Source organism: Aegilops tauschii, chromosome 5, assembly GCF_002575655.3.
Source record: "Aegilops tauschii subsp. strangulata cultivar AL8/78 chromosome 5, Aet v6.0, whole genome shotgun sequence".
Lineage (NCBI taxonomy): Eukaryota > Viridiplantae > Streptophyta > Magnoliopsida > Poales > Poaceae > Aegilops > Aegilops tauschii.
Genome location: NC_053039.3, coordinates 547,574,864 through 547,638,382, shown reverse-complemented (window position 1 = coordinate 547,638,382; position 63,519 = coordinate 547,574,864). Strand labels below are relative to the sequence as shown.

The 63,519-nt window shown below is 47.8% G+C and overlaps 3 protein-coding genes and 1 pseudogene across 3 annotated transcripts in view; all 4 read right to left on the bottom strand.

Annotated features, from left to right (window-relative positions):
* Positions 1-13,241: 13,241 nt before the first annotated feature.
* Positions 13,242-14,072, bottom strand: LOC109749800 (cysteine proteinase inhibitor-like; annotated as a pseudogene).
* An 18,028-nt stretch (positions 14,073-32,100) lies between these two features.
* Positions 32,101-32,922, bottom strand: LOC141023141 (probable L-type lectin-domain containing receptor kinase S.5). Its single transcript, XM_073499471.1, has one exon. It carries the CDS (start codon positions 32,920-32,922, stop codon positions 32,101-32,103), a length of 822 nt encoding a protein of 273 aa, XP_073355572.1.
* A 570-nt stretch (positions 32,923-33,492) lies between these two features.
* Positions 33,493-45,481, bottom strand: LOC109749801 (uncharacterized). The gene is made up of 8 exons (XM_073498394.1): positions 44,059-45,481; positions 37,183-37,427; positions 34,661-37,080; positions 34,396-34,569; positions 34,197-34,307; positions 34,047-34,113; positions 33,831-33,932; positions 33,493-33,729 (listed from the first exon to the last, which is right to left on the bottom strand). The coding sequence occupies exons 1-3, from the start codon at positions 45,371-45,373 to the stop codon at positions 35,557-35,559; spliced, it is 3,084 nt and encodes a 1,027-aa protein (XP_073354495.1). The 5' UTR covers positions 45,374-45,481; the 3' UTR covers positions 33,493-33,729; positions 33,831-33,932; positions 34,047-34,113; positions 34,197-34,307; positions 34,396-34,569; positions 34,661-35,556.
* Positions 45,482-62,449: 16,968 nt separating this feature from the next.
* The window catches only part of LOC109749802 (cysteine proteinase inhibitor-like), a 1,934-nt gene continuing 864 nt past the window's right edge, over positions 62,450-63,519 (bottom strand). The window contains exon 2 of the mRNA XM_020308741.3: positions 62,450-62,888. Within this exon, the coding sequence (XP_020164330.2) occupies positions 62,625-62,888 (264 nt within the window). The 3' untranslated portion in view covers positions 62,450-62,624. The remainder of the gene's footprint in view (positions 62,889-63,519) is intronic.

The following is a 63,519-nucleotide window of genomic DNA, read 5'->3' as shown; positions in this document are numbered from 1 at the left end:
TCGTGTTTGGAAAATGGTGGAGCAGCTCTTAGTCAAGGTTAGATTGAGAGGTAGAAGAATGGGGGTATTTACAACTTCCCCCTCAAAGTCAAAAGAGTAGTTGCCCCGCCGGGACTCCGGGCACCCGGAATGTACACAAGAGAAGCACCCAGAGATGTTCGGGCACCCAGACTAGAAACTCCAGGCACCCAGGGTATCCAGGGGTGATATACCCACTCGGGGCAATCGACCCATCTAGAGGGAGCTCTGGATACCGTTTCTTCTCTAGTAACTCTGGACACCCAGAGCTCCAAGGCCCGAGGCACCTGGAGGTCCTTGCATTAGTTGTCCTAACTTGGGGTTTTACCCTTTCCAAAGATGGCATGGTGGGGAAGGCTTTTATGTATTTGGAAATGATCCTCAACACTCTCAACACCGCGTCTCCTCTTTGTAGTGTGGCCTCCCTACGACTGAAATAAACCAAAAAACTTTAGAGTCTTCGGAAAACCGCCGCCTTTTCTCCTTTTTAAATAGGGCTCACCCACGTCTGCAGACAATCACCGAGAGTCCAATCTTGAAATAGTCTTGAAAAATGACATCAAGACATTACTCACTAATCTTGTTGCCATCAACATCAAGACATTACTTGAGAGACAATGCAATTTCACCATCGTCCCTGGCTGCAGCGTTGACCACCTCGAACCCGGTGGCGGTGAACCCAGCGGACGGGTCTACCTGCATGCCCTCCTCCTCTGAGCTCAGCTCTGACGAGCATGGATACTCGCCGGAGACAATGTGTGCCGCGCGACATACTCACACTCCTCAAGGTGAGTTTCGTGCCTTGCTCGACCGTATGCATCTTGTATGTGGCCACCTTCTCACGAACCATGGCGGTGAGAGCTCGAGACAGAGAAGACAACACGGAAGGCGACTGGAGGTGGCCTAGAGCTCAGGAAAGGCGACATGGGAGCGCCGGGAGGCGGCGTGGAGCTCAAGATGCGGTGGTGCTCGAGAGCGGTGATGATCTCGAGTTCAAGGGGGCGTCAGCTGCGGACCGAATCGGGGAAGGTGGAGGCCCAAATCAGCGAAGACGACAACATAAATGGGTTGAGGGTGGTGTGTGTTTGGGAACGTAGCAGAAATTCAAAATTTTCTACGCATCCACCAAGATCAATCTATGGAGTAATCTAGCACCGAGGGGAAGGGGAGTGCATCTACATACCATTGTAGATCGCTATGCGGAAGCGTTGCAAGAACGCGGATGAAGGAGTCGTACTCGTAGCGATTCAGATCGTGGTTGATTCCGATCTAAGCGCCGAACCACGGCGCCTCCGCGTTCAACACACGTGCAGCCCCGGTGACGTCTCCCACGCCTTGATCCAGCAAGGGGAGAGGGAGAGGTTGGGGAAGACTCCGTCCAGCAGTAGCACAACGGCATGGTAGTGATGGAGGAGCGTGGCACTCCAGTAGGGCTTCGCCAAGCACTGCGAGAGACGAGGAGGGAGAGGGGTAGGGCTGCGCCAAAGAGAGAGGAAGACTCATGTCATTGGCAGCCCCAAAACCCCCACTATATATAGGGAGGGGGAGGGGCTGCGCCCCCATCTAGGGTACCCCCCAAGGGGTGCGGCCAGCCCTAGATGCATCTAGGGGGGCTGCCAGAGGGGGAGAGAGGGGGGGGCGCACCCTAGGTGGCCCTTAGGCCCATCTGAGCCTAGGGTTTCCCCCTTCCCCCTTCCCTGCGCCTTGGGCCTCTTGTGGGAGGCGCACCAGCCCACCTAGGGGCTGGTCCCTTCCCACACTTGGCCCACGCAGGCCTCCGGGGTTGGTGGCCCCTCCCGGTGGTCCCGGTACATTACCGGTGACGCCCGAAACTCTTCCGGTGGCCAAAACGGGACTTCCCATATATAAATCTTTACCTCCGGACCATTCCGGAACTCCTCGTGACGTCCGGGATATCATCCGGGACTCCGAACAACATTCGGTAACCACGTATATCTATTCCCTATAACCCTAGCGTCATCGAACCTTAAGTGTGTAGACCCTACGGGTTCGGGAACCATGCAGACATGACCGAGACGTTCTCCGGTCAATAACCAACAGCGGGATCTGGATACCCATGTTGGTTCCCACATGTTCCACGATGATCTCATTGGATGAACCACGATGTCAAGGATTCAATCAATCCCGTATACAATTCCCTTTGTCTACCGGTATAGTACTTGCCCGAGATTCGATCGTCGGTATACCGATACCTTGTTCAATCTCGTTACCGGCAAGTCTCTTTACTCGTTCCGTAACACATCATCCCGTGATCAACTCCTTGGTCACATTGTGCACATTATGATGATGTCCTACCGAGTGGGCCCAGAGATACCTCTCCGTTTACACGGAGTGACAAATCCCAGTCTCGATTCGTGCCAACCCAACAGACACTTTCGAAGATACCTGTAGTGCACCTTTATAGCCACCCAGTTACGTTGTGACGTTTGGTACACCCAAAGCATTCCTACGGTATCCGGGAGTTGCACAATCTCATGGTCTAAGGAAATGATAGTTGACATTAGAAAAGCTCTTAGCAAACGAACTACACGATCTTGTGCTAGGCTTAGGATTGGGTCTTGTCCATCACATCATTCTCCTAATGATGTGATCCCGTTATCAACGACATCCAATGTCCATGGTCAGGAAACCGTAACCATCTATTGATCAACGAGCTAGTCAACTAGAGGCTTACTAGGGACATGGTGTTGTCTATGTATCCACACATGTATCTGAGTTTCCTATCAATACAATTTTAGCATGGATAATAAACGATTATCATGAACAAGGAAATATAATAATAACCAATTTATTATTGCCTCTAGGGCATATTTCTAACAGTCTCCCACTTGCACTAGAGTCAATAATCTAGTTCACATCGCCATGTGATTAATAATGATTCCAACACCCATGGGGTTTGTTCATATCTCGCTTGTGAGAGAGGTTATTAGTCAACGGGTCTGAACCTTTCAGATCCGTGTGTGCTTTACGAATATCTATGTCATCTTGTAGATGGAGCTACCACCGGCTACTTGGAGCTATTCCAAATAACTGCTCTACTATACGAATCCGGTTTACTACTCAGAGTCATCCGGATTAGTGTCAAAGTTTGCATCGACGTCACCCTTTACGACGAACTCCTTTTCCACCTCCATAATCGAGAAAATTCCTTAGTCCACTAGACACTAAGGATAAGTTCGACCGCTGTCATGTGATCCATTCCCGGATCACTATTGTATCCCTTGACTAACTCATGGCAAGGCACACTTCATGTGCAGTACACAGCATAGGATACTGTAGAGCCTACGTCTAAAGCATAGGGGACGACCTTCGTCCTTTCTCTCTCTTCTGCTGTGGTCAGGTCTTGAGTCTTACTCAATACTCACACCTTGTAACACAGCCAAGAACTCCTTCTTTGTTGGTCTATTTTGAACTCCTTCAAAATCTTGTCACGGTATGTATTCATTTGAAAGTACTATTAAGCGGTTTTTGATCTATCCTTATAGATCTTGATGCTCAATGTTCAAGTAGCTTAATCCAGGTTTTCCATTGAAAAACACTTTTCAAATAACCGTGTATGCTTTCCAGAAATTCTACATCATTTCTGATCAACAATATGTTAACAACATATACTCATCAAAAATTCTATAGTGCTCCCACTCACTTCTTTGGAAATACAAGTTTCTCATAAACTTTGTATAAACCCAAAATCTTTGATCATCTCATCAAAGCGTACATTCCAACTCCGAGATGCTTACTCCAGTCCTTAGAAGGATTGTTGGAGCTTTGCATACTTGTTAGCATCTTTCAGGATTGACAAAACCTGCTGGTTGTATCACATACAACCTTTCCTCAAGAAAATCGTCGAGGAAACAATGTTTTGACATCCTATCTGCAAGATTTCATAAATAATGCACTAACTGCTAATATAATTCTAACAGACTCTTAGCATCGCTACAAGTGAGAAAGTCTCATCGTAGTCAACTCCTTGAACTTGTCGGAAAACATCTTAACGACAAGCCGAGCTTTCTTAATGGTGACACTTACCATCATTGTCTGTCTTCCTTTTAAAATCCATCTGCACCCAACAGCCTTACGACTATCAAGTATTTCTTCCAAAGTCTATACTTTGCTTTTATACATGGATCCTCTCTCGGATTTCATGGCCTCGAGCCATTCGTCGGAATCTGGGCCCACCATCGCTTCTCCATAGCTCGTAGGTTCATTGATGTCTAGCAACATGACTTCCAAGACAGGATTACCGTACCACTCAGGAGTAGTACATATCCTTGTCGACCTACGAGGTTTGGTAGTGACTTGATCCGAAGTTTCATGATCACTATCATAAGCTTCCACTTCAATTGGTGTAGGTGCCACAGGAACAACTTCCTGTGCCCTGCTACACACTGGTTGAAGTGACGGTTCAATAACCTCATCAAGTCTCTACCATCCTCCCACTCAATTCTTTCGAGAGAAACTTTTCCTCGAGAAAGGACCCGTTTCTAGAAGCAATTACTTTTGCTTCCAGATCTGAAATAGGAGGTATACCCAACTGTTTTGGGTATTCTATGAAGATGCATTTATCCGTTTTGGGTTCGAGCTTATCAGCCTGAAACTTTTTCACATAAGCATCGCAGCCCCAAACTTTTAAGAAACGACAGCTTAGGCTTCTCTAAACCATAGTTCATACGGTGTCGTCTCAACGGAATTGCGTGGTGCCCTATTTAAAGTGAATGCAGTTGTCTCTAATGCCTAACCCATAAACGATAGTGGTAATTCGATAAGAGACATCATGGTATGCACCATATCCAATAGGGTGCAGTTATGATGTTCGGACACACCATCACACTGTGGTGTTCCAGGCGGTATTAATTTTGAAACAATTTCCACAATTTCTTAATTGTGTGCCAAACTTGTAACTCAGATACTCATCTCTATGATCATATCACAGACATTTTATCCTCTTGTCACGACGATCTTCAACTTCACTCTGAAATTACTTGAACCTTTCAATAATTCAGACTTGTGTTTCATCAAGTAAATACACTTAGCATCTACTCAAATCATCTGTGAAGTAAGAACATATCGATATCCACTGCGTGCCTCAGCACTCATTGGACTGCACACATCAAATGTATTACTTCCAACAAGTTGCTCTCTTGTTCCATCTTACTGAAAACGAGGCCTTTCAGTCATCTTGCCCATGTGGTATGATTTTCATGTCTCAAGTGATTCAAAATCAAGTGAGTCCAAACGATCCATCTGTATGGAGTTTCTTCATACCAATAGACATGGTTCGCATGTCTCAATCTTTTCAAGAATGAGTGAGTCCAAAGATCCATCTACATGGAGCTTCTTCATGCGTTCTATACCAATATGACTCAAATGGCAGTGCCACAAGTATGTGGTACTATCATTACTATTTTATATCTTTTGGCACGAACATGTGTATCACTGCGATCAAGATTCATTTTAGGTGCAAGACCATTGAAGGTATTATTCAAATAAACAGAGTAACCATTATTCTTCTTAAATGAATAACCGTATTGCGATAAACATAATCCAATCATGTTTATGCTCAACGCAAACACCAAATAACAATTATTTAGGTTTAACACCAATCTCGATGGTAGAGGGAGCATGCGATGCTTGATCACATCAACCTTGGAAACACTTCCAACACATATCGTCACCTCACCTTTAGCTAGTCTCCATTTATTCCGCAGCTTTTATTTCGAGTTACTAACACTTAGCAACCGAACCGGTATCTAATACCCTGGTGCTGCTAGGAGTACTAGTAAAGTACACATTCATATAATGTATATCCAATATACTTCTGTCGACCTTGCCTGCCTTCTCATCTACCAAGTATCTAGGGTAGTTCTGCTTCAGTGACCGTTCCCCTCATTACAGAAGCACTTAGTCTCGGGTTTGGGTTCAACCTTGGGATTCTTCACTAGAGCAGCAAATGATTTGCTGTTTCATGAAGTATCCCTTTTGCCCTTGCCCTTCTAGAAACTAGTGGTTTTACTAACCATCAACAATTGATGCTCCTTCTTGATTTCTACTTTCGCGGTGTCAAACATCGCGAGTTGCTCAAGGATCATCATGTTTATCCCTGATATGTTATAGTTCATCACGAAGCTCTAATAGCTTGGTGGCAGTGACTATGGAGAACCATCACTATCTCATCTGGAAGATTAACTCCCACTCGATTCAAGTGATTGTAGTACTCAGACAATCTGAGCACATGCTCAGCGATTGAGCTTTTCTCCCTTAGTTTGCAGGCTTAAGAAACTTGTCAGAGGTCTCATACCTCTTGACGTGGGCACTAGTCTGAAATCCCAATTTCAGTCTTCGGAACATCTCATATGTTCTGCGACGTTTCAAAAACGTCTTTGGTGCCACAATTCTAAACCGTTAGCATTGCGCACTGAACTATCACGTAGTCATCAAAACGTGTATGTCAGATATTTCGCAACATCTATAGACGACGCTGAGGTTCAGCACACCGAGCGGTGCATTAAGGACATAAGCCTTCTGTGCAGCAATGAGGACAATCCTCAGTTCACAGACCCAATCCGCATAATTGCTACTATCAACTTTCAACTAAATTTTCTCTAGGAACATATCTTAACCAGTAGAACTAAAGCGTAAGCTATGACATAATCTGCAAAGACCTTTTGACTATGTTCATGATAATTAAGTTCATCTGATTATTTAATGAACTTCCACTCAGATGGACATCCCTCTAGTCATCTAAGTGATACATGATCCAAGTCAAACTAGGCCGTGTCCGATCATCACGTGAGACGGACTAGTCATCATCGGTGAACATCTCCATGTTGATCGTATCTACTATACGACTCATGTTCGACCTTTCGGTCTCTTGTGTTCCGAGGCCATGTCTGTACATGCTAGGCTTGTCAAGTCAACCTAAGTGTTTCGCATGTGTTCCGAGGCCATGTCTGTACATGCTAGGCTCGTCAACACCCGTTGTATTCGAACGTTAGAATCAATCATTCCTGATCATCACGTGGTGCTTCGAAACAACGAACCTTCGCAACGGTGCACAGTTAGGGGGAACATGTCTATTGAAATTTTAGTGAGGGATCATCTTATTTATGCTACCGTCGTTCTAAGCAAATAAGATGTAAACATGACAAACATCACATGCAAATCATAAAGTGACGTGATATGGCCAATATCATCTTGCGCCTTTTGATCTTCATCTTCGAGGCGCGGCATGATCACCTTTGTCACCGGCATGACACCATGATCTCCATCATCATGATCTCCATCATCGTGTCTTCATGAAGTTGTCTCGCCAACTATTACTTCTACTACTATGGCTAACGGTTAGCAATAAAGTAAAGTAATTACATGGCGTTTTCATTGACACGCAGGTCATACAATAAATTAAGACAACTCCTATGGCTCCTGCCGGTTGTCATACTCATCGACATGCAAGTCATGATTCCTATTACAAGAACATGATCAATCTCATACATCACATATATCATTCATCACATCTTTTTGGCCATATCACATCACATAGCATACCTTGCAAAAACAAGTTAGACGTCCTCTAATTGTTGTTGCATGTTTTACGTGGCTGCTATGGGTTTCTAGCAAGAACGTTTCTCACCTACGCAAAAGCCACAACGTGACATGCCAATTTCTATTTACCCTTCATAAGGACCCTTTTCATCGAATCCGATCCGACTAAAGTGGGAGAGACAGACACCCGCTAGCCACCTTATGCAACTAGTGCATGTCAGTCCGTGGAACCTGTCTCACGTAAGAGTACGTGTAAGGTCGGTCCGGGCCGCTTCATCCCACGATGCCGCCGATTCAAGATAAGACTAGTAACGGCAAGTAAATTGACAAATCGACGCCCACAACTACTTTGTGTTCTACTCGTGCATAGAAACTACGCATAGACCTAGCTCTGATACCACTGTTGGGGAACGTAGCAGAAATTCAAAATTTTCTACGCATCCACCAAGATCAATCTATGGAGTAATCTAGCACCGAGGGGAAGGGGAGTGCATCTACATACCATTGTAGATCGCTATGCGGAAGCGTTGCAAGAACGCGGATGAAGGAGTCGTACTCGTAGCGATTCAGATCGCGGTTGATTCCGATCTAAGCGCCGAACCACGGCGCCTCCGCGTTCAACACACGTGCAGCCCGGTGACGTCTCCCACGCCTTGATCCAGCAAGGGGAGAGGGAGAGGTTGGGGAAGACTCCGTCCAGCAGCAGCACAACGGCTTGGTAGTGATGGAGGAGCGTGGCACTCCAGCAGGGCTTCGCCAAGCACTGCGAGAGACGAGGAGGGAGAGGGGTAGGGCTGCGCCAAAGAGAGAGGAAGACTCATGTCATTGGCAGCCCCAAAACCCCCACTATATATAGGGGAGGGGGAGGGGCTGCGCCCCCATCTAGGGTACCCCCAAGGGGTGCGGCCAGCCCTAGATGCATCTAGGGGGGCGGCCAGAGGGGGAGAGAGGGGGGGGGGGGGCGCACCCTAGGTGGCCCTTAGGCCCATCTGAGCCTAGGGTTTCCCCCTTTCCCCTTCCCTGCGCCTTGGGCCTCTTGTGGGAGGCGCACCAGCCCACCTAGGGGCTGGTCCCTTCCCACACTTGGCCCACGCAGGCCTCCGGGGTTGGTGGCCCCTCCCGGTGGTCCCGGTACATTACCGGTGACGCCCGAAACTCTTCCGGTGGCCAAAACGGGACTTCCCATATATAAATCTTTACCTCCGGAGCATTCCGGAACTCCTCGTGACGTCCGGGATATCATCCGGGACTCCGAACAACATTCGGTAACCACGTATATCTATTCCCTATAACCCTAGCGTCATCGAACCTTAAGTGTGTAGACCCTACGGGTTCGGGAACCATGCAGACATGACCGAGACGTTCTCCGGTCAATAACCAACAACGGGATCTGGATACCCATGTTGGCTCCCACATGTTCCACGATGATCTCATTGGATGAACCACGATGTCAAGGATTCAATCAATCCCGTATACAATTCCCTTTGTCTACCGGTATAGTACTTGCCCGAGATTCGATCGTCGGTATGCCGATACCTTGTTCAATCTCGTTACCGGCAAGTCTCTTTACTCGTTCCGTAACACATCATCCCGTGATCAACTCCTTGGTCACATTGTGCACATTATGATGATGTCCTACCGAGTGGGCCCAGAGATACCTCTCCGTTTACACGGAGTGACAAATCCCAGTCTCGATTCGTGCCAACCCAACAGACACTTTCGGAGATACCTGTAGTGCACCTTTATAGCCACCCAGTTACGTTGTGACGTTTGGTACACCCAAAGCATTCCTACGGTATCCGGGAGTTGCACAATCTCATGGTCTAAGGAAATGATAGTTGACATTAGAAAAGCTCTTAGCAAACGAACTACACGATCTTGTGCTAGGCTTAGGATTGGGTCTTGTCCATCACATCATTCTCCTAATGATGTGATCCCGTTATCAACGACATCCAATGTCCATGGTCAGGAAACCGTAACCATCTATTGATCAACGAGCTAGTCAACTAGAGGCTTACTAGGGACATGGTGTTGTCTATGTATCCACACATGTATCTGAGTTTCCTATCAATACAATTTTAGCATGGATAATAAACGATTATCATGAACAAGGAAATATAATAATAACCAATTTATTATTGCCTCTAGGGCATATTTCTAACAGTGTGGGCTAGTGTTTGGGGCGTGGCGCCAGGATTTATAGCCGGTGATGGTCGAATCGGGCTCTGCGCTGGCAGTGTGGCAATTGTTATGGGAAGCGAGCATCTCCTCATTTTTACTGAGAGTTTGCCTTTCCCAGAGTAAAAATAGGGAGAAGTGCAACAATATAAGGCATACAAAACTATTTTTTAGAAAAATAAAGGTTTAGGGTATGTGGTAGATAGGGCTGAATCCCCTACATCAAAATTTTCTCTCCTAAGTAAAGCTGTTGGCAATGGGATGCTCATGTGGCTCCTTGGTTCAAACCCCGACAGTGGTGGTCAAGTGCAATAATGATCCATGAAATTGTGTTTTGTGTTATTTGCTCTTCTATCGAAAAGACCCTTCTCAATTTGAGTTCATATAAGCTCGGGCATGAACAGTAAAATCTAAAGCGAAAAATGAAAAATAATTTTTTTTTGCCAAACATTGACAAAATGTTTTGAGTGTTGATGAAACTTTGCAAGCACCCAAATCGTTCATCAACGTTTGCCACAAAAAAAGTTTCTGTTTTTTGTCATTGTTATTGGATTTTTCTGTTCACCCGATGAGCTCGAGCTGAGATAGTCCGCATACACTCTTCTATTAGCAACGATTTGCAAGAAGTAAACTTATTCTTGATATTACACAAGAGAGCACGCTAAACCATATGTGAAGATCCTTGCGCAGTAGGGAAGTGCCTGAAATTAGCAGCTTTGGATTAATCAAATCTCGGCAAACAAATGGCGAACAAGGTTATATTCTTAGAGCATCTCCAACAGCCGCGCTAAACAAGCGCCGTGCCGCAAATTTGGCCAGTTTAGCGCGCGCGCAACCCGGCGGGTGGCTCCAGCGGGCGCGCAATAACCGCGCGCGCGGTATAAGGAGTTGGGCGCGCGGTCGGATTCGCTATCTCGCGCGGTGTATTTGGGGCGCCCGCTTCCGCGCGCGGCACACTCGAGCGCTCGCGCTGCACTCTCTCTTCTCCGCCTCCTACGCCCCGCGCGCCGGCGCCGGCGAACTGCACCCTATGGACGCACGCGCCGGCACCCCGCTCACCCCATCCTATAGCCGCGACCCCTCCACCGCTGCCGCCGCCGCAAACCCTAGCCCGGGTGGCGTTGGCCTCGCCTCCGCCGGAGCTTCTCCGACCATCGGCCTCGCGCGCGGCCTCTTCATGCCGCCGCGGATGACCTCGGTGGCGGGTGGCGTCGCGCCGGTGCCGGCCCGAGCCGCCGCCCCCTCCTCGAAGCTCCCCAATGCGGCGCGGCCAAAGAAGGGCAAGGCATCGGCGAAGAAGAACAAGGCGGCGGACGTCTCCGACACCTCGAAGGCGAGGAGGAAGAAGCTTGCACGGCGTGCGACGGGCGCGGCGGCTACCGAAGAGTCGGCGAGCTCACTCGTTGAGCCGGCGGCCGACGCGCACAACATGTTCGACGAAATGCCCCCAAGGTAAAAAAAATTCCAACTTTTCTTTTCTTGTTATTTTTTCGATGCATTCACATATAGATAGCTTATTTGCATTGTTCAAAAAACTTTGTAGTCTCAATGATGATGCATACATGTCAACTATGGGTGTTGGCTCCAACAATTCGCATTGGTCTCAAACCAATGACATGCATTTCGAAGACCATGAGTTCGAGGTGGACGAGGAGGGTGAGGGCATTGTCGACGCACCGAAAGGAAGAGCGGGCAATTACACCAACGCCGATGACATCTTACTATGCAATACTTGGTTGCAAGTGTCGAGGGATCCATCCGTTGGAGGTGATCAAAGTAGAGATGCTTATTGGGGGCGGATGAAAGAACACTTTGATGTTCACAACGTGAGTGGAATTGACCGCTCCGAGAGATCACTTCGGTCCCGATGGTCGACAATCAACTCGGATTGTCAAAGGTGGGCGGCCTGTCAAAAGGCGGCTGACAAGTTGAACCCAAGTGGCACAAATGAGGACGATAGAGTAAGTGGCATTTCATACATGTTCATCATACATGTTCATCATACTTGTTGTTGGTGCTAACTTGCTTTGTTTTCATGTAGTACAACATTGCGCAAAACTTGTTCAAAGAAGAGGAGAGAAAAACCAAGAAGGGGAAGATCAAGAAAGGAAGGGTCTTTACCTTGCCTCATTGCTATAACGTGTTGAAGGATGATGAGAAATGGAAGAAGCGTGAAGATTTGGATAATTTGCATTTGAGCAACAACGCAAGCGAACAATTGAGTTGCATGATGATGATGAGGAGGATGATGCATCAACTGATGACGGCAAGAGAAGCCCCACACCCAACGCGGTTTCATACTCGAAGCCAAAGCGACCGGATGGGTGCAAGAAAGACAAAACCGAAAAGAAGAAGAGGAAAGGAGATGATGAGCTCAAAAATGCTATGGAAGCTATTGTGAAGGCAAGAAAAGAAGCCAACGAGGTGAGGAAAATGGCAAGGAACCAAGATGCCGCGGCCGAGGAGAGGAGGTTGGCGGCCGAAGAGAGGAGGGTGGCGGACGAGGAGAGGAAGGTGGCTTTGGAGGAGAGGAAGGTGGCTTTGGAGGAGAGGAAGGTGAGCAATGAGGAGCGAACTAGATTGTTGGAATGGGAGAAGCATTTGTTCTTCTTGGACACATCTAACCTCAATGCGGCGCAAAAGGAGTATGTCAATCTTGCCCGTGAAGAAGTCTTGATCCAAAAAAGAGCCATGGTTCGTGCAATGGGTGGCGGTGGCCTCGGCGCCATGGGTGCCATGGGTGGCTTCGGAGGTACCGTGGGCGGTTTAGATGCCATGGGAGGCATGGGTGGCTTTGGAGCACCCCCCGACGCTATGGCCACCATGGGAGGCATGAGTTTTGCTTCTCTCATGGGAGGCATGGGTGCACCTCCGGCCGCCATGGGCGGAATGTCTTTCGATGTGCCTCCTCACATACATTCCCATGAAGATGCCGTTGAAAATCTTGCCAACACCGTCGGAGCTTCACGTGATGCGGTGCGCGGTGAGGAGAGGGAGGAAGATTCATCTTCGGAGGCGGAAGAATCGTCTTCCGAAGATGAGGACGAGGACGAAGACGAGGACGAGGATTGATGTGTCTTTCATTTGTGTCTTGAACTTGATTTGCATTTTGAACTTGGTTGGATGAACTTGTGGGCATGAACTTTTCTTCATCAACTTGTTTGTGTGAAATTTTATATGTCATGTTCATTGCATTTGAATGTTTCAACTTCATTGTGTCCAAAATGCCATATATGCAATGCCCCGCCGAGTCGCGTGCGCTGCATTTTTTGCGCGCTGCTGGAGCGGCACGCGCGCTGCATTTTAGCGCGGCTGTTGGAGCCAGCGCTGGCGGCCGCGTAAAACCAGGCAAACGGCGCACGGCAATCTAGTTTTTAGCGCGCGGCGCGAAGCGCGGCTGTTGGAGATGCTCTTATACACATGACGTGTCTTAATCTCTAATGATGCATCATGATTCTCATATTGACAACATCACAAAGGAAAGACTTCAGCAAAAAAAAAAAAGACAACATCACAAGCCTTTTTGGAAGTTCACTCATAGTCCTTATGATTGATCAAGAAACTTCTGAGCATAGTTATTTATATTCAACACAGCCTGCACGATTCAACCCCGGCAGAAAAGCAGGCATGTTACGCAACAAGGTACAGAGTTTATCCTCTGCCGGCTTGAACTCCGAGAGCTGCCTGGGGTTGGAATCCAGCCACGGCCGGTCCCAAACCTTGGCTTCATAGAGCTTCTTTGCCCAGCCTTCATCCACCTCGATTGTAATGTAATACATCATGCCTTCAACAACTTGCTGCTTCACCTTCACCACTTTCTGGAACTCCAGCAGAGCATTCTGCAACAGGGGCAGCGCCAAGATCATTAACCCAACTAAAAACCTCCATTGTCACTCATGCCCAGATGTACTGGATAATTATTGGTAATTTCAACTGAAGCAACCGTGGGGCTGGTTGATGACACAGATTCAGTTTTGGTTGGACCTGACTCAGGAAGCAGGACACGAGAGAGGGAGAGGAGAGGAGAGGGCTTACGGTGTTGCTGTTGTGCTCGGAGACGGCGAAGCGGGCGAGGTCGACGCCGAGGTCGTTCTCTGCCCCCGGCCAGTCCTCGATGCCTCCGTACATCTTCTCTGGCCCCGGCGAATCCTCGATGCCTCCGAGCGTCGGCGGCGCGTCTCCGCGATCTGGTTCAGAGTAAACGATTGGACGAGGGTGAGTAGCAGGAGCAGGGCCACCGATCCTAGGACTCGATGTCTCCACATCTCCATCGATCCGCGGTGGCAGAGGTTGCTCAGATTCAGCTGGGACGCTGCTGATGCTTTATGGGAGTACGTATTAACAGCATCTCCAGCCGAAAAAACGGCCCAGTCGTGTTTTAGGAGTCCATTTTTCGCCGGCTTAGGCCGAAATCAGCGCCGGCGGACCCAGGTCGAACCCGACGCGCCGGGAGGCGTCGGGGCGAGTGTTTTGGCGCGAAACAGCCGCTTCGTTGACCTCATCGCCTCGGTTCCGCGGGAATCAATGCGAAAGCTGCCGCGCCGGTCGCCCTCCATTGATGCCTCACGGGCGGTGCAGTGAAGACGCCGCCGACGCGCGTCCCGCCCGCATGCGCCACGCGTCCGCCCGCATGCCGCCCCCGGCCACCCCGCTTCGGCTATAAAAAGGCGCCCCTCCCTGCCGGTGAGCGCCACAGCCTCCCCCTGTACCTCCAACGAAAGCCTTTTCCCCGCCGGCGAGCTCTCCCACCACTCCCCTGCCCGCCGACGAGCGAAACCATGGCGGAGAGATACCCAGGCGACGGCGCAGCGGCGAACGGCTTCGGCCGCCGACATCTCCAGGAGCCGGAGGCGCGCCTTCTGTACGAGGCCGAGTACCCGGCGCCCCCGACATGCGCGTGCCTGGCACGTGGAGACTGAGCACCGGCGGCGTCCCGGTGCCGCCGGTGCCCGAAGGGGCAGCACGGCGGGCGGAGATCGCCCGCATCCGCTCCTCGTTGACGGAGGAGCAGCGGAACGAGCCGAGGTACGCGCCCGACAGCGAAACGCTTTGGACGATGTACTTTCAGCGCCGCCGTGAGGAGCAGATCGCCTCCGTCAACGGCATCGTCCCCGCGGCCGCCACAACTCCGAAGGACGGCGCGAGTGGTGGGGCGTCCCCGGCCGCACACTCGACGCCGTCCTCGACCACATCGAGACCGGCAATGTGCCGCGGCTGGAGTACCCGATGCGGCCCTCCTTCTCTCGTCGGCGCGGCAGTTCCTGGATGCCGCGGCGAATGGAGCCGGGGTCGTCCTCGTCGTCGGGCTCCGGCTCGCCGGCCCTCCGCCCCGTCAACCCCGAGCCGGAGGAGACACCGCTCGGGCGTCGTGCTCGCAGCGGCGCCCTCGTCATCAACGAGCCCTCGCCTGCGACTGCACCGACGAGGCGCTCCCTCCACCTGGTCCGGCCGAAGCCCGAGCCGTACATGCTCCCCGTGAAGCCGGAGCACGCCGGCATGGTGGCCCCTAACAACGAGTCCGCCCTCAAATGGGCGAGGGAGGACTACGTCCGCGAGTAGGTGCGCCGCCAGTGTCGGGCGTACCTGGAGACCCAGGCCCGTAGCCGCACCAAGGAGCGTCGCCGTGTCGCCGAGGAGGGCGGCGTTATCATCATCGACAGCGACGACAAGGGCGAGGCCGGGCCGTCAAGCGCCGTCGGCGACCCCGGCGAGGGATGCAGCAGGCACGCCGCAGGTGAGGCGCGCGGCAACGAGACGACGACGGCGACTACACCCGCTTCTACAGGCTTCTCGGCATGTAGACGGCTGCGGCGGCGACAGTGGCGGCAGCGGCTAGGCTTTTAGTTTGTTTTTAAGTTAGTTCATGCATGTTTTTAAGTTTTTGTACAAATTTCGTCGAAAATTGGCCGAACTTCGCCGAGTTTGCAAAAAATGAAAACGAACTTCGCCGAACCCGCGGCGACCGTGGGCGCGTGACTGGGAGCAAACCGAACCCCAGGGGGCGATCTAGCGCCGGCTCGCCCCCAGGCCGCTCTTTTTCGACGCCCTGGGAGGCCGAACGGCTGGAGATGCTCTAAGTTCGTTGAAATTTGATTATAACTCGTACAAAGTTGATTTTTTCTTGACCGGCCGGTACGGGTTTGGGTCGCTGCACGCCAACCCCAGGCGTTCCGCTTCGCCGCCTGCGCCAAGCTGCCGCCGAGTTCTTTTTTTTTTAACCGGCGAACCCCCTTTTCATTGCAAAGAACAGGTTCATAGGGGTGAGTGTATGCGCGTGTATATGAGCGCTTGCATCTGTATTGTGTTAAAAAAAATTCAAAAAAAATCGAGGAGGAGAGGAAAGAGTCAGGCGATGGAATGCGCTCTGTATATTGATTCATTCACAACTGATACGACATATACACTGGAGGAGTCGTAACCAAGTGCCTGAGAGAAGTGGCACGCAAGCCAGGGCATGAGTCACGATCCTAAATACAAGAAAACAGTATGCGTACATGTACAACAAGATACACAGGTAAATTACATGCTAACACCCCCCTTCAGCCAGAACGCCATTCGGTTGGACGTTGAGGCTGGCTCAAAACTGATGGAATACCTGTGACGGGAGCCCTTGGTGAACAAGTCCGCAAACTGAGAACTCGACGGAACATGAAGGACGCGAGCTTCACCACGTGCCACATGGTCACGGACGAAGTGGAGGTCAATCTCAATATGCTTCATGCGCTGGTGTTGCACGGGATTAGATGCATTGCACGGGATTAGATGCAATATACGAGGCGTTGATGTTGTCACAATAGACCACTGTTGCCTGAGAGGGAGGCCGCCGAAGTTCATGCAATAGTTGTCGCAGCCAATAAGATTCGGCGACGCAGTTTGCCACACCGTGATATTCAGCCTCCGCACTTGAACGCGACATGGTCGTTTGCCGTTTGGAAGACCATGACAATAAATTCTGCCCGAGGAAAACGCAAAACCCGGATGTGGACTTTCGCGTGTCTGGGCAGCCGGCCCAGTCATCATCCATGTATGCCACCAGATCATGTGAGGAGGACTTGTAGAGCTGCAGGCCGAAGTGCGATGTACGACGGAGATACCGAAGAATGCGTTTGATGAGTTGCATGTGGGAGTCACGTGTTGCATGCATGAAGAGACACACTTGTTGAACCGCATAGGAGAGATCCGGCCGAATGAGAGTGAGGTATTGGAGCTCCAGCAAGGCTGCGGTATAGAGTGGGATTGGCCAAGAGATCACCATCACGAGCGGATAGTTTAGACTGTGTGTCGACGGGGGTGGAGACATGCTTGCAGTTTAGCATGTGGCCGCGATCAAGAATTTCGAGGGCATATTGCTGTTGGCACAAGAACAAGCCGGAGCTGTTGGGTGTAACGTTGATGCCCAAGAAATGGTGAAGCTTGCCTAGATCGGTCATGGAGAACTCTTGTTTCAGGGCATGAATGACGCGGTGAAGGGTATGTGGTGTGCTAGCGGTGAGGATGATATCATCCACATAGACTAGGAGATAGGCAATGGAGGAACCGTGGTGGAGAATGAAAAGAGAGGAGTCGCTCTTGGAAGCGAGAAACCCAAGGGACACGAGGAATGACCGAAATCTATGGAACCAAGTATGGGGAGCTTGCTTTAAGCCATAGAGAGAATTAGAAGGAGACACACATGATCGGGGTGCGAGGGATCCACAAACCAGCGGGTTGAGCACAATATACGGTCTCCTTGAGGTCACCATGGAGGAATGCATTCTTGACGTCGAGTTTGTGAATGGGCCAGCAGCTGGATGTGGCAATGCTAAGCACAACTCGAATGGTGGTTCGTTTGACCACCGAGCTGAACGTCTCATCATAATCAACACCCTCTTGTTGAGTGAAGCCACTAGCCACCCAACGTGCCTTGTAACGCGCCAAAGTACCATCGGTGTTGAACTTGTGGCTGAAGATCCACTTGCAAGTCACCACATTTACACCTGCAGGCTTGGGAACCAAAGACCAAGTCGAATTCTTAAGTAAAGCATCATATTCCTCACACATTGCATGTTGCCAATTTGGGTCCTTGAGGTGCGGAGCGATAAGTGGGAGGGATAGGTGAGATAGAGGGAGTGGTGGTGTTGGCAAGAAAAAGTCGTTTAGGATGGCAAAATCCCGATTTGGCCCTGGTTGTCATTTTATGGGAGTTGTGAGGGGGTTTAATTGGCAGTGCACGAGCAGGGAGACATGGCTGCATAGGGATGGAGGGTGCACACTACTAGGGAAAACCCTAGTAGTGGCACGGGTTTTATTGCTATCAGTAGCGCGGGTAGCCGCACTACTACTACGGCGCTACAGCTAACTGGTAGTAGTAGCGCGGTCTAACCCAACGCTACTACTAGTAACCGTATCAGTAGCGCTCTTCAGTAACGCGCTACTACTAGGTAGCTGTAGAGCTTTTCCTGTCCCCGCGCTGCTGCTGTATCTTTCAACATTTTTTTCTTTCTATATTGTAGAACAATACCCATTTCAATAAACAACAATTTCACAAATACTAGGTACTCATATAACAATATCATTAACCACAATACCAGATACTCATATATAGTCATACAATATCATGAAACATTATATGCACTCATATATATATAGTCAACATGCATGGATAAATCTCATATGGCGAACTAATAATAGTTGATAAGAAGTCTACTAGATAGTCATACAGTAGCATATATATGGTTCATCAGCCACACACATATATAGTTCTAGATGATATCGATGACGATCATCATCCTCAAGCCTTGGCGGTGGGTGTTCCTGATAGTAATTAGGATGGCCTGTCCAACATGAAGATTCTTGCGAACGAGGAAGCTCTTCCACCCAACCGAGCTTAAGTGTGTGCGACCGTCCGTGTCCACGCCGTACGCACAGGCGGTGACAGAGCCCCTTGCGGTAAGGCGTATTCCAGCAGAGCCTTCTTCATCAGGCTCGATACCACAACTCACAGATAGGCTCTTTGGCAATTTCTGAATAAGAAAACATATCAATTAATAAGTAGCGTGGCACATACTCTTGCAAATATATTTCTACTAAGTATTGATTTCTACACTATCAAAAGACATAGTACTACATTTCTACTAAGCATGAATTCTACTAATAAGTATGGATTCTACACTATTAACAGTTCCTTGGATTCTACACTAAGCATATATATCATTGGACTCTAGCTACACTAAAGCATATCATCGATCGGATTCTATAGTAAGCATATATATCATTGGACTCTAGCTACACAATAAAGCATATCATCGATCAGATAGTAAGCATGTCATTGGACTCTACACTAATTAAGCATGTCATCAAACTATACACTAAAGCATATCATCGGCTAGCTTCCACACACAACCTATCATTGGACTCTACACTAAGCATATCATCGGATCATTTGCATTTGTAAGTATAACAATAAAGCATATCATCAAATTACTACAGTAAGCATAACATACCATGACATGTCGATCAACCATGGTACTTGTTAGGCAGATCACGAATGGCATCCTGACAAAGTCAGCACGTGGCGGAATTATGTCCCATAGGTTGCACACCTCCTCCTCGCTCAGCCTCATTCTTTGAGCATAGATGGCTTCATCAAGTGGGTCCTCATCGTCATCTTCATCATCTTCCTCCGTGTTGACATAAATGACTGCCAGCTTGGGTCTTTCTGCTCTGCAGGAGAAGTGAATCAACTCACCACTAGTGATACCCATGTGGGTGATGAAACAGAGCCATCCATCTCCTCTCATCTGCGACATATTTCGTCCTTTCTCGACCTCCATAGTGTAGGGGCTCCCAGGAGCCTCAAAGGTCACAGTGTCTCCAGTCAGTTTGTTGAATTCTAACCTCACATTGCATGGGACGATCTGTGTAAAAAAAAGCAAAATGAAATGTACACAATGCATTAATGCCAATAACACTAAAAACCAAATAGTTGTTACAAGTTTCATATAATTTGTTACCGCCGCATGAAGAAAATTCGGATGGAAGTAGATGCCGAACAACGTGCCAGTTGCAAGGCTGCTGGCGCACCTTGACTTGCACAGTCGAATGGTGGTGGCGGCGGTGGCGTCATTTTCCTAAAGCAATATGAGCAAGGATGAACAATCCACTTCACAGGAAAGAAAAACAGTAGCATGTGCTATTTTTGGTTCTTCTTCGGTTATATTTTCATAGTGGAACCCGATCCCAAAGTAAACGCAAAGTTCTCAATTAACTTACTAACACCTTCTAGAATAGAACCAGCAGCTAGCAGGCAAATGCCAAATCAGCCAACAAGACTCACCGTTACAGAAGCTAGCTAGCTAGAGAGCACTCTTCAGAGTTGCTAGAATACAATGCGTCGATCTTAATCGGAAAACAGAATATTCAGGTTTAGTAACTAAAATTAACAGCATGCATATGCTTCTTTCCAGCTTTTATATTTACATAAAAAACATCAACACTTGCAAGTTGTAACAGGTCGTACAAGCGACAGAAATATCTAGTCACAAGGCTAACGAATACATATGACGATTTTGTACAATCTTTGCTATTTATCTTGTGCATATAAACAAAACAAAATTTCAAAACTTATTAGATTCTGCAGTGTGAGGACATTACATATAACAAGAACTGCCATGTATATCACCGATCTCTAGATGAAGAGATTCTTCCGCGAGAAGCAATTTGATGGACATATAATCCTAAGATGTGTTGGGGAACACGGTAATTTCAAAAAAATTCCTACGATCAAGCAAGATCTATCTAGGAGATGCATAGCAACGAGAGGAGAGAGTGTGTCCACATACCCTCGTAGACCGAAAGCGGAAGCATTTCAATAACGCGGTTGATGTAGTCGAACGTCTTCGCGATCCAACCGATCCAAGTACCGAACGTGCGGCACCTCCGCGTTCAGCACACGTTCAGCTCGATGACGTCCCTCGTGCTCTTGATCCAGTTGAGGACGAGGGTGAGTTCCGTCAGCATGATGGCATGGCGACGGTGATGATGAAGCTACCGGCGCAGGGCTTCGCCTAAGCTCTACGATGGTATGATCGAGGTGTGTAACTGTGGAGTGGGGCACCGCACACGGTTGGGAGAGAAACTTGTGTGTCTTTGGGGTGCCCCCTGCCCCCGTATATAAAGGAGGGAGGGAGAGAGGCCGGGCCCCTAGGGGCGCGCCAAGTGTATGGAGTCCTACTAGGACTTCCAAGTCCTAGTAGGAATCCTTTCCCTTTTAGGAGTAGGAGAGAAGGAAGGAGAGAGGGAGTAGGAAAGGGCAAGGGGAGCGCCACCCCCTTCCCCTAGTCCAATTCGGACCCATGGGGGGGCACCTCCCCTTGGCCTGCCACCTCCATTTCCCGTATGGCCCAATAAGGCCCATTACTTCTCCCGGTGAATTCTCGTAACTCTCCGGTACTCCGAAAAATACCCGAATCACTCGGAACCTTTCCGGTGTCCGAATATAGCCTCCCAATATATCGATCTTTACGTCTCGACCATTTCGAGACTCCTCGTCATGTCCGTGATCTCATCCGGGACTCCGAACAAACTTCGGTCATCAAAACACATAACTCATAATACAAATCGTCATCGGACGTTAAGCGTGCGGACCCTACTGGTTCGAGAACTATGTAGACATGATCGAGACACATCTCCGATCAATAACCAATAGCGGAACCTGGATGCTCATATTGGCTCCTACATATTCTACGAAGATATTTATCGGTCAAACCGCATAACAACATACGTTGGTCCCTTTGTCATCGGTATGTTACTTGCCCGAGATTCGATCGTCGGTATTATCATACCTAGTTCAATCTCGTTACTGGCAAGTCTCTTTACTCGTTCCGTAATACTTCATACTGCAACTAACTCATTAGTCACAATGCTTGCAAGGCTTATAGTGATGAGTATTACCGAGACGGCCCAGAGATACCTCTCCGAAACACGGAGTGACAATTTCTAATCTCGATCTATGCCAACCCAACAAACACCTTCGGAGACATCTGTAGAGCACCTTTATAATCACCCTTTTACGTTGTGACATTTAGTAGCACACAAAGTGTTCCTCCGATATTCAGGAGTTGCATAATCTCATAGTCTGAGGAACATGTATAAGTCATGAAGAAAGTAGTAGCAATGAAACTGTAACGATCATGATGCTAAGCTAACGGATGGGTCTTGTCTATCACATCATTCTCCTAATGATGTGATCCCATTCATCAAATGACAACACATGTCTATGGTTAGGAAACATAACCATCTTTGATTAACGAGCTAGTCAAGTAGAGGCATACTAGGGACACTATGTTTTGTCTATGTATTCACACATGTACTAAGTTTCCGGTTAATACAATTATAGCATGAATAATAAACATTTATCATGAAATAAGGAAATAAATAATAACTTTATTATTTCCTCTAGGGCATATTTCCTTCAGTCTCCCACTTGCACTAGAGTCAATAATCTAGTTCAGATCGTCATGTGATTTAACACCAATAGTTCACATCTGTATGTGATTAACACCCATAGTTCACATCGCCATGTGACCAATACCCAAAGGGTTTACTAGAGTCAATAATCTAGTTCACATCGCTATGTGATTAGCACCCAAAGAGTACTAAGGTGTGATCATGTTTTGCTCGTGAGAGAAGTTTAGTCAACGGGTCTGTCACAATCAGAGCCGTATGTATTTTGCAAATATTCTATGTCTACAATGCTTTGCATGGTGCTACTCTAGCTAATTGCTCCCACTTTCAATATGTATCCAGATTGAGACTTAGAGTCATCTGGATCGGTGTAAAAGCTTGCACTAACGTAACTCTTTACGACGAACTCTTTATCACCCCCATCACCGAGAAACATTTCCTTAGTCCTCACTAAGTATAATTTTGACTGTTGTCTAGTGATCTACTCTTAGATCACTATTGTACCCCCTTGCCAAACTCATGGCAAGGTACACAATAGGTCTGGTACACATCACAACATACTTTATAGATCCTATGACTGTGGCATAGGGAATGACTTTCATTCTCTTTCTATCTTCTGCCGTGGTCGGGCTTTGAGTCTTACTCAACTTTACACCTTGCAATACAGACAAGAATTCCTTCTTTGACTGATCCATTTTGAACTTTTTCAAAAACTTGTCAAGGTATTTACCCATTGAAAAATCTTATCAAGCGTCTTGATCTATCTCTATAGATCTTGATGCCCAATATGTAAGCAGCTTCACCGAGGTCTTTCATTGAAAAACTCTTATTCAAGTATCCCTTTATGCTATCCAGAAATTCTATATCATTTCCAATCAACAATATGTCATCCACATATAATATTAGAAATGCTACCGAGCTCCCACTCACTTTCTTGTAAATACAGGCTTCTCCAAAAGTCTGTATAAAGCCATATGCTTTGATCACACTATGAAAGCGTTTATTCCAACTCCGAGAGGCTTGCACCAGTCCATAAATGGATCGCTGGAGCTTGCACACTTTGCTAGCACCCTTTGGATCGACAAAACCTTCTGGTTGCATCATATACAACTCTCCTGCCAGAAATCCATTCAGGAATGCAGTTTTGACATCCATCTGCCAAATTTCATAATCATAAAATGCAGCAATTTCTAACATGATTCGGACAGACTTAAGCATCGCTACGGGTGAAAGTCTCATCGTAGTCAACTCCTTGAACTTGTCGAAAACCTTTTGCGACAAGTCAAGCTTTGTAGATAGTAACACTACTATCAGCATCCGTCTTCCTCTTGAAGATCCATTTATTCTTCATGGCTTGCTGATCATCGGGCAAGTCCACCAAAGTCCACACTTTGTTCTCATACATGGATCTCATCTCAGATTTCATGGCCTCAAGCCATTTCGCGGAATCTGGGCTCATCATTGCTTCCTCATAGTTCATAGGTTCATCATGGTCTAGTAACATGACTTCCAGAACAGGATTACCGTACCACTCTGGTGCGGATCTTACTCTGGAAGACCTACGAAGTTCGGTAGTAACTTGATTTGAAGCTTCATGATCATCATCATTAGCTTCCTCACTAGTTGGTGTAGGAATCACTGGAACTGATTTTTGTGATGAACTACTTTCCAATAAGGGAGAAGGTACAGTTACCTCATCAAGTTCTACTTTCCTCCCACTCACTTCTTTCGAGAGAAACTCCTTCTCTAGAAAGGATCCATTCTTAGCAACAAAGATTTTGCCTTCGGATCCGTGATAGAAGGTGTACCCAACAGTTTCTTTTGGGTATCCTATGAAGACACACTTCTCCGATTTGGGTTCGAGCTTATCAGGTTGAAGCTTTTTCACATAAGCATCACAGCCCCAAACTTTAAGAAACGACAACTTTGGTTTCTTGCCAAACCATAGTTCATAAGGCGTCGTCTCAACGGATTTCGATGGTGCCCTGTTTAACGTGAATGTAGCTGTCTCTAATGCATAACCCCAAAACGATAGTGTTAAATCGGTAAGAGACATCAGAGATCGCACCATATCCAATAAAGTGTGGTTACGATGTTCGGACACACCATTACGCTGTGGTGTTCCAGGTGGCGTGAACTGTGAAACTATTCCATATTTTTTTTAAATGAAGGCCAAACTCGTAACTCAAATATTCTCCTCCACAATCAGATCGTAGAAACTTTATTTTATTGTTACGATGACTCTCCACTTCACTCTGAAATTCTTTGAACTTTTCAAATGTTTCAGACTTGTGTTTCATTAAGTAGATATACCCATATCTGCTCAAATCATCTGTGAAGGTCAGAAAATAACGATACCCGCCACGAGCATCAACACTCATTGGACCGCATACATCGGTATGTATTATTTCCAATAAGTCCCTAGCTCGTTCCATTGTTCCGGAGAACGGAGTTTTAGTCATCTTGACCATAAGGCACGGTTCGCAAGCATCAAATGATTCATAATCAAGTGATTCCAAAAGTCCATCTTTATGGAGTTTCTTCATGCGCTTTACACCGATATGACCCAAACGACAGTGCCACAAATAAGTTGCACTATCATTATGAACTTTGCATCTTTTGGAATCAATATTATGTGTATCATTACGATCAAGATTCAATAAACCATCAACATTGGGTGTATGACCATAGAAGGTTTTATTCATGTAAACAGAATAACAATTATTCTCTGTCTTAAATGAATAACCGTATTGCAATAAACATGATCTAATCATATTCATGCTCAACGCATACACCAAATAACATTTATTTAGGTTCAACACTAATCCCGAGAGTATAGGGAGTGTACGATGATGATCATATCAATCTTGGAACCACTTCCAACACACATCGTCACTTCTCCTTCAACTAGTCTCTGTTTATTCTGTAACTCCTGTTTCGAGTTACTAATCAATTAGCAACCAAACAAGTATCAAATACCCAGGGGTTACTATGAACACTAGTAAAGTACACATCAATAATCTGTATATCAAATATACCTTTGTTCACTTTGCCATCCTTCTTATCCACCAAGTATTTGGGGTAGTTCCGCTTCCAGTGACCATTTCCTTTGCAGTAGAAGCACTCAGTTTCAGGCTTAGGTCTAGCTTTAGGCTTCTTCACGGGAGTGACAACTTGCTTGCCATTCTATTTGAAGTTCCCTTTCTTTCCCTTTGCCCTTTTCTTGAAACTAGTGGTCTTGTCAATCATCAACACTTGATGCCTTTTCTTGATTTCTACCTTCGTCGATTTCAGCATCACGAAGAGCTCGGAAATCGTTTTTGTCATCCCCTGCATACTATAGTTCATCACAAAGTTCCAGTAACTTGGTGATGGTGACTAGAGAACTCTGTCAATCACTATCTTATCTGGAAGATTAACTCCCACTTGATTCAAGTGATTGTAGTACCCAGACATTCTGAGTACATGCTCACTAGCTGAGCAATTCTCCTCCATCTTTTTGGCGAAGTACTTGTCGGAGGTCTCATACCTCTTGACACGGGCATGAGTCTAAAATACCAATTTCAGATCTTGGAACATCTCACATGCTCTGTGACGTTTCAAAAACGTTTTTGAAGTCCCGGTTCTAGGCTGTAAAGCATGGTGCACTAAACTATCAAGTAGTCATCATATTGAGCTAGCCAAACGTTCATAACGTCTGCATGTGCTCCTGCAATAGGTCTGTCACCTAGCGGTGCATCAAGGACATAATTCTTCTGTGCAACAATGAGGATAAACCTCATATCACGGACCCAGTCCGCATCATTGTTACTATCATCTTTCAACTTAGTTTTCTCTAGGAACATATAAAAAACATAGGGAAGCTACAACGCGAGCTATTGATCTACAACATAATTTACAAAATACTATCAGGACTAAGTTCATGATAAATTAAAGTTCAAATAATCATATTACTTAAGAACTCCCACTTAGATAGACATCCCTCTAGTCATCTAATTGATCACGTGATCCATATCAACTAAACCATATCCGATCATCACATGAGATGGAGTAGTTTTCAATGGTGAACATCACTATGTTGATCATATCTACTATATGATTCACGCTCAACCTTTCAGTCTCTAGTGTTTCGAGGCCATATCTGCATATGCTAGGCTCGTCAACTTTAACCCGAGTATTCTGCGTGTGCAAAACTGGCTTGCACCCGTTGTATGTGAACGTAGAGCCTATCACACCCGATCATCACGTGGTGTCTCAGCACGAAGAACTGTCGCAACGGTGCATACTCAGGGAGAACACTTATACTTTGAAATTTTAGTAAGGTATCATCTTATAATGCGCCGAACTAAGCAAAATAAGAAGCATAAAAGATAAACATCACATGTAATCAAAATATGTGACATGATATGGCCATCATCATCTTGTGCCTTTGATCTCCATCTCCAAAGTACCATCATGATCTCCATCGTCACCGGCATGACACCATGATCTCCATCATCTTGATCTTTATCAACGTGTCATCACATGGTTGTCTCGCCAACTATTGTTTTTGCAACTATTGCTATCGCATAGCGATAAAGTAAAGCAATTATATGGCGCTTGCATCTTATGCAATAAAGAGACAACCATAAGGCTCCTGCCAGTTGCCGATAACTTTAACAAAACATGATCAACTCATACAACACATCATGTCTTGACCATATCACATCACAACATGCCCTGCAAAAACAAGTTAGACATCCTGTACTTTGTTGTTGCAAGTTTTACGTGGCTGCTATGGGCTTAGCAAGAACCGTTCTTACCTACGCATCAAAACCACAATGATTTTTCGTCAAATGTGCTGTTTCAACATTCAACAAGGACCGGGCGTAGCCACACTCGATTCAACTAAAGTTGGAGAAACAGACACTCACTAGCCACCTGTGTGTGAAGCACGTCGGTAGAACCAGTCTCGCGTAAACGTACGCGTAATGTCGGTCTGAGCCGCTTCATCGAACAATACCGCCGAATCAAAGTATGACATGCTGGTAAGCACTATGACTATTATCGCCCACAACTATTTGTGTTCTACTCGCGCATATAACATGTACGCATGGACCTGGCTCGGATGCCACTGTTGGGGAACGCGGTAATTTCAAAAAATTTCCTACGATCACGCAAGATCTATCTAGGAGATGCATAGCAAGGAGAGGGGAGAGTGTGTCCACGTACCCTCGTAGACCGAAAGCGGAAGCGTTTCAATAACGCGGTTGATGTAGTTGAACGTCTTCGCGATCCAACCGATCCAAGTACCGAACGTACGGCACCTCCGCGTTCAGCACACGTTCAGCTCGATGACGTCCCTCGTGCTCTTGATCCAGTTGAGGACGAGGGTGAGTTCCGTTAGCATGATGGCATGGCGACAATGGTGATGATGCTACCAGCGCAGGGCTTCGCCTAAGCTCTACGATGGTATGATCGAGGTGTGTAACTGTGGAGGGGGGCACCGCACACGGTTGGGAGAGAAACTTGTGTGTCTTTGGGGTGCCCCCTGCCCCGTATACAAAGGAGGGAGGGAGAGAGGCCGGCCCGCTAGGGGCGCTCCAAGTGTATGGAGTCCTACTAGGATTTCCAAGTCCTAGTAGGAATCCTTTCCCTTTTAGGAGTAGGAGAGAAGGAAGGAGAGAGGGAGTAGGAAAGGGCAAGGGGGGCGCCGCCCCCTTCCCCTAGTCCAATTCGGACCCGGGGAGGGGGGGGGTGGGGGCACGCGCCACCTCCCCATGGCCTGCCTCCTCTATTTCCCGTATGGCCCAATAAGGCCCATTACTTCTCCCGGTGAATTCTCGTAACTCTCCGGTACTCCGAAAAATACCCGAATCACTCGGAACCTTTCCGATGTACGAATATAGCCTTCCGATATATTGATCTTTACGTCTTGACCATTTCGAGACTTCTCGTCACGTCTGTGATCTCATCAGGGACTCCGAACAAACTTCGGTCATCAAAACACATAACTCATAATACAAATCATCATCGAACGTTAAGCATGTGGACCCTACGGGTTCGAGAACTATGTAGACATGATCGAGACACATCTCCGATCAATAACCAATAGCGGAACCTGGATGCTCATATTGGCTCCTACATATTCTACGAAGATATTTATCGGTCAAACCGCATAACAACATACGTTGTTCCCTTTGTCATCGGTATGTTACTTGCCCGAGATTCGATCGTCGGTATTATCATACCTAGTTCAATCTCGTTACTGGCAAGTCTCTTTACTCGTTCCGTAATACTTCATCCTGCAACTATCATTAGTCACAATGCTTGCAAGGCTTATAGTGATGAGTATTACCGAGACGGCCCAGAGATACCTCTCCGAAACACGGAGTGACAATTTCTAATCTCGATCTATGCCAACCCAACAAACACCTTCGGAGACATCTGTAGAGCACCTTTATAATCACCCTTTTACGTTGTGACGTTTGGTAGCACATAAAGTGTTCCTCCGGTATTCAGGAGTTGCATAATCTCATAGTCTGAGGAACATGTATAAGTCATGAAGAAAGCAGTAGCAATGAAACTGTAACGATCATGATGCTAAGCTAACGGATGGGTCTTGTCTATCACATCATTCTCCTAATGATGTGATCCCGTTCATCAAATGACAACACATGTCTATGGTTAGGAAACATAACCATCTTTGATTAACGAGCTAGTCAAGTAGAGGCATACTAGGGACACTATGTTTTGTCTATGTATTCACACATGTACTAAGTTTCCGGTTAATACAATTCTAGCATGAATAATAAACATTTATCACGAAATAAGGAAATAAATAATAACTTTATTATTGCCTCTAGGGCATATTGCCTTCAAGGTCTAGTAACATATAAGATGATATGAGGTTAGCAACAGATTCTATGAGGATCCTATGTGATACTAACAGTAGGATCTAGAGATGCTAGAATTAACCCAATCCATATGCGAACAATTGCACAACTGCAGATCCGAGGGCTAGAAATCGGTTATATTCATTATTTAAAATTAAATAGTAGTACACCAACTACAATAGCATAAAAAAACTACTATGAGGAACACAAAAACCACAACCATAGCAGCAGGCACTAGAGCAGGGGCGGATGCATCTCGGTAGCCTACACTACTACACTAGAGCAGTGGGGCTCTCAACAACACCGTCTCTCTCGTCATTGCACTCGAAGTGTCGAGACTCAGGGGCTCAATATAGCCTGAGCCGACTGGGGTGGGGGCGGCGGGCGGCGGAGTTGGGGGGCGGCTGGGATAGTGGGGCAGCAGGGGGAGTGGGGAGGCGACCGGCGAGAGCGCGCAGGCGGCAAGAGGGTGAGGAGCAGCGGAGAGAGGATGACCATTACCTGCGGCGGCGGTGGCGCGCGATGGCTGGGGGAGGAACCCTAACCGCGCGGTGGCGTCGGGCGGAGGGGAGGACGATCGAAGTGAGAGGGTGGGGGGAGGAGTTTTCTTTTGGTGTAGTAGTAGCGCGGCGTACGGGCCGGCGCTACTGCTAAGCGCACTAGCTGTAGCGCCGGTGCACAGCCCACGCTACAGCAAAGTGGGCTACCGTTTTGGCCCTGCGGCCCACGTAACAGCAGCGCGGCCCGTGCTAACCAACACTGCTGCTATTCAGTAGCAGTAGCGCGTTTTGTACCAGGCGCTACTGCTACATACGAGTAGCATGGGGCCCAAATAGGTGCTACTGGTAAACTTCTATGTACTCCCTTCATTTTTATTTACTCTGCATATTAGAGTTGACTGAAGTCAAACATCGTAAAGTTTGACCAAGTTTATAGGAAAGAATATAAATATTTACGATAACAGATCGATATGATGCGAAAGTACGTTCAATAATGAATCTAATGGTATTAATTTGTAATTGGACATGTGAATATTTTTGTCTATAAACTTTGTCAAAGTTTATAAAGTTTGACTTTGACCAAATCTAATATGCGGAGTAAATAAAAACGGAGGGAGTATAAGCATTTTCCTAGTAGAGGCGGAATCTGAGGAGGATTGCGTGGTGTCCGGGACAGGGCTGGAAGGTGTGGGATCCGAGGAAGATCCGCGGGCAGGTGTAGCAGACGCGGTAGGCGCGCGATCCAAGGGAGGGGACGCGGCAGACTCGGTGGAGTCGCGGTCCGAGGTAGTGCATTATGAATCGGAGGGAGTATTATTTTGTTTCGAACAAGGGAAATGTTTGTAAACGGCGTGCCGGCGCAACACTCGGCCGGTCTCCATCTCCACGCCACGCAGTACGTCCTCCCACGCGCCAAAATAGGCTCACGCACCGCTGTTTCTCCTTTCCTTATCCCCTCGCGAGCCTTCCTGTCCATTCATTTCTCACCTCCTCTTCTTTTCCCCATGGATCTCAAATCAGTTCTCACCCGATCGCGCAAGGCAGGGGGAGGACATGGCCTGCACCTTCTCCATGCTCATGGCTTTGACGGGGGGCGGCGCTGCTAACCACTGCATGGCGGCGGCCTTGGGGCGGCGTGGCCGAGCGGGTGCTGGAGACGGGGGCGTCCATTGGTGCTGGAGACCGCGTCCAGCAATGTTGCAACCAGCCGAGCATGGCGCTGCCCACCACGGGCACGGTGACCACGCTGACGGGTGCTGCAAACCACGGTGGCAAAACGATGAAACCGTGACGGAGGATGCTGGAACTGGCTGAGCCCGATGCTGCGACGAGGCGGCGATTTTTGGTGTGGTGAAGTTTTTGGTGGAACCAGGCATCAGCGGTGCTACAACCAGCCACAAAAATTGCTGGAACCGGCATCAACTGGTGCTGGAACCGGACGCGCCTTCCCACCGCGAACGGTTATTTGCTGGAACTTGCTACTTCTTTTGCTACATCTACTTTCCTTTTGGATTTTGCTTCCTGTTATTTTTGCTGGAACCGGACACTCCTCGCACTGCCGACGTGCTTTTGGGCTGGAACCAGCTTTTCTTTTTGCTGAAACTTGCTACATCGACTTCTTCATTTGGTGGTGATGGGTGGTGTTTTTGCTACAACAGGCAACTACAAAAGTTACATCCGGCGAGCGGTTTTTGTACGACCAGCAATGAGGGTGAGTACTTCCTTTTTGCTAGCTCATTGTCAGCATGCTGTGACCGGCGACCGGCGCCACCGGAGCTGCGGCCGTCGCCATAGGGAGCTGCAGCCGCGGGCGCACGCTGCTGCATGCATGTAGCGAGAAACGCAAGAGGTGGCTGCGGTGGCTACGACGGTGACCTGCAGGGACGAGGACGACCGGCGGCGAGGGCAGCGACTGGCGAGACGTGCCAGGCAGTGCTTCAAGGCCGGGCGCGTCGCTAGTCCATGGCTACCTGATGGAAGCTTTTTTTTTTTCAAAGAAAAAATACATTGACAGAGAAAGGAGAGAGAATCGTGTGGCTACCCGATGTTTGATCGGACGCTGCTGGTGCGACCGGCCGGGCGCGTCGCTAGTCCATGGCTACCTGATGGAAGCTTTTTTTTTTCAAAGAAAAAATACATTGACAGAGAAAGGAGAGAGAATCGTGTGGCTACCCGATGTTTGATCGGACGCTGCTGGTGCGACCGGCCGGGCGCGTCGCTAGTCCATGGCTACCTGATGGAAGCTTTTTTTTTTTCCAAAGAAAAAATACATTGACAGAGAAAGGAGAGAGAATCGTGTGGCTACCCGATGTTTGATCGGACGCTGCTGGTGCGACCGGCCCAAATTTCGGCCGGCGCACCGGCGCGTATGACTCGCCTTGGAACAAACTGTCAGGAGAATTTTCTACGAACTGAGGATAGTGTCTTTATGCAAGGCTAAACGATACAGACAAGGGGCACACCTAAACCCGGATTTGGAGGTCGGCATACCATATATTGCCAGACAAGAGGATGCCGCTAGTTCACTACATCCCGCTCAGAATTATCTCGGAGGCAAGACCACCGGGTGCGCTGACATAAACAGAGTGCTCCAGTTGAAACGAGGCATGTCCGCCGGAGGCCTGCGCCGTGGTCGTCTCCAAGCTAATCTGAGTGTGCCATTGCAGCTCGCTTGTGCTCGCCGCACTCCCGTCAAGATTACTCATCCTCGATGGGCCTGCACTATCGTCACCATCCGAGTCCTCCCCTTCTGGCGGCGGCCACACGAACCTTGGCTTCATTAGAGGCACCTCCGGCGGTGGCGCCGACTTGGCGATGATCCGCACCACCTCGGGCATATTCGGGCGATCCAACGGGTTGGGGTTGCTACACGCCAAGCCAAGGAGCAGCAGGCGTCGCAAATCATCGCAGACGTCCAGGGCCAGCTGCTCGTCGTCCTCGGAAAAAGCAGCGAGCACGACGGGATCCACGCACTCCGTTAGCCTCCCCTCACGGTGGAGGCGCCACACTCGATCTGTGATATGGACGTCGTCGTCATCCGAGGCCCGGTGAATCAGCGCCCGCTGGCCCGTGACAACCTCGAGGATGAGCACCCCGAGCGCGAAGATGTCTGTCTGCCGCGTTGCCTTGCCACTCAGAGCATACTCCAGCGCCATGTATCCCCGTGTCCCACCAATGCCGGTGGCAGAGTTCCTGTTGACATCGACAATGCAGGCCAAGCCGAAGTCCCCGAGTCGGCCACGGAAACTCGAGTCCAGCATCACGTTGCTTGCCTTGATGTCACAGTGGAGCACCATTGGTTCGTACTCATGGTGGACGTAGTGCAAGCCGATGGCTATGTCCCTCATGATCTCGTACCGGATGGACCATTGGATGCCTGTACCATTCACTAGTAGAAAAAGGGGCTTTTACCCCGGTTCATAAGGGTCTTTATTCCCGGTTCTGGAACCGGGACTAAAGGGTCGTTACTAATGCCCTAGCCCTTTAGTCCCGGTTCTTACACGAAGCGGGACTAAAGACCGTCCACGTGGCTGGTGCGGGGAGCCCAGGCAGGAGGGCCTTTGGTCCTGGTTGGTGCCACCAACCGGGACCAATAGGCAGGGCCTTTTGTCCCGGTTGGTGTCACCAACCGGGACCAATAGGCATCCACGCGTCAGCAGCTGGCAGGAGCTGAGATCTTTGTTTTTTTTTGAAATGGGGTGGTTTAGGGGTTTTGGGGGGTTAATTTAGGTGTTTCATATATTGTGTTAGCTAGCTAATTAATAGAAAGAAGTGTCCTCTCTTATCTCCGTGCTTGGTCGACGCTACGTACTATAGACGTATGGAGAGGAGTAGACACGCTAGCTAGTAATCAAATGAAGGAAACAGAAGATCGTCATGAACATATGCATACAGAGAGAAGTGATATCGACCACCTCTCCTTCTCCGAGATATTGGTCGAACAACAAGTTCTCGTATATCTATCCGACACTACCGGCTACATATATACAATAATTATCTCTTACAATACAATCTCCTAATTAAATTGTAGGAACACGGGTCCACATAGTATTCTCCGTTTTCAGCGATCACGTGCTCAAGGAAGAATGCCGCAAATTCCTCTTGAATTCTCGCATACGATCTGGTGCTAGGAGTTCATCCCGCTTCCGAAACATCTAATTTGAAGAAGGGGGTTAATACATATATATATGAATAAATGAAACTCAACACAAATGATGGTAATAAAATAAAATTGTGAATATTATTGCTTACGCACTTCATATTGTTCTTCAGTGTAGCCCCGCTCACAGGTCGTGTAGCGGATGGACTCGCAAACGTAGTATCCACAGTAATTATTACCGGGTTCCTGCCACAACCACTTTACAAGAAATAGAGGTCAATCAAACTGATAAGCAAGCATGCTAAATGGTATTGATGAAACTAGCGCTTGAATCACTAGGAGATGCGCGGAACATGCTACTATAGTACTTACTTTCGGGTGATTAAATTGCAGCTTCTTCGGCAGTCCCAGAGCTTTTGAGGTGAATTTTCTCCAAACCCTGCCAGACAAAGAAAACAATTACTTGATATCAGGAAATGAACAAAGTTGCTGATATGATGGATAATGATCGATTTAACTTACTTCTCGAGCATTTGAGTCATGTTCGCATAGTCCTGGGGATCTTTTCGTCTCGAGTCTAAGACGGTTACTACTCCCTGCTCAATCTTAATCTCTAGGAGAATATAGTGGAAGCTGCGCATGCATGCATAAGTCATCAATTACATTACCATAACCTGGACTAATAAGGGAAACCGAATATGCACAAGACAGTAACACTCACTTGAAGTTGTAAGGAAATAGTATTATATCTTTGTTTTGATTTAATACCAACGATTGTAGCAAGTTGGCCTCGGCTTCTTTGGGATGTTTTTCAACCGTATATGCATCTATGAGATTTGTGTTAATGAGCCCAATATCACTGATTTGTCTTTTCTTCAATTCGGCGATCTTCAATCTGCATAATATAGTGAGGATAAGTATAAATACATGCAATGAAAGAGCTGACCTATATAGAGAGACTTAATGACAGAAGTAGTACTACTTACAGACAGTAGCAAGTGATTGTTGTTTTATCGAGGGCCTTTTGATTGTAAAACTGGAAGAAATCCTCAAATGGAACATTCAGCAGATCAATTCCAACGAGGTCATGCTCCGGTTTAACTCTCAGCGTCAAAGTATGCATCCCATCAGACTCTCTGCAGGTTTTCATGTACCAATCATGTAGTCTTCGCATCATCGTGCTTAGAGATCTTTCATCTTTGACGAGAGGCTTCCCGTAATGGTATTTGTGTTTGTCCACCTCCATGATTTCATAATGTACATCGTCAGGCAGGTAATCTCCAAGATTGCTATAACCGGGCACCATACTCGGATCATTAGCGACGATGTCTTTTGACACCTTGAGCGGGGGGCACGATTGGTTCGCTTGTTCGCCGAGCTGGGCAATTGTTTTCCCAGCTCGTCGTTCTTTTAACCTTTTATCACTGACAGTACTTCCCGACCGCTCCGCTTCGGCATATGTCTTTGCAAGAATGCGCTCATAGTTGCCTCTCGGCGGAGACTTTGGTGGTTTTGTCAGGGCAGCCAGAGTGCGCTTTGCTTTCACCGGATCTACCTTCTCCTCCGGAGGTGGATGTTTCTTTGCTTTCACCCCTTCAAAGAAGTTCTTCACTTCGGCTCGCACGATCTTCGCGTTCTCCTCCTCGGTCCTCTCGTATGGTAACTTCTCTGGAGTCTTCAGAGAAGGACCGAATCTGTATTGCCTCCCGCCTCTGGCAGCCGTACTGCTAGACGCCGGCAGAGCAGACGGAGCGGCTGCGGCTGTCTTCTTTGCTTGCTTACGAGGCGGAGGAGAAGGACTACGACGCGCCGGAGCAGCCGCAGCGGCGGCGGGTCTCTTCCGCCCTTGCTGACGAGGCGGAGAAGGAGGAGGCTGGCTGCTCTAGCGCGCCGGCGCTGGCGGAGAAGGAGGCGGAGTGCCGCCACGCGCCGGAGAAGGAGGGTGAGTGCCCTGATCACTTGCCGGAGAAGGAGGCGGAGGAGGAGGCGGAGTGCCCTTACTCGCCGGAGCCGTCCAGTTCGGAAGCTTGATGAGCTCCTTCCGCCATAGGCATGGAGTCTTCAGAGCAGAACCTAGCCGAGTCTCCCCTTCACCGGTAGGGTGGTCAAGCTGGAGCTCCTCAAATCCCTCCGTTATTTCATCCACCATCACCCTAGCATATCCTTCTGGAATCGGCCGGCAGTGGTAGGTTGCGCCGGGTTCAGGAGGTAAAACAGAGCCAACAGCCGCCTTGACTTTGAAGTTCTGCCATTCCGCCATAAGGTGGCAATGTTGAGACTCCGTGATAGCATCCATGGGGTAGCGAGGAGGAGCCGCATGCTCCAGCTGAAGCAACTCGGTGGAAGCCATGCTGCTTCTCCGCTGAGATGGCGGTGTAGCTTCGGGGGCAGTTTCGGCATCTCGATTGCCGTCTCGTTCCTCTAGATCTTGAACCCTTTCGTGCAGCTTCTGAATTTGGATCTGCTCCACTTTTTTCCTCCTGTCCTGGCTTTTGTAACCGCCCGCGTCCGGAAAACCAGCCTTCCACGGAACGGAGCCTGGCGTGCCTCGTGTCCGTCCAGGGTGCTCAGGATTCCCGAGGGCCATTGTGAGCTCGTCGTTCTCTCTGTCTGGAACGAACGTCCCTTCCTGCGCTCTATCGATATATTGCTGAATCTTCTTGACTGGTATTCTCAAAAGCTCGTTCGTCCAAACGCACCTCCCTGATACAGGGTCCAAGGTTCCGCCAGCCCCGAAGAACCAAGTCCGGCAACGGTCTGTCCAGTTCATTGTCTGTGGTTTGATCCCTTTTTCAAGCAGATCATTCTCAGCCTTGGCCCACTTAGGTCGGGCTTTGAGGTAGCCACCTGACCCCGTGCGATGGTGAAGCTTCTTCTTCGCAGCATTCTTCTTGTTTGTCGCTGACATCTTCTTACTCTTTTCCGATGTCTTGTGGGCCACAAATGCGGGCCAGTGATCTCTGATCTTCTCATACCGGCCGATGAATTCTGGTGTCTCTTCTTTGTCGACAAACGTTTTCAGCTCATTCTTCCACCTCCTGAATAGGTCTGCCATCTTCTTAAGAGCATGAGACTTGATTAATTGCTCTATAACTGGCTTCTCCGGATCCTCCTCTGGCGGTAGGGTGAAATTTGCCTTCAGCTCAGTCGAAAGATCATCTTTTTGCATATCAATGACATAAGACACCTCAGGATCTTCCTTCTTAGGCTTATACCATTGGTGGATGCTGATCGGGATCTTGTCCCTAACTAGAACCCCGCACTGAGCAGCAAATGCATCCTTTGTCCGGAGGGGTTCAATCGGTTGGCCGTCGCGCGCGATTGCTGTGATCTCAAACCTTTCATCCGAGCGCAACTTTCTCTTCGGGCCTCGTCTCTTTACCGAAGTTGTGCTCGATCCGGAGGGCTAGAAAAAAGAAGAAAGACGAGTGTTAATTAATATGTGTACATACCAAAACAATGAATGCATCAATTAGCTAGTTAGCACAGGCTTAACTAATATATTTACCTGGCCGGACTCTGTTCGGTCACCGGAGCCGTCACCACGGGCTCCTTCTTGCACTAGCATTGGGTCACCGGAGCCATCATAATCATGTCTTTCCTCCTCCACTCTTCGATCACCGTAGCCTGCTTCTTCACCCTGTTCTTCCAGACCATCATTGTCGTTAAGATACGACAAGATATCACCTCCGGCTAAGATTATGTCCCCCAACACCTCTTCTGCTTGCTCATCTCGTCCGTGCTCCATTGTTTCTGCAAATATTACAACATGGCAATTATTACACAAACATGACAGCAGGTGGATATATTAGTGCAAACGTAGACCTAGCTTATTCCGGGTTTGGGGTGGCCTAGGCAACGCTTCAAGGGTAGGGGCGCGGCGGGAGGGGGTAGGAGATAGACCGACATCATTTTTTTCTAGGGTTTGGGTGTCCTCGAGAGTTTTGGTCGAGCGAGAGGGTCGGGGGGTGCTCCCGTGGTATAAGTTATCACGGTCGAGAGGGGGTATAAATATCGACCGTCCATCATGTCGAAGTTATCTGGGAGGGAGTTATATATATCGACAACGACGACATACATACATGGGAAAATAATGTTATCGGGGAGGGGGTATATCGACCCCCCCATGTGTTGAAGTTATCGGGAGGGGGTTATATCGACAACGACGACATACGTACATGGGAAAATAATATTATCGGCGGGGAGGGGGTATATCGACCCCCCCTCGTGTTGAAGTTATCGGGAGAGGGGTATATCGACGACGACAGACCCGATAAAACATAAGAAAACGAAGAAGAAATAAAAAGAGGAGAAGAAGAAAAGGAATAGAGGAGAAGATCGAAGAAAAAAAAAGAAGAAAAAAAAGAGGAGAATTTCTATTTTTTCTTCTTCTCTTCTATTCCTTTCTTCTTCTCCTCTTCTTTTTCTTCTTTTTTCCTCTTCTTATTTATTTCTCCTCTTCTTCCTCTCCTCTTCTTCTCCTTTCTTCCTCTTCTTATTTTCTTTTTTCCTATCCTTCTTTTTCTTCTTCTTCCTTTTCTTCCTAGCTAGATATATAAAACTTTTCTAAAAATGTAACTTTTGCATATATATAAAACTTTTTCTTCTTCTTCCTTCTTTTCCGAAATATATAAAACTTTTCTAAAAATGAAACTAACCTAAAATGGACTAAATCAAAGAACATATATAGATAAAACTTTTCTAAAAATCTATGTTTTGCATACATGAACATATATATACAAAGAGAACATACATACATTTTTATAAAAATGCAAAAAAAAAAATCTGAAAAGAGGACATATAATCAGATATACACACATACATATACTCACACATATACATATAATCTGGAAAAAAACATCATATATATGTGAAAAAAATAGGGAGGCAGGGGGCGGCGCCGGCCTGACCAAAGGAGAGGTGCGGCGTGGTCGGGGCAGGGGCAGAAGGCAAGGCCCGCGTCGGGGTAGAGGGCGGCGACGGCGGCGTGGTCGGGGCAGGGGCGACGGCGGCGTGGTCGATCAGGGCAGGGCGAGGCAGAGGCACGGCGAGGGCCCGCGGCGTGGTCGGGCAGCTGGGGCTACGACAGCGTGGTCGGGGCAGGGGCGCGCGGCGTGGTCGGGGCAGGGGCCGCGGCGTGGTCGGGGCAGGGGCGGCTGCGTCGACGAGGCAGAGGGCGGCGACGGCGTCGACGGGGCGAGCTCGGGCAGCCTGGCGGTGTCATCGGGGGGCAACTGCAGAGATGAATCTGAAAAACGCCAAGTGTTTTCTTATATACTCAGAGCATTGGTCCCGGTTCGTGGCACCAACCGGGACCAATGCCCCCCTTTAGTCCCGGTTGGTGCCACCAACCGGGACCAAAGGCCTCTTTTCAGCAGCGCAAAGGGCGGGAAGCGGCGGCCTTTGGTCCCAGTTGGTGGCACCAACCGGGACTAAAGGGGGGGGATTGGTCCCGGTTGGTGCCACGAACCAGGACCAAAGGCCCCCTTTAGTCCCGGTTGGTGCCACCAACCGGGACCAAAGGCCTCTTGCTGCCCGCGTCGCGGTCAAAAGTTTAGTCCCACCTCGCTAGTTGAGAGGGGCTCGGAGTGGTTTATAAGCCCCGCTGCGGCTGCTGTCTCGAACTCCTCTGTATAGCATGCTTCTGGGCCTAACTTTGGCGCGCTGCCCCGCTGCGGCTGCGGTCAGCGCCCCAACAATTTTTTTGCTGTCCGCATCGCGGCCAAAAGTTTAGTCCCACCTCGCTAGCCGAGGGGCGCCCGCACCAGTTTAAATGCCGCGGCGCGGCTGCTGTTTCGAACTCCTCTCTATAGCAGGCTTCTGGGCCTAACTTTGGCGCGCTGCCCGTTTAGCCTCCTAGCCCTTCTGGGCCTGTATTTGCAAACCTGAGGGTTGTAAGGCTAAGCGGGCAGCGCCCCAACATTTTTTTTTGCTGTATTTAGTTTTTTGTTTTCTTTTTTGCTTTATTTATTTTGTTTTGTTTCTACTTACAACAAAAAACTTATTTATTTTATTTTATTTTGTTTCTAATTAATTATTTATTTTACTTTATGATAATTCTTTTTGCTATTAAAGTTTCTATCAAAAAAAGTTCTTTATGAATTTTTTTTTGTTGTATTTAGTTTTTTTGTTTTCTTTTTTGCTTTATTTTTTTTTGTTTCTACTTACAAAAAAACTTATTTATTTTATTTTATTTTGTTTCTAATTACTTATTTATTTTACTTTATGATATTCTTTTTGCTATAAAAGTTTCTATCAAAAAAAGTTGTTTATGAAAATTCTTTTTGCTTTTAATGATTTTGAACAGAAAATACTTTGATAATTTTAGTTGCATCAATTTTATATGATTTTAGTTTCAATAATAATAGAGGTTTCTTATAATGTTTTGAACAGAAAATACTTTGTTAATTTTAGTTTCATAAATTTTATTAAAGTTTATTTTATTTTGTCGGAACACAAGAAGTCCGGAGTTGTAATAAGTTATTAAAAATAAAAAAGAGGCGCAATGCTCGTTGATTTGCTTCAAGCCTTTCGGAATAGTGTAGACTGCACTGCACATAGCTCCATGCAGTCTACCTTATTCCTCAAGGCTTGAAGCTAAGCAACGTGAGCATTGCGCCTCTTCTTCATCGTCTCTGCACTCAGGGCTTATAAACCGCTCGTAGTGCCTCTCAGCTAGCGAGGTGGGACTAAAAAACTGCTTAGTAAGAAACTCTAGTACCGGTTCGTGCCACGAACCGGTACTAAAGGTGCTCGTGGGCCCACAGCCTCATTAGTACCGGTTCGTGGCACCAACAGGGACCAAAGGGTGGAATTGGTCCCGGTTCGTGCCACCAACCGGGACCAATGGCCTTGCACAGCGGCGTGGTGGTGAGTTTAGTCCCACCTCGCTAGCTGAGAGAGAGCCGCACCTGTTTATAAGGTGCGGTGCGCCTGAGCTGTCGAGCTCCTCTCTAAAGCAGGCTTATGGGCCTAACCTCTCTCTACATGCCTGTGGGCCTACTGGACCTTCTGCGGGCCTGAATCCTGGCCCATGGATGGGTTTCTAATCGTATTCAGGCCGTGGTGGCCCAGTAGGTGGCGTAATTTTTTCCTCTGTTTTTTTTCTCTTTTGCTTTATTTGTTTTGTTTTGTTTCTACTTACAACAAAAACTTATTTATTTTATTTCTAATTACTTATGTATTTTACTTTAATTATTTTATTTTTATTTATTTTACTGCTGCTATTTTTATTTATTTTACTGCTGCTATTTTTACTTAATTTATTAAGGTTTATTTATTGTAGTTACTATAGTTTATTTTATTTTATTTTATTAAGGTTTATTTAGTTTTATTTATTTTATTAAGGTTTATTTATTTTATAAATATAAAAAATAAAACATAGATGCGCTTATAGAGAAAATTCAACCTAAATTCATAATAAATTTCTATGAAATTTACTGTGAATTTAGGTCAAATTCCCTGTATAAGGGCATCTATTTTCACTTTAAGAGAAGCTGAACAAGGCAGAGAGGGACGGCCTTATAAACTGATGTGAGCGCCCTTCGGTTGGCGAGGTGGGACTAAACACTGGCCGCAACTAGGACCAGGCCTTTAGTCCCGGTTTGTGGTAGGAACCGGGACTAAAGGGTGGTGGGCCAGGAGCGAGGCCCATTGGTCCCGGTTTGTCCCACCAACCGGGACCAAAGGGGCCGGACGAACTGGGACCAATGCCCCCACGAGGCCCGGCAGGCCCTGGCCGCACGAACAGGGACCAATGCTCACATTAGTCCCGGTTCGTGACTGAACCGGGACTAATGTGAAAACTGTCCTGTGACCTAAGCCCTGTTTTCTACTAGTGATTGCCGCTGCCGCTGCCCTCTTTGGGGAAGAGATGTTGGTCTAAACTGCCGTTGGTCATGAACTCGAACACCAACAGGGGCTCTCCTTTGTTGTATGACCACCTGCAATTTTGTATGTATGTAGCATGCATAAAAATTAGTCCTTCTGTGGTTGTGGTTGCAGAGGTATGTAGAATTGTAGATACGTTGCAAGTTAGAGATTATGTGTAAACACAGGATTGCCTATTTCATCGTTTTCTTTGCATCGAGGTTAACATCTAATTTGTCCCCACCGCAATCCACATAGAACATAAGCTGGAATCGCATTGCTTTCCTGAACTTGCACACTTCTCATACTCAAGTGTATGCTTAATGCGCAATATTAGCTGATTGCGATGTACTCCCTCCGTTTCAAAATAGATGACTCAACTTTATAAGTTGGGTCATCTATTTTGGAACGGAGGGTTTTTAAGTTGGGATTGTTAATATCAAAGCGGTTTGAGGATGACAAAGCTAGTGGTTTCCACACGACCCACCCAGCCAGTGATGTATTTTTGGGAAAGAAATAAAAGGTAGAGAAGATCATGCAAATGAAAAAATATTATGGACAAAAAAAGCTGGAAACATCTGAAGTTTGAATAAAAATAATTTGGCTATCCAAGAATTTCATAAAATGGAAAACACAAACAATTTTGAACATTCATGTGATAACAAAGAGAAGTGGTCATTTTCCGTGAATGTTCTTATGTTATCATCTATTACTTCCTTCCCAAATTATTGTCTTAGATTATTCTAGATATGGATATATCTAACACTAAAACGTGTCTAGATACATTCAGCATGCAGGGAGTATAACTCCGTAATTCTCCGGCATACTTTTGTTTCCCCTAATTCATTAATACATTTATGGACTTTTTTATTTCTATTATACTGAAAAAGGCTCGTGCCCCGCTTTATATATAAAACAACGATTCAAACCAAGCCATACAATACGACACTACAATACACGCACACAAGGCTAGATACAAGAGTGTTAAGGACAACTACACAACCACGAAAACTCGAAGAACACTACACGAGAAGAATCTTGGAGTCACCGGAACTCTCAACCGTTAGCGAGTCACCTCGGAGAGACGAAGTCGTGTACGATGAGCCGGGTACTTCAAGGCAGCACCTTCAACAAGGGAATGACGCCGAAGCGCCGCCACCGCGTGATTCAAGGATTTAGGTTTCCCTGGAAGCAACATGGAGGACGAAGAGTAGCCACGACGCCTTCAAGAAGGAAATGTCGCCCATAGCCGCTGTCGTCATCAGCCTGGCAGAGCCAGAGTAGGCTTTCACCCCAGGAAGCACTTCTCCTCCGAAGCGTAGTACAACAGGTCAAGCCCGTCGCGTCAACGCCACCGACAGTTGGACGCTGGCCACCACGCCGCCCGCATGACCATGGCACCCAACCAACACCCAAGCCGCGAGCTCCACCCCCGAGCATCGCAGCTCCCACCACCAAGGCGGACATTGGTGGGTGTCTGGCAGGAGCCCAGGTACGTGGCGGCCGAGGCTGGTGGCCCAGATCTGGGCGCCGCAAGCCTGCAACTGCCTTCATGTACGCCCACGTTGGGGGAGACACAACATTTGCTGCTTGCGGCAGGTGTAACGGTGGTGGATGGCGTGGTCTTTGATGGTGGCGTTGATCTAAGGATGGGCCCGCTCCATCCCCAAGCTAGGAGCGTGCAGGGTAGATCGGACAAGGTTCGCGGTTCCGCCGCCACCAGCCACGAGGTCGGGAGAGCTGGGCGGGGATTGCCATGGGACCGCCCCCGCCACTGCCGTCCTTGGAGCCCGCCTAGGCTTCGCCGGTGGCGCCTCTGGCGGCGGCACCGCGAGTAGGAGGAAGAAGGGGAGTCAGCGGCCGTGCGCAGGTATCGACCCTCGTGTCGCCAGAGGAGGGCGATGTGGGGGTGTTTTTTCCTTTTCATTTCTATTATAGGCAAGTTGTTGTTTTCCAGTATTACTTTTCATAAACAAATTAGGGGCAACTCTCACTCGACTTAGATATAAATGATCTCCTTTTCTCTATAATTATGAAATCGTTATTTTAAAATTTATAAATATATAATTGGTTTAGAACAATTAAATCCTGTATAAATCTTGAAAGTTCCTGTAAAAAATTTTTGTTAGCAAAAATCCAATCTTTTTTACTGCCTTGTGAAAACCAGGACAACGCCATCAGTCAAGCCCACTTGTAGTTTTTTAGGGGAATCAAATCAAACCAATTAAAGTGAGGAGAGGGACAATGGGTGATGGTAGCTGGATCCGTGGCCTGCAATTCTATCTCCTATCCTACACCCATATACTTGCACGTTGGTATGATGTTAAGACAGGATGACTAGTGTTAAAGCACCGTATTTGATGTTAAAGAATGAAGACGTTCGTGATTTAGAATATACTTACTGTATATACGTAGCTATGCAAGTGCTCACAAAATACTCCTCCTCCTCCTACTACTACTAGCTAGCAAGCACGCATACGCGCGTATGGACTAGGAAAAGCACGTAGGTACTCACCGACGAGGGGGACGATGTTCTTATGGCGCAGCCTGTTGATATTGCTGACCTCGGCGATGAAGTCGTCGTAGCAGCGGTTCTGCACGTCGCGCGTGAACCTCTTGACTGCCACATCCATGGGTCGCTCCGTCTTGGAAGCGGCGGCGGGCAGGGTGCACCTGTACACGGTTCCGAAGCCGCCTCCCCCGAGCTTCATGGCCTCGTGGAAGTTGCTGGTGGCCTTCTTGATGTCAGCGAATTCCACCTTCGTGGGCACCCCGGGAAGGCGCTCCATGGACTTGGCGAGCTGGTCCAGGTCTCTATGCCACCGCCGGTACCTCGAGTTGAAGTAGCATGCCACGGCGGTGGCCAGGACGGCGGTGACGGCTATGGACCCGATGACCGAAGACAGTATTGTCACCTTCCTTGACAAAAAGCGGCCTTCGTCGGGGTCGGGGTCGTAGCGAGGGAGGTCCTCAATCGTTGCGATATAGTTGAGGCCGCCTCCCGGGAGCAGCTGACCAATCATTGTCACGAAGCTGAAATAGACACGTGAGGAGAGGATGCTGCTGATATTTAGATGAACTTCGGCTATGGTGTTTTCAGGCTTGGGCTTGCCCTGCAAATCAACGTACACCGACAACCGTCGCCCTGCACGATCATAGTCGATCCACATGGTGTAGTTGGGGCTGAAAGCCGGCATTTCATGGATGTTCATAGCAACAACCATGATGGGATCAGTGAACCCCGTCAATGAGCGGTTAGCCAGCACACCGGTCCCGACATAGACAGAGCTGCTGCCGGAGACGATGGCGGCCCGGGTTGTACGGTTGGTGATCGAGTTGGCGGAACCGTTTTCCACCAGTAGCTTCGCCAGCGAGCTGTTTGCTCCGTACGGAGCCACACCAAGATCCAGTGTGCCCTCGTCGGGAAGGATGAAGAAGGTGGGGCCACCATACGCCTCATTCTGCCTCTCCTGCTGGTTCGACAGCGGATGGTACCCGATTGTGACGTTGAACGATGCCTCGTCGACCCCCACTCCGTCGGGGCGCAATTGCCAGAGCTCTACTCCATCGATGATGGTGAACCCTGGGATACTGTTCGCCTCCGAATCCGACAGGTTGTGGCGGATGAAGTCGAAGTCAACCGGTACGAGCCCGCCGGATTCTTGGTCGATCATTTGCAATGCGAGAGCGGCGGCGTGCAAGCTGTGGTTGCTCCTCCGATCCTGGTCGGAGCAGGGGCATTTGCACGGCTGCTCGCTCGCGTGGGAGAAGGAGATGGTGGACAGGAGGAGGAGAACCGGGAAGGGAAGCAGCTTGAGTTGGAATGCCATTTTATGTTTGCGCTCACCTTAGCTAGCTAAGCTTGCTTCATATACTATAGTGACCAGGGAGAATGACGAACAAGCAAGAAGTAGGGAAACTCATTGGCCACCCACGTGCCTGTGCTCCCCGGTGAGTTAATTGCCTAATTCACTACTCCATCTCTTCACTTTTATAAGACCCTGAAGACATTTCAGACAATGTGCAAAACAGCCCATTTTAAGTTGTCTGTGACGACTTACAAAAATAAACGGAGGGAGTAGTATTATTGAGAGCAGCTGCTAGGTTTTAAAGAGTCATTTTTCTATCATGCATTTCGAACTTCCCTAATATAGTAATATTCTCAATTGTTTCTACTTCCTTCATTTTTTTACCCTGCTTATACTTTTTGACAATAGCTACTTGTAAGTCGCCTGAAATTTTTTGTAGGAAGGAGGCAGCCACCGAAGGGAAGGAAGAATCAGCCACCAATCGCTTGTGAAGCTACCCCATTATCTATCTTACGATGGCAGGCTGGTGTTGGGAAACGCAGTAATTTTAAAAAATTTCGTATGATCACGCAAGATCTATCTAGGTGATGCATAGCAACGAGAGGGAGGAGTGTTGTCTACGTACCCTCGTAGACCGAAAGCGGAAGCATTATGACAACGCGGTTGATGTAGTCGTACGTCTTCACGATTCGACCAATCCTAGCACCGAAGGTACGGCACCTCCGCGATCTGCACACATTCAGCTCGGTGACGTCCCACGAACTCTAGATCCAGCTGAGGTCGAGGGAGAGTTTCGTCAGCACGACGGCGTGTGACGGTGATGATGAAGTTACCGACGCAAGGCTTCACCTAAGCACTACAACGATATGACCGAGGTGGAAATCTGTGGAGGGGGCACCGCACACGGCTAAACAATCAACTTGTGTGTCTATGGGGTGCCCCCTCCCCCGTATATAAAGGGGTGGAGAAGGGGGAGGGCCGGCCTCCTATGGCGCGCCCAAGGGGGGGAGTCCTACTTCCAGTAGGAGTAGGTTTCCCCCTTTCCCTAGTTGGAGTAGAAGAAGGAAGAGGGAGAGGGAGAGAAGGAAAGGGGGGGCTGCCCCCCTCCCAATTCGGATTGGGCTTGGGGGGGTGGGGGGCGCCCCCACCTTGGCTGCCTCCTCCTCTCTTCCACCTTGGCCCATTAAGGCCCATTAACTCCCGGGGGCTTCCGGTAACCTCCCGGTACTCCAGAAAAATGCCCGAACCACCCGGAACCTTTCCGGTGTCCAAACATAGCCTTTCAATATATCAATCTTTATATATCGACCATTTTGAGACTCCTCTTCATGTCCGTGATCACATCTGGGACTCCGAACTATCTTTGGTACATCAAAACACATAAACTCATAATATCGATCGTCACCTAACGTTAAGCGTGCGGACCCTACGGGTTCGAGAACTATGTAGACATGACCGAGACTCACTTCCGGTCAATAACCAATAGTGGAACCTGGATGCTCATATTGGTTCCTACATATTCTACGAAGATCTTTATCGGTCAAACCGCATAACAACATACGTTGTTCCCTTTGTCATCGGTATGTTACTTGCCCGAGGTTCGATCGTCGGTATCTCAATACCTAGTTCAATCTCGTTACCGGCAAGTCTCTTTACTCGTTTCGTAAATCATCATTCCGCAACTAACTCATTAGCCACATTGCTTGCAAGGCTTATAGTGATATGCATTACCGAGAGGGCCCAGAGATACCTCTCTGTAACACGGAGTGACAAATCCTAATATCGATCTATGCCAACCCAACAAACACCATCGGAGACACCTGTAGAGCATCTTTATAATCACCCGGTTACGTTGTGACGTTTGATAGCACACTAAGTGTTCCTCCGGTATTCGGGAGTTGCATAATATCATAGTCATAGGAACATGTAAATCATGAAGAAATCAATAGCAATAAACTAAACGATGCTAAGCTAACGGATGGGTCAAGTCAATCACATCATTCTCTAATGATGTGATCCCGTTCATCAAACGACAACACATGTCTATGACTAGGAAACTTAACCATCTTTGATTAACGAGCTAGTCAATGTAGGCATACTAGTGACACTCTGTTTGTTTATGTATTCACACATGTATCAAGTTTCCGGTTAATACAATTCTAGCATGAATAATAAACATTTATCATGATATAAGGAAATATAAATAACAACTTTATTATTGCCTCTAGGGCATATTTCCTTCAGCTGGCCCCTGTGATCTATCTTAGGGGCGTTGTGGGTGAGGGTGCAGGTTCGCCGGAAAAATGGATCATGACCGGGGTTAGAGGGATGGCCACTTGCCGGTGAAGCTACCCTATTATCTATCTTAGGAGGACACGACAATAGGTGGCGGTTGGGGGGAGGCGGTGGCAGCAGGCGGCCGGTTAGTCCGGTGGTAGATCGGCGGTTCCAGAAAGAAGATGAACAGTAAAATCAGTTGGAGGTTGAAGAAGCTCATCTGGTCGTCCATCTTGCATCCGACAGCTCACAACGGAACTACTGACCAAAATTGAATTTTCAGCCACCTGACATCTAGCCAATCCCATACTTTTTTTAGTTTGTTCCTATTTGGTCTGCAAGCTACTCGTTCATACAAATGCATGTCTCGTAAGAAACTCTAATTACAGGATCAACTGGGACCAATGGACACACCAGATGCAAACCGAGCCTCTTCCTTTCTTGGTATGGGGGCCTACATATATATGTACACAAAAGAAACAGAGTAAATGCTTGGTTTTCGTCCATGTGGACATTATGCAAACCAAACAACACCTAAGGCTGGCCATAGTGGGGGTAACATAAATAGTATCATGTACTTGAGACTCGTAAAATGCTTATGCGGCAGGGAATTAAAGAAGAGAGAGATGACAACTATGTGTCATGCATGGCAATAAATGAGACTACCTATGATACTAATCTATGATATTATGCACTATAGATGTAGTATTATACACTAGTATTATATGCATGCAGTGGCGGAGCGTGACAAGGAACTAAGAGGGGGTCAATTTCAAACTAAAGGAAAAATATGTATGAAAACAAGAGCTGTAGCGTGCAGATTGGAGGACCGCGGCGGCAGCAAGCAGCCGGCGCGGTGGGCAGGAGGCCCGCGGCGGTTGGTAGCCAGCACAGTAGGCCGGCTGGTGGCAATGGTTGGCTATCAAAGACCTAGAACTAAATCTGTATGGTCCATGGAGGCGAGTCGGAAGAAGTTTTGGTAGATTATATTCAACGGTAAGGAGGAGGGACGAGCGTAACATTGGACGACGGGAGGCTGATAGGTGCTTTGGGCTGGGACGTTTTCTACACTGGTCTACTCAGTCCATTATTATTAAATTTATATATTTACACAAGTTTCTATTATTATTAAATTTATATATTTACACAAGTTTCTATTATTATTAAATTTATGTATTTACACAAGTTTCTATACCGACGGTCAAAGTTTGCGTGTGCATGATTGATTTCATACACACGACATGGTTGATGGTTATACGATTGAGATCTCTTCTAGCCTCATATATGATTGTTTGGTACGGTGGGGTTGTTCCATATAAAATATAATCTATCTTTCATGATCGGATGGCTAACCGTTAGTTCCATTGGCATTCAAGCAATTATCCAATGTACTATACTACCATGTAGGCCCGATGCTCCATCCGTATTCCTGTAGAACTCGATTAACGTTTATGTTTTTACTTCTTCTTATTTATAGCATGCATGCATGTTACTCATCTGTACCAATGCATGTCTCGCAAGAACACTTTAATCGCGGAACCAATGAGGACCAATGCATGCACCATAAGCCTCTTCCTTCCTTGGAATGCAGGTGTAGTTATATGTAGAAAAAATAACCGAAGGAAGACTAGTTGGTTTTCTGTCTATGTGGACATTATGTCCACTAAGTAGAAAATAATCGCCTTAGAGCAAGTGTCAAATTTAGATATTTAAAAACACTTATATACCAACGCTCAAAGTTGTATGTGCATGAATGATTTCATACACATGACATGGTTGATTGAGAGTATATATGCATGTTGGTTTGGCGTGGTCTACTCAGTCATACGATTCAGATCTCTCCCGGTCTCACATATGGTTGTTTTTGCGCTGGGATTTTTCCTGTATAAAATATATTCTGCAATATATGATCGGATCGGTAACAGTCGATTGGCTCTATCCAAGCAATTATCCACCGTATATGTAGGTATGATGCTCCATCCGTCTCCCTGTAGAGTTGTGGCACCTCCTCCCGGAGAAGTGTCATCAACCACACACGCTCACCAATGAAAGGCCTGCTTCCTACAGGAGAGCTTCGAGTCGCACTGCTTGTTTGACCACGATGCAATCCCAGCCTGATGGAGCCCTTATCTAGATCGAATTCCACATGCCCGTGTCTTTCCAATCATTCGAGCTACTATTTCTAGCGGCCGGTGCACCATGCATGGGCGCTCCCCACGCGGAGCCTGAGCTCCCCACTGCAAACGAGCAAATGTCGATAGCTGCAAGAGACCAACAAAGAGATTTCTCTCTCTCAAGATTTGCAGAAAGAAACTTGCATCGTAGAGCATCTGCTGCCGGACGCCTCGAACCCACCTTATATGTCCGGACGAGCCGCCTAGTCATGATTTTATGACCCAGACGACCCACTCAAATGGCCCTTAAACGCCCGGACTGACCGGCACCTCTCATATCCACCTAAATATGAGGCGGATATGGGGGCGTCCGGGCGCGCCTACCATGTCGAACCGGCCCACGCTAGCCCACTCAACCCCACATAAGTTTCTTCCCATCCGCTCTTCGAACAAAACCCTAGCCACTTCGCTCCTCTGCCCTCTGCTCCCCTCCGCCACCCAAGCTCGTCTCCGACTCCTTCCGCTCGTCTCCGGCATGGCGGGCAGCGGATCCGAGTCCTTCACCTCCAGATCTGTCGGCCCCGAGCTCATCCCACGCGGCCCCGAAGAGGAGTTGGCCGTCCGGCTTGCACTCCTTCCGTTGGAAATCCATTGCTTCCGCCCAAATGACGCATGGATCCGGCGCTAGGCCAGTTGTAGTTGCCTCGCCGGAGGCCGTGCGGTCCGTCTGGCGTCTGAACGCACTGGCGGACACGCAACCCCTCCGTTGGCGCGCCGAGCATGAGGAGCTCAAACATATAAATTATTTTAGAAACAAAACCATAATCTAAAAGATATGGATGATTAGGGCATCTCCAACGATAACCCGCAAAAAACCTCCCGCATCCGTCCGCGTACAGGGGGGACCAGTCCGCGGACATGGATGTGGGAGGTCGACATCCAACGCTAGCCGCATACTTTTCAAACTATTTTTTAGCAAACCAAATAAAATTCATGCAAACACGGCCGAATTTCGTACAAACATGACGGATTTCATACAAACACAGCGGATTTAACTATATTTCAAACATTTAGAATAGAAAAAAGACCTGCCCTTAAACCTAACTTACGGCGGCGGCACCTGGCGTCCAAGCCTGTGTCGTCCTCCTTCCGCCGTCTCCATGAGCACCGGTGATAAGACCGATGAAGTGAAGGTGCGGTCTCCGGCGAGGAAGAGTAGACCACGAGAGACAGACCAGCCCACATGGGACACAAGGCACCGCCGCCTCCCGTGGCTTACTCATCCTCGGAGGAGTCTGTGCCTTGTCCGTCGCCAGTGGTCGTGAGGTCCACGAGGGAAATGATGAAGCCTTGGCTGTCAGTTGTCCCACCGGACCAGCTGATGGTTCGTCGACGGCGCGTAGTAGGCGTAGTTGGATATATGAACCATCTGGAACTCGAATTGCAAGATATATGAATGATGGGCTGGTTAAAACAATTTACAAAGAAGCACGCAGAAGGCATTTTGTCGTAAAAAAAGCATGCTGAAGGTGAAAGTGCCTTTCTGCTCCCGAGCTCAAATGAGCTCGGTGAACAGTAAAATTGAAAAAAAAATAAAAAAAATAAAAAAATTCCAATTTTTTTTAGAGAAACATTGACAAAAGTTCTAAGTGCTTGCAAAAATTCATCATGGAATCACATTCCTGTAAGGCTTGGCAAAAAAAAAAACAAATTCAGTGCTCCAAAATGCTTTTGAAAGTAGCATTTTCAGAGTACTGATTCTGTTTTTTTACCACGCCTTTCAGGAATGTGATTACGTGATGAATTTTTGCAAGCACTAACTTTTGTCAATGTTTCTCCCAAAAATAATTTGGAATTTTTTCGATTTTGTTTCGATTTTACTGTTCACCCGAGCTCAAATGAGCTCGGGTGCAGAAACTCTGCGTCCCGCTGAAGGCATGTTCCATGGACGATGGCTATATCCACGCTTTTCAGACTTATTTTCTTTCGACTTCTGCTCAGTTTATGAGCTACTTTGGACCTTAAGACTTTGTTACCCTTTTTTTTAATAATATGGCTGCATGCATCGATTGATGCAGAGGCCGGGGGTTATCCTCCTTTTCAAAAAAAAAATATGCAGATCCTTTCACAGTTGGGAGGAGCCTGCCTGAAATTAGCTGATTTACATTAATCAATTCTCACTTTCTCAGCAAACAATTGGCGAACAAGGTTCTATGCATCATGTGGCTTAATCTCTATTCTAGTAATGCATGCATGATGAACAATGCTCTTCTATAATTAACAAGAAGGCTCCTGGGAGAAACAAAGGGATCGCATGAACAAAAATTATATGACAACACCACAAGCTTTTTTCGATTTCATTCATTCATAGTCCTTGTGATTAATCAAGAAAACTATCAACATGGTTGTCAACCAGGGCAAAAAAGAAGCCAGCTCTTGAAATGAGTGAACAACCTTGATACTTTGCTACATGAAATAGATGCAATTTTACCTTAAGCTCTCGCAGAGGCGCCCTCTGCCGGCCTGAACTCCACGAGCTCCTTGAAATCCAGCCATGGCCGCTCCCACACCTCGGCTTCATACATCTTCTTTGCCCCGCCTTCATTGACCTGAATTGTAATGTAATACATCATACCTGCAACAGCTTCTTGCTTCAGCCTCACCACTTTCTCAAACTCCACCAGAGCATTTTTTTAGATGAAGAGGGAGGCTCCCCTCCCCGGTTCCATTACTCAGAATGAAACCACAGTGAACCAAATTTGTTTACAGCAGCTCACTAAGAGGAGCAGTTCAGGCAAAGAATAAAGTACTTAAAAGAAAGCTAAGAAACACATTCTACATATGCTTAGATCATGCGACACACATGCTAGAAATCGAGAGCTGTTTTTCAGACTGAAATCTCCGGAGCTGGGTCTGCTTCCATCTCGCAGAACTTCCTGAACTTGAAAGGCGGTGCTGTTGCTACTTGTGGTGACCAGCAGGCCAGGGTCGAAACCGGTCTGCTCAGCATGCTTTTGCTCTTCAGGTCTTCCCGCTTCTTTAGGGATTGGAAGCTCCAGTCATCCTCCGAGATCTTCAGCTTATCCCAGTGGTCTACCACCCCATCTCTCGCGAAGCCCTTCAGCATTAGCCACCCGTTATCCTCAACGGCTGCTGGGAGAACGCTGCTAGCGCTGTCAGGAACTCCTCCAGTCTTGCCCTGCCACTTTCCGGAGCCAGGATCGCCCAAAACTTGAGCATTTTGAGGATCAGTCTCCATACCTGGATAATAGAAGTCCAAATGGTGTTGTTAAAGATTATAGAGTTCCTATACTTCCACACACACCACAGGACTGCTGACGAAACAGAATTTAAGGCTGAGTTTCTCTTGTTATAGATTCAGAATCTGGCTACAGATTCAAAGTCAGTCCCTATTGGGACTTTGAAGTGGTCAGACACGAATGACCAGATATTTTTTGCCACAATACAGTCAAAAAACAAGTGAAAATTGGTTTCACACTCAGAGCAAAAGACACACTCGAGGGGTTTAATGATGTGTCTTTTCCTCAGATTATCTCTGGTCATTAATTTATCATAGCAAAAAAGCCACAGGAAAACATGAATTTTAGGGGGCACATAAAGTTTCCATACCGCAGGGATGAAAACCGGTTGCACTCCTCTAAAGTTTTATCACATGGTACAGTGAGCTCGAAGAGTAAACCCCTTTACTCTCTAGCTGCCAAATCAGTGAGTCTATGTCTTCACTGAAGGTAATGCTCCCAGCAATCTCAAATAGCTGGTACCATTGCTCCATGAGCATGCTATCAAAATTCCTCCTGAAGGTTAATTTGAGGGTTTCTCCATCCCAAACCACCTTAATAGTTTTAGTTTGCTCATTGCATACCATGTAAACATGCCAGAACTGGGTAGCCAGTGGTGATGTCCCAAACCAGGTATCTTCCCAGAATCTGATCCTCTATCCATTGCCAACTTTCCATCTAAAGCCAAACTTTAGGTTTTGGATGATGGATTGAAAACCCTTCCAACACCTGGAAGAGTTTGGGGTGGGGTTGACAGCAAACAGATTAGGTTTCCCACTCAAATATTTTTGCTCTATAATAGATTTCCAAGGTTTTACTCCTTCCTCATAGTATCTTTTGACCCAGGAGCCTAGTAGACAAGTATTCACCTCCTGGAGGTTTGGAATTCCTAGGCCTCCAAAGTCCTTCTTCATACAGATTTTCTTCCAACTAGCAAGGTGAAGCTTCCTATGTCCTTCAAAATCATTCCACAGGCAGTTAGCCATTTGGGAATTGATCATGTCAATGGCCCATTTGGGGAATTTGAAGAAGGAGAGCAGATAAATTGGGATACTACTAGGCATGCTTGGATCAGCACTAGCCTGCCTTTATAGGAAAGAAGTTTCCCTCTCCATCCAGCAATCCTCTTCATAATCTTATCTATAAGGGGTTGAATATCTTCTCTTCTAAGTTTTTCATAGTGGAGAGGGATCCCAGATATTTGATGGGGAAACCACCTTCAGTGCATCCCAAAGTTTTCACGAAATAGACTGTTTCACTCTCATCCATGTTAATAGGGATCAACTCACTTTTGTTATAGTTGATCCTCATCCCAGAAACTTGCTCAAAGCAGTTCAGGACTATCTTAAGATTACCAGCATGCTCTATATTTTTATCTAGAAAGAGTATGGTGTCATCTTCATATTGAAGGCAGATGATCCCCCCTGGGCAGACTTCAGGGCAAAGCCCTGCAATCATTTCCTGGTTTGCAACTTTTATCAACATCCTAGTAAGGGCATCTACTACTAGGTTAAACAGCAGTGGGGAAATGAGGTCTCCCTGTCTGAGCCCTTTCCCAGTGAGAAACAAGTCACCTTCACTGTTGTTCACCTTGACACCAATGGATCCCCCATGGGTAATCCGTTTGATCCAATGGGTCAATTTCCTCCCAAACCCTCTAAATTTGAGGAGCTCCTGCAGGAATTCTAGGTTGACTTTGTCAAGGCTTTTTCATAGTCTAATTTAAGCACCATACCTTGTCTCCTGCTAGAATGGACTGAATTAAGCACCTCATGTGTTGTAACTACACTTTCTAGAATAAATCTACCTTTCAAGAAGGCAGATTGGTTGGTAGCTACCAGCCTTTGCAAGATTTTTGAAAATCTATTTGTGAGTACTTTGGTGAAAATTTTGAAGCTACTCCCTCCGTCCGAAAATACTTGTCATCAAAATTGATAAAAAGGGATGTATCTAGAACTAAAATACATCTAGATACATCCCCTTTTATCCATTTTGACGACAAGTATTTCCGGACGGAGGGAGTACAATTCAAGAGGTTGATGGGTCTAAACTTTTTCATGGAAGAAGCATCTGCTTCTTTGGGAATCAAAGTTAACATAGCAAAATTAAGCCTATGTATAGCAAATCCCCCTCTGTGGAAGTCTGAAAACATATCCATCAGGTCTTTTTTCACTAGCTCCCAAAAATGCTGATAGAAAAAGAAAGGCATCCCATCAGGACCTGGTGCTCCATCAGAATAAGAGTCAAAGACAGCTTTCTTGACTTCTTCTTCTTCTTCAGAAAAGGTAGCTTCTAGAGCCTCATTCTCTTCAGGAGTTACCTTTTCTCCTTCAGAGAAAAAGTTGGGGTTCATTTTAAAGCCATTCCTATCCTCTTTCTTGAACATGTTTTTATAAAAATCACTAGCAATTTTAAGCAACTCTGCATTATCAGTGACAGGGCCCTCAGGGCCATCCAGAGAGTGGATAATTATTTTCCTTCTTCTCTGGTTCGCCACTGCATTAAAATATGCAGTGTTCCTGTCACCTTCCTTAATCTCTCTATCCCTAGATCTCTGTTTTGCCTTAACTTCCTCTTGTAGTCATATTTTCTGAAGTTTAGAGTGGATAAATCTGCGCCTTGAAAATTCAGCTTCAGAGAGGGTTAAGGTCTTAGCTCTGATATCTAGTTTATCATATTCCTCTAAGAGGATTTTTTATATCTTCTAAGTTGTGCTTCCTCATTGGAACTCTACCCTTTGGTGATTTTCTTGAGCTTTCTAATCTTAATTTGCCAGCTCTCTATATGAGAAGAGGTGTGGGTAGGTTCATTCCAAATTGTGGTGACTAGGTTGGAGAAATATTCTCTTAGGAGCCACCACTTCTCCATTTTATAGCTACTGCATCTAGGGTTTTGGTTTAGACCAGATTCCCAAACCATAGGAACATGGTCACTTCCACATTTAGGCAAAGCCCTACAGGATGCTAGAGGAAAGATCTTATCCAACTCAGTATTACAAAATAACCTATCTACAGTGGACGATCAGATCCACCTGGTTGTTAGCCCATGTGAATTTCCTGCTGGATAATTTAATCTCAAGCAGGCTCCAGATCTCAATCCAGGCATTAAAGCTATCACTCCACCTATGGTTAATGTTACCATTACTCTTATCTCTGGCATATCTGACCAAGTTAAAATCCCCCCTACAAGGCTGGGAAGGGGATCCTCTAGGAATAGGGAATGGAGTTCAGAAATGAAACTCTCTTTTCCTTCTTCATAAGGGGAACCACAGACAGTAATAACCCTAAAAGGTGTAACAACATCTTTCCTCCTCATTACACAACTAACAAAGGACTCTAGATTAGACCAAGAAAGAACTTCAAGGATATCTAAATCCACTCCCATCAGGATGCCTCCAGTAGATCCCTGGGCTGGCAGGTGGTGCCAGGAAAAGTTTCTATTTCCTACCAAAGATTTCAAAAAGGAGTCAGAGAACTCCTCTTTTTTTGTTTCTTGAAAACCAACAATGGATGCATAAGTCTTAGCCATGGTTTCCAAGATCTGAGTTTTCCTACCAGGGGCAGCAATCCCTCTAACATTCCAGAACAAGGCATTCATGTTATAAGCCTAGTTTTGGGGTGCTTGCCCCTTCTATTTTTACACACCAGGTACCAGAGTTCACTAGAGTTAGCCTCTGCATTATCACCGCTAGCCATTTTAGGTGGGGTGGTGAAATCTGATTCAGAACTTTCAGTTCTGTCAGGAATCAAAAACCCTCAACCATCATGACTTATTAAATTGCTAGTAGTTTCAGCATCTACTTCTACTTCTAAATTTACATCTACACCAATTTTATTGGCAATGGAAAGGAAATTTGGATTGTTGAAAAGAGAGAAGGGTTTGTTTTTCTTACCATCTCTGTTTGCTCCCATATCTTGTGTGTTCTTGAACTGCTGTGCCTTCTGAAGGATACTCCTGGTGTCTCCAGCCACTCTAGCACTCAACCTGGGGGCTTGGATGGGTCCCCAGGTTTTTGCTTTGTTACCTTGCTGTTGGATTGGGGGGAACTCCTCCTCATAGCTCAGGTAACTATCATCAGCTACATTCTCAGCATTGTTATCAGGCAGTTGCAGGGCCTCCATTGACATGTCCTCTTCACCATCATCAGTGCTAATCTCATTATGTTCCCAGCTTTCCATTTCCCTCAGTAAACTGAAGCCATCATCCAGGTTCCCATCTGTTAAGAGGAGATCAAGAGCACTCCTCCTAGGGTTTTGCAGAGAATCTGGCAACTTGTTCTTCAAGAGAGTAGTTGGTGTGTGAGGTTCCATGTCATCTTGACAGGGGTCTTGTGAGGTCTTTTTAGTCACCCCACCACTAGAGCTAGTCCTAGAGCCATTGTGTGAGCCTTTAGAACTTTAATGTGAAGCAGTATCATCACCATTTTTGCTGTTGTAGGTCTTGTCAGCTCCTCCATTTTGATGATCACTCGTGGGTTGCTCCTGCCTCAGCTCTTCTACATCAGCACTTGGTGGCTCCACTTCTACTTGGATTCCGTACAGCTTCCCATGGATTCCAAACACTCTTTCCCTTGGTACTTTGTTGTGATCCTTACAAGCTATTTTGACCCTGACAGTCTCATAGAAGCTCTGAAAATTTTGTTGTCAGTCAACATCTAGCAACACTCCAAAGGTGGATGTGATTTGGTCAAGCAATGACCATTCACACCATTTGGGGTTCAGTTTCCTCAGCTTGATCCAGACTTTCCGCAGCTCATCGTCAGCATGAACCTCACCTTTCCACACTTCCACATTCACTATAGTGTTATCCTTAGACAGTCCAAAGCAGGGGTATCCAGCAACTTGTTCAACATCAATTTCAGGTGGGAATTTGACCAGAAAAGACCACTCATCCAGTGCATTGATGGGCCATGGCCAATTTGTCTTGTAGATGCTGGCAAACTCTGTTGCTAGCTCCTGCTTCGTGACTTCACCAGACTCCACAAACACAATCCCTACATTCTTCAACCACCCTGTGTGTTGGACATTCACATCAGGGGCATCCAGGTGGTAGAACCCCAGCTCTGGTGCCGCACTCCCAACAAATTTGGCTGTTGAGTGAGGCTTCTTCCTTACTGGGCAATCTTCTACTTTGTGGTTGATCATTTTGCAGATGAAACAATTCCTGGGCTTCGTACACTTGTCTTTGTGGTGCCCAAGGTCACCACAAATGTAACAAGGACATCAGACCCGGATTAGCTGCCAGAGTTCTCTGATTCCCTTCCTTGCTCTTCTTCTGCTGGTTCTTGGCTTGAGATCTGATCTGTTGCTGGCCTCTATTATGGCCCTCACCTTGGGTTCCCCTTGTCCACCGGACTGCCCTTGCATCAGCTGCGGGGGAGCGAACCACTGCTGCTGCGGGCCTCCCCATTGCGGAGGGTAAGTTCCAGGGAACTGACCTGGGAAGGCCCAAGGCGGCGGTGGACCTTGGAAACCGAAACCGAAGAACGGCTGCTGTGGCGGCATCCCGCTCCCCTGGTTATTGTGCTGCTGGTCCGGAGGCCAATTGTTCAACGGGTCTCCTCTTCCTCCACGGTTCTTGGTCCGGCCACGCCCTCTCCCTCCATCTGCCATGGTGTCTGGATCGGCGGCGGCGGCAGTCGCTGTGTAGTGGTTGGTTGAAGGAGGCGGAACCCTCGTTTCCCCTTCCCTCTCGCACCCTTTTATAGCCTCCCACAGCTGACGGTATCTCCCCTCTGCCTCATCACCATGAGCATCTGGCATCTTGGTGGGCGAGCTGGCTGACGCGTCAGCCTTGGCAGAGCTTTGAAACTTGGCGGTTTTCCTTCTGCTCACGCACCTGAATCCACCTAAGGCTTTCATGATTAGCAGAGCCTCTGCTCTGGCGCCCTGCTTCATCACGGAATCTGCTACTGGGATGAGATCAAGCTCGCTGCCAAAGCGAGGCTCTCCTGTGGCTGGAGTCTCCAGAAAGCCTCCCAGCGGATCCGCCTCTCTCCTTGGCGAATCCCTCAAGCGCCCAGGAGATCACCTCCGCTGTCGGTGTCGATCTGCTTGCCGTAATCAGCGATAGCTCGTGGTCCGTAGCAAATGCCATGATCCTGGTCATGAGCTTTTGAGCCGAATCACGCCCCTCCTTGGGATCCTCATCGCTGCTGACCCTCGTAGCATCAGCTCTGAGATCTCCTCTTCATCTCGATTCGGAGTCCCTGAATCTGCCTCTTCTCCCTCCTCTCTCATGGTGGGTGGGTGTGTTCGGGGGCATGGGCTCCTGCAGCGTATCCCTCCAGTCCCCCTCCACCGAGAAGATACACTCGGCCGCAGCGCTGTGCATCCCCTGACTGGCCCGACAATGCTCATGCACTGCACAGTAGCGGCCCTCGTCAGTCGATTTTGTTCTATTGGCAACCTTTTCTTTGAGATTCAGGCGCTGTAGCTGCAACATTCCAGATCCGGTGTTGGGGACAGGTAAGTCCACGGATCTACCCTCAGAACTTTGGGCAGAAACCTGATGGCCCCTTCTCAATCTCGACTGGTCACTGGTGGTGAGGGCGAGAGCTGCACAGGTGCACCCGCCGGCAACACCCCCAGCACGCACTCCCACCTCAGCGCCCTCCGTGGATCCTCCAATTTCGCCTCCGCCCTCGCCCACAGCACGAATTCGGCCGGCGGTGAGTCGGGGAAGGCGGTCATCCTTGCCCTTTCCTTCGCCGTAGCCTCTTCGAAAATCTTCCTTGCCAGAATCCTCTGCTCCAAATCTGCCCTCCTCTGGCACGTCTCTGCATATTTCACCGCCGCGGCTCTGGTGCATGGATCTATCACCGCCGCCACCACCCGATCCGCTGCCTTCCATTCCTGCACGCGCTAGATCCACGCCGCGGTGGCGTCGCGGATCCTGGTCACCCGCTCCACCCAACCCGAGCCCCTGTCACCATGAGGACTCCCTGCAGAACTGGTGAAATCAATCTCACCATCTCCGGGAAGGCTTCTAGTATGTGGGGGGGGGGGGGCTCGAGGGGGGGAAGGGGGTGCGGCTGCGGCTGCGGTCGCCGCCCGCGGTCCTCGCCGACGAGGAGGCATGCCACGAGGTGGGGGCGGTGGGATCTGCGGTGGCGTCGGCAATGGCGTGTGGGAGGCTTGGAGTCGCCGTGGTGTCGCGTGGGGGGCATCACTTCGTGGGTTCTCCCCCGAGGCGGAGGTATGGGAGGTGGTGGTGGGTTTGGTGGAGGAGGTGGCGCTGTCAGTGGCATGGGCAGCGGTGCCGGTGCAGGGTTTGGAAGCGGAGGAGGTGTGGGAGCGAGCGATGGGCTCGGAGGTGGAGCGGGCGCGGGTGGTGGTGTTGGCGCTGGTGGTGGAGGTGGATTCGAAGGCGGAGCTGGCGGCGGCATGGGTAGCGGTGGTGGAGGTGGGTTTGGAGGAGGAGCTCTCCAGCAGAGCATTTCGCAACCAAAATTGGTCCCACTAAAAACCTCCATTGCCATGCGTCGATTTCAAGATGTAATTGGGTTGTTCCTCTAGTATTATTTGCAGCAGTCGAATTTGACATAGATCGAACCGTCCGGCCGGGTGCCGAACAGAAACATACGGTCTTGTTCTTGTGCTCGGAGACTGCGAAGCGGGCGAGGTCGTCGACTCCACGATGCCTCCCACGTCGGCAGCCTTCTCTCGTGCGCTCTGCATCTGGGTCTAAATAAACGGTAGGACGAGGGTGAGTAGTAGGAGCAGGAGCAGGGCAGGGGCAGCCACTGATCGTAGGACTCGGTGTTATTTCCGCATCTCCGTCGATCGGGCTCGGCCGCAGCGGCGGCGGAGGGCAGAAGATGGCTCGATTTTGCGGCGGCGGACGGTGCCGATCCGGGAAGGGATACTGCAACAATGCTAGAGAGTGTGGAAGAGAATGTCCAACGCGCGCGTATCACGACCGTCAACTCGGGATCAGACGGGTCCGAACTAGGGCGGCCCAGCTAATGACGCTGATCTGGTACTGCTGAGATAGCCAGTAGCTTTGCAGTCCAGCTATTCGTCCATGGGCAGTTGGGACGTGCCTCGAATTTGCAGATTTAGCTTAAAATCATGGCCACTGCTACGCGTCGACTGAATTCTCCTGGAAATCAGTCGGGTTGGTAGCCGTCTGATCCGCCAGGATCTGGATGCGCGTAGCCATCTGATTCAGTCAACGCAGAAACAGAAATAAAGACCGCTTTGTTCTCCTCGCGTCGCCATAACGCACAGATGTGTAAAGACCATCGCCGGCCGGGCCGATTAGGTCTCCGACGAAGAGGGCCGCGCTGCCGATTCGCGCGCCCCGCTGCAGCCGCACCCAAGTGATGCTTGCTCGCTGCGTGAAAGATACGGGTGCATCGCAGCACGCCGGGCACCTCGCCGTCGGCAGTTGCAGCACCGCGCCCTTTCGAATCAGGCAAGAAACCTGTGTGTTGCATTGCAACGCCGGGCACCTCGCTGGAAAAGCGCCAGCGGGTGCCACCATTGGAGCATCGGTGGAGCACGGTGACACAGCGCGAGCCGGTGATGGCGGATGCTGCGACACAGATTGCGGCGGCGACAACGGTTGCTGCTATGCAGCGTGCGACGACGGCGGCGAATGCTGCGACGTAGCACATGGCTGTGACAGTATGTGACGGTGATGGAGGATGCTATACGACTTACGATGGAGCGCATGGCGGCAAGGCGGATGCTGCGATGCAGTGCGCGACAGTTAGAACGGTTGCTGCTATGCAGCACGCGCGCTTCGGCGGACTCTGCGATGAAGCACACGACGGCGACGGCGGACGCTGCGATGAAGCACGCCGCGGCGACGGCGGACGCTGCGATGAAGCGCACTGTGGGAAGCTGGCGTGCCCTGCTCCGTCCCTTAGGCTGGTCATAGTGGGGAGTAACTTAGACTAGTGTCATGCATATGATACTAGTCTAAGTTACTACCTTCATAATGCAAAGTAACATAATAGTAGTATCATAGATGGCTTTATTTATTAGCTCATAGACTCATCTTGTCTTGAAAAGCGCTATGTTACATTAACATATTATGTTACCACCTCTCATCAATTACTTGCCACATAAGCAGAATTTTTTCGAAGTGCGCTATGTTAGTAGATAAGTTACTCCCACTATGACTAGCCTTAGTCGCGTCGGTGGCCGGTGGTAGCTTCGCTGCTGCTTCATTGGTCAAGAGAATGGCATACGGGAGACAGAGCGCGAGGAAAAAAGATTGTGTGGCTGTTGGAGATGGAAGGAGAAAGCGGTGAGTGGATTCCCGAGGACACGTGGTAGGAGAGAGAGGCAGCTTACGCATCGGTCTTATCAGTCGGGCAAAAACAAGTGATTTCCTAAAATCATTGCTCTCCAAACAAATGACGACCAAGGTATTATACATCATGTCATCTCTAGTAATGAATCAAGCATGCATGATGAACAGCTCTGTTACGTAATATATATGCAGGGCCCTGGGAGAAACAAAGGGATCTATGATCTATCCCATGATAAATTTTCACATTGACAACATCACAAGCCTTTTTGCAAGTTCACTCATAGTCCTTATGATTGATCAAGAAACTTCTGAACATAGTTATTTATATTCAATACAGCCTGCACGATTCAACCCCGGCAGAAAAGCAGGCATGTTACGCAACAAGGAACAGAGTTTATCCTCTGCCGGCTTGAACTCCACGAGCTGCCTGGGATTGGAATCCGGCCACGGCTTCTTCCACACCTTGGCTTCATATAGCTGCTTTCCCCAGCCTTCACTGACCTGAATTGTAATGTAATACATCCAGCCTGCAACAACTTGCTGCTTCACCTTCACCACTTTCCGGAACTCCAGCACAGCATTCTGCAACAGGAGCAGCACCAAGATCATTGATCCAACTAAAAAGAAACATTGTCACTCATGCCCAAAAGTACTGGATAATTATTGGTAATTTCAAATCCGAGAAATCTTTTTTGCTTTTTAGTTGAGATAAAATCCGCAAACTAGGAGAGCACCCATCACAGTAATTAAACATCCTACCCAAATACTCGAGGCTTCCTAACTTTTTGCGGAAAAAGTTACGGAAAAACTAACGCCCACACGTGTGGGTGTTTGCACATTGCCCACACGTCTTCACCATCACTCATTTTGCCACGTATGAACAAATGACATCAGCAGAAATCTTTTTGGTTTTCGGCTTAAAAATATTTTATCTTCTAATTAAAAAAGCGAATTAAAAATCTGTTTTCACCATTAAATCCGTCTCGACGAGATCTTCAAAACTAGACCCAATGTTGGTATGTTTCGGTGAATTTTTTTTTTGCCCAAAAGCTGCCATGATGTTTACACTGTAATTGCCATAGTGCTTAAACTAAAGTTGCCATGTGGCAATTTTAGTTTGTAGATCATGGCAATTTTAGTTTTTATGATGACAATTCCAGTACTTTGATCTTGAAAATATTTTTTTGTATGAACCATGGCAATTTTAAATGCA

Coding starts and splice junctions, on each gene's coding strand:
- LOC109749801 (XM_073498394.1), bottom strand. CDS start 45,373: ATGGCATTCCAACTCAAGCTGCTTCCCTTCCCGGTTCTCCTCCTCCTG. Junction 37,428..44,058: donor GAACATCGTCCCCCTCGTCG/GTGAGTACCTAC, acceptor TAATATTTGCAG/AAACAATGGAGCACGGACGA. Junction 37,081..37,182: donor ACCGAACAGAGTCCGGCCAG/GTAAATATATTA, acceptor TCTTTTTTCTAG/CCCTCCGGATCGAGCACAAC.
- LOC141023141 (XM_073499471.1), bottom strand. CDS start 32,922: ATGAGGGACATAGCCATCGGCTTGCACTACGTCCACCATGAGTACGAA.